Below are 72,089 nucleotides of genomic sequence, written 5' to 3' on the forward strand. Positions count from 1 at the left end.
GAGGCGGTGTCCTATTGGAACGCGAAACTGTTTGTGTTCTAGATTTCGACCGGTCGAAACAGCCTGCTGTATGCTTTCCAATCCGCCCAATGGGATATTGAATTGAAACGAGAAAATGAGAAAAAAATATACATCGTACACTTGTTTCCTTTTAAATGTTAACTGAATTTACTTCCTTTTCTACTATTCTATCAAATTTTCGGAAAAACGGCGCTATTTGGATGATATATTGCAATTTATTGGCCATGCGTTGGTTTTATAGATCCAATTATAGTGCCCTTACCCTAATATATCGCTTTCATCGCCAACGGGACCTGGTCGTGAATTGCGAGACTTGTGTTGTTTGAGTCTTGGCTTAAGTGAAAATTTGAAATGATCGTTTTTATTGGCGATGGAATGAGGCTTCAGCGTTACGTCTGTTAGTATGTGCTACTATTGTTCCTTCTTTCAATGAGCGTTTGTAGTAAAAATCTTCTATAAGGTAGAATACGCCAATACAGTTTTTAAAGTGAAAGATGATTTATTAAAATAGGAGAAGTTGGTGGTAAGAAAAGAAAAAAAATGATCAAGACTAAAAATTGATATTTGCTCAACGTTTCGACACTTTGTTGGTGTCTTTACCTCTTGAAGGCCCATCAACAATTTGCCGAAACGTCGGTAAAACATCAAATCTTCATAACAATTACTCTGAAGACTGCCTTGCCAAATATTAAATCCACGAGGGAACGTCTGTCATTTTTACGTCGATTTTTCAATTGTTTCGTGCTTCTGTTGAGGTGAGAAAACGATGGGATATGAGGTGACTACTTCAGAGTAAGCAACCATTTTTGCAACGAAAACATTTATATTTGCAAATCTCCAATTCTACATATTCCTGCTAGTTCTATTCTCTGTTTTTTTCCACTTCACCCATTCTGTCTGATACTGCACTGCTGACACCGCGAGGAAAGGAAAGACCGGTGGTACCTAGTAAAAGCTTGTTTTCTTCTCTATGAACTTTTTTTTGCTTTTTTTGTTTATTTTTTCATTTTTTTAATAACGTTATTCTTCTTACAGCTTAAAAATTCATGTCTTATCATAGAAAATAAAAGTAATAATTTAGAATCAGATGATGTAAGCAAATGGAATTGTGATTACATGAAGATGTTCTCCGTATTGTTGTTGTTGTTGATGTTGTTGTCACTGCTTGTTCTTTGTAGATGTTGTTTACAAGTAAAAGTTTAAAATAAATAGAAGCTTCGGGTTTTCAGTTTCCCCACCGCAATGAAGGGTGAGAAATTTATTCTTCCGCTTCCTCTTCGGTACCGGTGAGCATAGAGATCAGGGCAGCAGTATCGATGAAGCCCTTATCGTCGATGATCATCTGATCGAAGGCATCGTCAACTTCGTCCTCGGTGAACTTGTCACTGCCCCAGTGGGTCAGAGCATAACGGAATCGGTCGCCATCGATCTTGCCATTGTTGTCGAAGGCTTTGAAGGCATTGATGACAACATCGTCATCATCCTGGCCACCACCCGACATGCGGTTGGCAAACAGTGTCAGCAGCTGGGTGAAGTTGAGTGGTCCCGGAGCTTCGCCAAGCATTTCGTCCAATTCCTTATCTGAGCACAGTTTGCCCAGGGCATCGAAGGTCGAGCGAAGATCGTTCTTGCCAATCACACCGTCCTTGTCGTTGTCCATTAGCTGGAAAGCCTGCAGGGGATAATAACGATAGCATTTTATGTTTGCTTGCTTTGAAAGGTATCAAGTTGATTGATTTACCTCCTTAAATTCGGCGATCTGCTTCTGGGAGAAGAGGACGAAAACGGAAGATGGAGCCTTCTTGGCTTTTCGGGAGGATGAGCCGCGGGTAGATCCTCGCTGAGAGCCGGAGTCGGAAGGTGTTGGTGCTGCCGGGGTCTCTGCTGGAGTATCGGCGGGAGTCTCTTCCTTGGAGGAGGCCTTCTTCTTGGTCTTCTTTTCCTTCTTCTCAGACTATAAATTAATTGAAAACACCGTACAGACATATTAATCACCGATCAACCGGTTGTAATCGCAATAGTGGCCTGGGATTCCATCTCGCATCTAATTGCAGATCTTCGCATTTCGTCATGCCTCACTAAATGTTACATGGGGGGTGTAAGGTATTAATTTTCCACCAACACGATCACGATACTGTGTGTTCTATTAATAGCGTTAAATTTTCACGACCTGTGCGCGCCTACTATGGTTGTTCGTGTTGAGCGAGTTTATGTAATTTTCACCGAGTGCCTTGCATGCCAGTTTGTGAATCGAGGAAAACAAAAACTATTTTTGGAAATGTGCAAGCAAGAAACTGCTACCCTAGATTGGTTCGTTGAAGATTTGAATCTAAATTATAAGCGGATTTTCCGAAAACCGGAGCTAGTTAGTTTAGTCGGAGATTACAGGATTGTTTAAATACGAGAATTATCTTTACTTGCTAATAAGTTTGCATTTAGTCGTTTGATATCGCAAAAATGACAAACTATTAATGCGTTGCCATTGAAAGTAATTCAACTCTTTAATTTCCAAACAGCAAGCAGTCTTTTATCTATCAAGTGATTATTTCAGATCAGCTGCGGAAACGGTTAATATGGAAGTTTGCCGTAGGCAGCGAAGTTTAAACTCTAGCAGCTCACACTGTTGAACATGTTAGATTACTTTTATAGTTTACGGTGATGATAGTGTAGAAAACAAATATTTTTTTAACGCTTGTACAGCATCCTATTATTATCCTATTGTTTCATTCATTGGTTATATCTTCAACGTTTTTTCTGCGTTTGAATTTTTATGTAATTTTATGTTTTTAACACTTGCTTCACCATATCTAAATCATCATTTTAGTTAAAAAGTTTTAACCACTCTCTTCAAATTTCTTTTATATGAATATAACCGTCACTTTATCAGTCACATTGCTTTTTTTTAACCGGTACACCAACTTCATTAAAAATAAATGCTCTGTTTTGCACTTTATGATTTTGGGAATTATTTTTATCAGAAAGGTTGCACTTGGAATCCGAAGCACTTTTACCAAAGTGGCACTCTCCCAACAGTTCCATCACCCAAGAAACTTACCATGATGCTTGGGTGTTCTTAACTAGAGCGACTTGACTTGACTGAAGCCCCTGAGCGACTGATTGCCCTGGTGCGGTCCTGCTGATAAGTACGATTCGTTTTTCTCGGGCCACACACACACTTTCGCGATGCAAAACACGGACTCGGACACTGTTCGTCTATAGAGTTGCCTTTTTTAGATCAAGACGGTTGCCCCAAGAATTCTTTTTATATTTTTTGCGCCGGTATCTGCCGACACCGACTGACTGACTACGGAGGCCAAATGGGTAGCGAAGAACAGAGGGCTAAAATTAGTCACCCACAACCATAGAGAAACACAACATCACGCACACACGCATTCGCCGTGCTGCAGTAAGAGACGACAGCTTGGGAGGCTGCGTGGATGGGTGGTGTGAACCGACGCACATGTTCAGGTGGGTGGAAAACTGGGTGATGAACTAGACTCATTGAGTTGCGCAGAATTCGCTGAAATGCCATCTTATTCTTCTGGTCGATAGCGTATTACACAAATGTACAAAAAAAAGTGTATTGGCAAAATGAAAGCATAAATTGTCACTTCATTAAATTAAATATCGTGCAAGAATGAAAATGGGATTGGGAACCTGTCAAATATTTAAAGTGCAGTTTTTCTATTAAAAGTCGAAAACAATTTTTACACTAACTAAACATGAAGAGTTTTAAGGAAACTAGTTCATGCACCCGAGATAAAGTATTAAAAGGATGACTAAATAAAAAGATGAAATTACGAAACAAAAATGATGACAAAAAGTTTAGATAGCAGTATACAGTGCCGCAGAAAACAAAATGATTAAACGTGTAGGCGATAATAGTTTCAGATTTCTGAAATCACCCAGTGCTTTATGCCAACCGAAAGATCAAAGAACAATAATAAATTGAATTTTCATTTTAAAGCATTTTCGTTGAAACTTTAATGTCAGTCTCTGCAGTACGTTAAGTCATGAGAGTAAAATAAAGTTATAAATTGAACAAGTTTTCAGGATTTGGACATCTTTTTACTGCAATTGATTTCCATTACAAATTGCTTTATTGCTTTTCATGAGAGCTACAGATTGTGTTCTATAGGAAAATGTATTCTAACTACTAACTACAGAAAATACAGGAAAGTTTATGAAGTTATGATTTATATGGACGCAATACCTTTCAACTAAGATAATTAATTCCAAAAAATTTCAAAAAGGTGGTTTTAGTTGTAAGTACTCAGCTCTAATGTAGTGTATTTTTTATGAGAATATTTTTATGCATTTTGAATTTTTTCAAAAGAAAACTTGCATGAGTTTGTCATTTAACACTATCGTAAAAGTAGCACAAACTATTGGTCGTGCAAGAATCCCAGAATCCTCAAGTTTTATGCAATTGTAGAGTGGCCGCACAAATTCTTGAAAAAAAATCTCGACATTTACGCGATCAAATTCGACTTTTTGCCGACGAAGATGTTCTGTTTACAGTTGCGAGTAAAACTATCATTCATCTGAACTACAAGAAATTGATGAAATGCTCCTGAAGCAGTTACATCGTACACACTTTCTCTCGTCGTCTCTTTATTTGTTGTCAGTCTTTTTTGCCTAAAACAATGCCCAAGTAACCAATAAGCATTTCCAATGCAATTTAAATGCAAGTCAACAAGCATTTAAGTTGCCTTAAATGCTACTTAAATGCTATTTTGACAAAATATGCGGCTAGTTTACTGCTAGCACTTTTATAGTGCTGACAATGCTTATTTGCAGCTAGTTACCGACAAGAAGAATTTAAATACAATTGTGGATGCCAATTTACAACTGCTATGCAGTCAAAAGGCTGATAAACAGCAACCTGCAGTATAAAACGCCAGGGATGCTAATAAACGATTGGATTACTGCTTATACTAAGGCTTATTGGTTACCTGGGTAGTAATGCTCATAAAATGGTTTTCACTTCATTATTTCCCACCGCAGTCTCCCAACTTTCACCAGATGTACGGTGGGAATCTCCCCAAGTAGCGCCTGCAACTTGTGGTTCATACACCTACGCCACTCTCCGTACTCCGCCAAAAACAGTCCACAACACCTTTCGTTCAAATACGGCGGTTTGTTTGCTTTTCCTTTGCAAACCTTACGGACGAAGTAAACCATATTGTTTTATTCATACGGCCTATTTTGTCAAGTCCGTAGAAGACTACCGATCTGATTAGCGTTTTGAACATCGTCAGCTTTGTGCGGCGTCGTATGCTCCTTGGTAGAAGCGTCTACGAACTCATCAACCACTTCCAGGTCATCTCTGTCAATAATCACTATCCGTGGGAGGCAAACGTTGCTTTCTCTGGAGCCTCTTCCTACCATATATTTGGTTTTCAACGCATTGATTTGTAGCCCTATTATCCTAGCCTTCGTTTTTAGTCTGGCGTAGATTGCCTCCGCTGTCCCAAGGTTTCTAGTAATGATGCTGAGAAGGCTAGGAGTTGGCTACTTCTGCTGAAGATCGTTCCTCTCGTTTCGTGACCGTTCGGTGGATCACAACTTCAATAGCGATAACGAATAACATACAGGACTGTCCATCTCCTTGCCGCAACCCTCTGCGCGATTCGAAAGAACTCAAGAGTGTCTCCGAAACGCGCATGTAGCACATCACTCGCACCACTCGACATTTCTGGAGGATTTGTCGGAGAGAAAATTTGCCTGTAGGGGTTTTTGGGGCCGGGGAAGGTTCTTATGATAGTTAGCGACCCCTCTCCCCACTAAGAGGGGCCCCAAGCAACCAAAAGTTCGAATTTCACTTAAGGAACAAACTTGAAAGTTCATATTTGGTTCAAATTTAGTTCCGCAGAACTTTCTTGCTGAACAACCAGACACTACATTTGTAAACCGAACTTCATTCTCATTAAAGTACCGTTAATAACTGTAGCAACTTGAAAGTCCAACATGCAGCTTAAAAGTTCAACATACAACTAGAAAGTAACTTAGAGTTCGGATAATGGTGTCTAAGGAAGGTTAACAAGCTTTATGTCTATGGAGGTATAGCTTGCTAAGCAGCTTTACCTGTAATTAACCGAACTTCAAAGTTGCCCAGAGTTCGCTGCATAGAGCGCTACGCAGCTTCTGAAGAAACTTTGGCAAAGGTTCATAAAAACAGCACTTGTAGTTCTATTTTTATACTTTTCCATTTTCTACCTCCGCCTCCTCCTAACTTTTGTAAAGTCGGTTCATGCGATTAAGATAGACCATTTAAAAAAAGCCTAACTAACACCCGACCGCTACTGGATTTGAACCCGAGCGTTCCTTCGTTGCATGCCTATCCTGATGCATTGCGCCATCTCTGACGCCGCTAGTGACATGAATTTTGCCGATGAGTTGTTCTTAAGTGTAAGTTTGTTTCGGGGCTGTGATAAATGAGAAATTAGCACATCGAGTAAAAACGATGCAAATGGCATATTCCAGCAACGGAGCAGTGGTATGCGTCTAAGTTACCGAAAAGAAGTGCTCGAGTGCAAATCCCCGAGGTTTTTATGTTGGTGGTGTGTGGTAAGTTACAATAAATTAATATTTATAAAAAAACAGTTGATTATTAACCGAAATTAAACACCTTAGTTAATGAGAAATGTCATGAATCTGCAAAACAGGAAGAAGTGGGAGAATACTCCCCCAATCTTTTTTATTTTGAAAATTATTGGAGTTTCTTTTTGGGCTGAACAGTGTTCTATATAGCGACTTAGGCGAACTTTTTGCGAACTTTCTAGTTCTGTTAGAAGTTACTTTGTATTCCCTTCGAAGTTTAAACATCAAATACGAACTTGAAAGTACGGTCAATTACTTAAAAATGAAGTTGGATAGAGTTCTATTCATGATCATTTCGTTGGCTGATTAAGCCAAAAATCCCCTTTTATCGGAACTTTTGGTTACTTGGGGGGGCTCCCATGCAAATGAAACAAAAATTTCTGCATAACTCGAGAGGTAATCAAGCAAATGGAAGCAAATTTGGCATGAGGGGTTTTTGGATGCAAGGTTTTTTTCTATGGTGAATTAGGATCCCTCCCCACTTTAAGAGGGGGGGCTCCCTTATAAAGGCTGGCAAAGGGTGAACATGTGCATTCCATTACCTCTGTTCGCTAACTCCTATTCCTACCTCCACGTGGTGCCGGCTGGGTACGTAACCTCGGTTGTCGTACACTAACAGGAAAGGGGGCACAGTGGCTTCGGTCCATATTAAGATGGAGCCCCATCAGCGGGATAAGGACCTTAGGGTAACAGCCTACTGTACCGGAACAGAAAAAAGTTAAAGAAAATGAAAGAAGAAATCTCTCTGGATTATTGGCAACGACCTTTAGCATGAAAACACGGACACGAATCGGAACATGAAATATACCAACTTTTGCCCAGCAGGACAAGCTAGCTCAACTTGCTAGGGAAGCTAACCGCCTGAAGCTTGAAATCCTGGGGCTGAGCGAGGTCCGCTGGCCGGGTACTGGCGAACACAAGACATCAACCGGGCAAGTCTTGCTCTGCGGAGGGCTCCGTAGCCGCAAGGTTACCGAGTCTGCTTTGACAAGCGGGTGGTCATGGGTTCGAATCATAGTAGAATCAGATCATTCGTTGTTAAGTTACTTTAGCATGGGTTTATTCTCAGTCCCTCCTCATTTATCCTTCCTTCATGCTGAATTCTATATTACCCGCTGGAGCCTCTTAACAGTGCAAAAGTCCCTCCTATAGTTAAGTGTACTGGTTAGAGGAACGAACGAGTCCTCGCCAGGGACGGCTATAATATGGGACAGTACTGGCAGCGAGGAACGAGCGGGTAAGGTAGAGCAAGACTTGAAGGAAGGGTAAAACCTTAGTACACACAAGCACGCATAAAAATTAATAAGCATATCGCTCACTCAATAGCGATTATAGCGAAAAGAAATGCAGTGCGGGTCATACAGCAAACACCCGGGCGATATCACAATAGACCAACGATACTGGTCGCAGTGATGAGTCCACACATGAAAAAAAAGTCTTGCTCTACTCTGGCATGCGAGACGAAAATGCTACTCGAGAAAGAGGAGTTGGATTCCTACTGAGCCCGGGGACACATGCGGCCCTGATGAAGTGAGAACCGATAAACTTGCGAATAATCGTTGCCAGATTCAGAGCACGGGTTAGAAATCTTACAGCTATCCAGTGCTATGCACCAACAGATGCTGCCGATCTACAGTAGATGAAGAGCTTTTACAGTCAGGTGAACAGCGTGACTGACAAAATCCCGAAGGGGGATCTCCAAATCTACTTGGGCGACTTCATTGCGAAGATTGGCTCGAACAACGCGGACCTTGAACGCGTCATAAGACACCACGGCCTAGGAGAGATGAGCGAAAACGAAAACAACATGGTCATTGGTGGATCGCTCTTTCCCCATAGACTAGTACATAAAGTCAGGTGGGTTTCCCGCGACGGTCGAACAGAAAACCAAATCGATCACATCTGCATCAGCAAAACCCTTTGTCGAACAACTTGAATCCCGAGCTTTGGTGTTGCCACCTGGTGGAACCGTCGAAGAGCAATGGACCGGCATCTAGAGCATCTTCATCACAACCAGTGATGAAACCCTCGGTAAAGCGCGCAGTGGGCGGAGGGAGTGGATTTCGGATGAAACTTGGAGGAAGATCGACGAGCGGAGAGAGGCGAAAGTCGGCATTGAGCGAGCGCGAACCAGATCGGCTAAGACAGCTGCCCGTCAACGATACGCCGAACTGGAGAGGGTTGTTAAACGTGCTTGTAGGCGGGACAAGAGAACCTGGACTAACTCCCTAGCCGAACAGGAGGAAACCGCCGCCGCCAATGGTGATATCCGTTTGTTGCTATTTCTCGCCGCCTTGGTGGTACCAGGATGAATGCAAAGATGCCGCTTAAGGACAGAGCTGGTCAGTTACTGACAGACCGTACAGAACAGCTTAAGTGGTGGACTGAACATGTTTAACACCTCTTCCGAGTTTCAAATGTCAGAGACCAACAAAGCCAGCAGCGTATGACGCCTACAGTTCGTCGAATTAATCGTGTTAACTCGGAGGCACCATCGCTGGATGAAATTGTAGCAGGCATCAAGAGTATGAAATCCAGTTGAAATGCTCAAAGCTGACCCATATTTGTCAACCCAGATGAAGTATCAGCTTTTCAGCAATATATGGGAAACCACAACTTTTCCGGTAGACTGGATGTAGAGAATATTGGTTAGCAAAGCAAAGCCTAGGTGCTACATTCCGTTATCGAAACTTGACCTTCTGTTTTTATACGACGACAGACTTCGCAGCCAGCTGTGAGAGTACAGGACAATTGCAGGGCCAGTTGCTACGATCCTATTGACTCTAACAGTCTCTCCCAGCCGAGGTTCGAACATACGACGACTGGCTTATTGGGCCAGCGTCATACCTCGAAGCCAACTGGGAGGACTGGGACTGGGAGGAATATTGGTTAAAGTCCCTAAAAATGGAGACCTAACTGAATGCGGTAACTGGCGTGGCATCACGTTGCTCTGTATTACTCTCAACCTTACTCTGTAAGGTGATCTTCAACCGGATCCAGGAGAAGATCGACATCGTTGGTTGAGATATTAGTTGGAGCAATTGACAGTAGACCACATCGAGAATTGCCTTGGAATCCTCTGACGATGGAGCAGCCAAATGACTTCGACCTAGCCGACGACATTGTCTTGCTCGCACAACGCCGAAACGATATGCAGAGCAAGTTAGATGACCTCTCCGAGAGCTCCCAGGCAGCAGGTCTCACAGTCAATGTAGCAAAAACTAAGTCTATGGTAGTGAACATTGACAATTCCATTCACAGTAGCGGGACAACAAGTTGAGCAGGTAGACGCCTTTCAATATCTTGATAGCCAGACAACGCCCGATGGTGGTACCACGACTGATATAGCCACACGGATTAGGAAGGCCAGGGGTGCCTTTGCAGGTATGCGAAACAGTTGGCGCTCAAATCAGATCACTCTACGTACGAAACCCCGAATCTTTAATCAGCGCTGCTGTACGCCTGCGAAACGAAGGGGTCAAAAAACTGTAATTTTTGCGTTACGTAATTTGTGTACTTGAGGTTTTTCGCGAAATGGTATTCGGCGAAATATTGTACAATCACGGCGAATAGCTATTCGCTTTCTGGTTAAGCAATGAGGGGAGTTGTTTTCTACTTCATTGTGAGGAAAAATTGCAAATTTGTATATTAAACTACCCATCCCAGGTAACCAATAAGCATTAACATAAGCAGCAAATCAGCATATCTGGCATTTTATACGGCACGTTGTTGTATATTAGCTTTTTGACTGCATAGGTGTTGTAAATTGGCATCCAAAATTCTGTACACATACTTCGTGTCGGTAATTAGCAGCAAATTAGCATTGTCAGTACTATAAGAAGGTTAGCAGTAAAGTAGCTGTATATTTTGCCAAAATAGCATTTAAGTAGCATTTAGGGCGACTTAAATGCTCATTGGCTTGCATTTGAATTGCATTGGTGATGCTCATTGGTTATCTGGGATGCTTTCATAGTTACGTAACTGCCAAAATGAATCATCTAAGGTTGAACTCCTCAGAAACTTGCAAAACTCGAAATTGTGACAAAAATCATCCGAGATCCATGACTTATGTACAACACAGTTTAATTTGTCGCATAAAGCATAAAAATTAAAGCGAAATATTTGAAAAAAATATTGTAAACGTAAAATTTGTGATGCATGTTGAAGCGCCACCCTACTAGCACAGTTGTTAGAAACAATCGATATATGACTAATTTCAGTTATACATAAGTTGCTGTTACAAGAAGTGCAACACTCTCTTGGGCATTTTTCGGCCCGCAAGAACCAGTTTTCACCACCCTTAGACTTCAGTTTTCGCCACCCCAGAAGCATCATTTTTATCTTGTTCATGCCTAAAAATTTATTCATATTTATATTTTATCTAAAAAGTAGAAATCCGTTGAGAAACAACTGATTCCATCTGATATTCTCAAATCGATGCATTGAAATTCGCCAATGACGATATTTAAGTGAATTTATTTTGGAAAAGAATTTATTACAGCAGTCCCCCGACTAAGGCAATGGGTGGTTCTGTACGCCCATGGCGATTTCTTAGATATACAGTAACTAATAGAGTTGATTTTTGGTACATTGTTAGTATGTGCTAATACCTAGTCAACTACCAAGAATCAACTTTATTGGTTAATGAACAACTGAGATATCGCGATGGGCGTAGAGCACCACCCATCGCTTTATTCGGGGGATTTCTGTATTATCAAAATCATTTCGTAACAGCTTGGTCGAGCAAGCTTAATATTTATGCCAAAAAAGTGTCTATAAATATCAATCTATAAATTATAGCTCCAAGTCAATAACGCTGCCACGTCTCATATAGATTTACTCAAACTTCTCTTCTGCTTTCTTTTTTAATATATTCCTATCGAGCACCTTAGAAAAACACAACTGTGGCAATAAATTGACATCGAAAACATCATGAAATACAAAACCATACATAACACGGCCGTCTAGTTACCCTTTCAGGCTAATCCAATTCAGTGATTCATTCGAAATATGTCACAAAACTAAAAAAATGATTGAATAAGTTATACGTACAGAAATAACACTTCTGCACACAGGCAAGCTTCGACAAGAATCGTTCCACATGCCGAAATACACATAGGAAGCATACAGCATGTTCGTCAGTTTCGGTTTGAGGATTCGAAAAATTCAGCAAATTTGCTACTGAGAATCCAACCGCACGCCGCTCGGCAGTGATTCAACTTTTGCTTGCTGGCTGCTCGCTCACTCATTAATACACCTTGCAATGGAATTTCGGAAAATTTCCACCAACTAACCAGCAACATATTAGAAACAAACATAGCTGCACCCACTAGAGTCGCATACTTAGGAAAGCAAACTGACGTAATATTTTTTCCGATTGGAGCGAAATCTGCTATTCTGGCTGGGTTCACATTCCTCTACGAATCCCCCATTATTCGGGTATGAACTTCCCAGGACCTATTTTTGTGTACTCAATAATTTGCTCACCATTTACCGCTAAGTAGAGGAATACAATTCAATACATCTAAATTTATCTTCGACCGGTGGCGTTTCGCTGCGGTGACGTCTTCTGCGGCCGAGAAGCCAGAGCGAGTGGCCGACCTCGAATTTGAACAACAGGCTAATTTTTGTTTATTCAACGTACGAATAAATCTAGAGGAATGAATTTAACACCATTCTGTTAAGGTACAATGTCGATTCTAAGTGACATCGGCTGGTTGTGGAAGCCATTCACAAAACGAAATATGAAGACAGTGTGATTCCGGAAGAAATCGGGAGTTTGGTTTTCGCAGTGAATTAAACTTGCTTGTTCGAAAGTATTCCCTTCATCATCTTCTTGTTTGAGTAAATCATTTAATTTCCTCTTTGTATTCGATTATCTATATAAACATTTACAGCGGAACGTTAAAAGTTGTTCATCTGATCGGTTAGCTATGTGTTATACAACAAGCAACTCTAGATTGAAATCTGAAACCCTTTTTATGAGATAAGACTATCGGATAAGTCCTTGTTATCAGGGTGTATTGGGATGGGGCATTCAATGTCGGAAGCTAAGGGTTAAGACGTTACGTGTAATTTTATGGGGACATAAACAAGTAAACATTTTGAACAAGCACTATTTTTTCAGCATTTTCCAGTTTAACTTTTTATTCAATCAATTTGATCATCGTATGATTACAGAACGTCTGTTTCTTACAACAAAAAAGGAAAGCCTTGGGCTTAAACGTTCTTTCTAAGACTTGACATTTCTTTATCGAACGGACTTCACGGTCTATTAGAGTACAGGACAGTTACGGGGATAGTGCAACAATCCTACTGACTCTATTTAGCAGCACCGCCTAGCCGAGATTTGAACATACGACTCGCTTGTTAGACCAGCATCGTACCTGGAAAGCAACCAAGCGGTTTTCTTACAACTATACTAAACCTATATTTGAAATTAGTCAGTCGAAATACACGAATTTATTGCAAAATATCGTTGGAAACATGTCGGTGGAAAAGTTCCCAGTATCAAACAGTCATGCTTGCTTGTTGCCATTTCTTTTTGTAAAATTAAATTTGATGACTTCAGATAACGAGTAATTTCGTCTGCTGCAATTAATCGGCATTCACTACATGTTTAAAACATATTGAGACCAGAATTATTGCACCACCAATTATATTTCGATTATTGAATTGCTACTGTAATCTAACTAAAATCTATCATTGTTCTATTTAACGCCTTCAAACACTCCATTTGATTCGTGTGTTCGTTGCAATGTTGCATGTTTGTTTTTATCAGACCAACAGTGTTTTGGTGTCTTTGATCACATTTTATGCCGACTTCAGGAGCCGTCTCCACGTTTCTCGGCCTTGGGCTGCCGCTCTCTAGTCGCCTCTAACACCGACTGCTCTAGCATCCACGTTAACAGCGCTCATCCAACGGGCACAGGGTCTGCCTCGAAGTCGTCGGCCTCTGTCGGGTTTCCTGCTGTTTTAGTCCTCGTGTTTTAATTGCTTCATAATATCCGCATCTTTGTATACTTGGTATGCTTCATGATTCATGCGCCTGCGCCAAACTCCTTCGTCTAATATGCCGCCAAGAATTGATCGCAGTATCTTACGCTTTAAAATGCAAAGAGCTCGTCGGTCACTCTCTTTCAACATACACATTTTGTGGCCGTAGAGTACCACCGTGAGAATTAGCATCCTATAGAGCGCGAGTTTTGTGCGGAGTTTCAGGCTAGGGACCTCAGCTGACTACGTAATCCGTAGGAGGTCCTGTTGGTAGCCGCTATCTGCCTTTTTACTTCATGACTCACATCGTTGTCACATGTCACTAACGTACCAAGGTAAACAGATTCGTCGGCCATTTCAAAAGTACTCTCCATCTAATGCCACTGCAGTTCCAACACCCGAAGGGCTACCACCTTCTCTACCAGCCATCATATACTTTGTTTTGGCAGAATTTATGATAAGCCTTATCCTCGCTTAAGATGCGTGTACGCTTCTTCTACAGCATTACGTGGCGTTACTGTTAATACCGGATCGATGTCGTGCGCAAACCCTAGAAGCATATGAGCATGATGATGGTACCGCTTCTCTGCATGCCTATCTTTCGAATTGCTTCAAACCATCAAACGTCACAAACGAGTCCGATCTCTCACCCGCTATCCTGACACTTGATTTTGAACCATCAAGGGTAGCACATATCAGCCTAATCAGTTTTGCTGATGGAAAACCATGTTTAAGCATAATCTGCCACAGCTCACTTCGTATAACTGAATCGTACGCCGCCTTGAAAACTATAAGCAATTGGTAAGTCTGCAAGTTGAATGCCAGCAGTTTATCGAGGATTTGTCTCAAGGTAGAAATTTCTAGAGCAACATGTGAAACTTATGTGCAAATGAGAGGTTCTCTCCTCTCTTCCGGGTCACCTCTCTTCCGCGTATCACAACGATTTAAATGCAGTTGAACGAATTATTTTGCATAAAACGGGTGCTGACGTTATTACCCAACAAACATTTTTGTTGAACAACAGTTTATTAAGCGCTGATTACCCGGTAATAAGCTGTACAATGGTTGAACAAGCTACTGTTCAATAAAAATGTTTGTTGGGTAGCTAGCTATTGGCTAAGAAAAATTGCATTGGAATGCATTTATGTCGCTATGATAAATGCAAGAGAGGAGACTCGAAGAGAATTTCCCATTTGCACATTGGCCCTTTTCACATGTGGCGCGAGATTTGGTCCATCGTGGAGCGTCCCTCTCGCAACACACGCATGGGTATCCGCCAACAAAGGTTTTCTGCTATGGCCTTAGTATGAGAAACAGGATGCGGGAGAAAATTTTATATGCAGAATTGAGGAGAGTAATGCCTCAATAATTGCTGCATTCGAGTCGATCGCCCTTTTTGTAAATAGGGCTTATGAGACTTTTTTATGAGACAGATCATAGGTTGTTGCTTCTCAATCCATTCGTCCTCGTCCAAAGTATGTGGATCCACAGCTTGTCCATCATGCTCAATCGTTATCCTGTTTCCGTTGACAGCTCTATCGTCTGGCCACCACCGATCTTATCAGGTTCCCTTCCTTGTCGTTGGACATAACAGGAGTTAGCACGGTCTAGTTCCGGATTCTGTTGATCGTTTTAAAGAAACTTCTCGTATCGTGCCTATCGAAGTAATTCTCCGCCTCGGCAAGAGCGCGATCCCACTATTGGTGCTTCTTACGACGGTGAAATCTCTTTTCGGCAGCTCTATAGTCTCGTTATCTCCCTCTCTCTGTCACAGTTGTCACAGATAATATGTGAGTTCTGGGTCGATTCTTGTCGTCTCTCCACTCGTTGACACTATGCGTCAAACCACTCACTGGAAATGGCTGCAGAAGTAGTACCCAACACTCCTCACGCTGCAGTACTGATCGCATCGTGGATGTGCCTCTCCTTCACTCTTGGTTTCAATTTGAATACGTTATACAATCGGTCGCGAATCTTGCTTACTACATGATAGTGGTCTGAGTCGACGCCAACCGCCTCTTAAAGTATTCGAACTTGTGTTGATCGCCATTTTCGGTTGCGCGACACCTTTAGTGCCGAAGAGCAAGAGGTACTTGGCAATTAATGACTCCTGCTTCGAACACTCTATCGGAATGTAGATAAGCAATCTGAAGTTGATGATAGTTTCAGTTTCCAGGATTATCGTTTGCAAGACTTCATCACTCGGGTAATGCGGAAGATCGTCAATCACTGACATGGCCGTCTTAAATTGTACACGACCTGATTTTAGCGCTAGTAAATGTGACAGCACAATCCTCGTGAATTTGGTTTGCCAGCAAGTTGCTTGCCCCACGAAGTTTGTCTTGTTTGTACTTGGTGAACCAAGCATCGCAGACCTGGTATAAAGAAAAAGTGGCGCATCTCACACTGTCTTTTCATTTGCGTGAAAGAACCGTACTCCTACCGCGTGAAATATAGTACTCCCGTACCGTGTGAAATATAGTAGGTATTCCTCCACTAGAAGAATGACTGCAGCGTGCTTCTTGGGCAGTAGAATCGGATATTTACATCTACCGGTATAAACAGTACTACTGTAATTCTGCCGCTCATCCGTACTGCCGATACTAGCAAAACAGTCCCTATATAAATGGGACTGTTATGCGGACTTACATTTGAAATCGATAATGGATCTCCCGAAACCCCTCTATCAGAATAACTTCTTCATCAGTATAGATCTCATTCTGTAGCTGCCGTCAAACTAGGATTTCAGCATGCTCAAGTTTCTTCTAGCTCAACAAAGCCACATTATGACACTTCTCTCCCTTGAAACAGCGAACAACTTTTACTGTACACAAGTCGGTTCCATGTTGAGATCCTAGAAACGTCTATTAATAGTGTATGCTCCATACCTACTTACTTACTTTAGAGGCAACGGTCCGTTACCGATCCTGCGCCGAACGAATTATGGTCCTCCAGTACCGTCGGTCCTGGGCTGCCGTTCTCCAATCCCCACGAACACCAGCTGAACGTGCATCGTCTTCGACAGCACACACCCACCGGGTGCGAGGTCTACCTCGGAGTCTACGGCCTCTTCCTGGTTCTCTCCTGAACATAGTTTTGTCTACTCTTTCGTCGGGCATTCTGGCCACGTGCCCAGCCCACCGCAGCCTGCCACATTGCACTACCTTCACTATATCAGCATATTTGTATACTTGGTACAGCTCGTGATGCATGCGTCTGCGACACACCCCATTTTCCATTTTGCCACCAAGTATAGATCGCAAAATTTTACGCTCAAAAACCCCAAGCACACGTCGATCAGCTTCCTTTAGCGTCCATGATTCGTGTCCGTAAAGAGCCACCGGGAGGATTAGTGTTCTGTAGAGCGCTAGTTTTGTGCGAATTTGCAAACAACGGGACTTCAGCTGGCTACGTAAATCGTAGAATGCCCTATTCACGGCTGCAACTCGTCGTTTCACTTCGCGGCTTACATCGTTGTCACATGTCACGAGTGTACCGTGGTATATAAATTCCTCCACTACTTCATATTGTTCCCCATCTAACTCCACCTCGGCACCATCACCACATGGTCTCTCACGTTCCCTGCCAGCAACCATGTACTTCGTTTTGGCGGTGTTAATGGTAAGTTCCAATCTCGCCTCTTCCTTTTTAAAGGGCCTGAAGGCCTCTTCCACTGCTCTACGGTTGATTCCGATGATATCGACGTCATCCGCAAAACCAAGAAGCATGTGAGATTTCATGATGGTAGTTCCATTCCTTTCCACGTTTGCCCTTCGTAATGCACCTGTTCTTCCAAGGCAATGTTGAATAGCAGGTTCGAGAGTGCATCCTTTTGCTTCAGTCCATCCAACGTCACGAAAGCAGCTGAGGTCTCACCCGCTATTCTAACGCATGATTTGGATCCGTCCAGCGACGCACGAATCAGCGTAACTAGTTTCGTCGGATAGCGAAGTCTGTCGTGTCGTCTGTCGTGTTCTAGCATTATCTGCCACAGCTCATTTCGTTTGACTGAATCGTACGGCGTTTTAAAGTCCACAAACAGATGGTGTGTCTGCAAGTTGAACTCCCGGAACTTGTCTAGCAACTGACGCAGGGTAAACAACTGATCCGTTGTGGAGTGACCCTCACGAAAACCAGCTTGGTACTCGCCGACGAAGGACTCCGCTAACGGTCTCAGTCTGCGGAACAGGATACGGGAAAGCACCTGTGGGCAGAATTGAGCAATGTAATTCCTCGAGTTTTTACACTCCAGTCGATGTCCCTTTTTGAAAATTGGGCAAATGAGGCCATCCAACCACAATACCACCATGCTCCGTACCATGGCACAAGAAAACACCGCGTAGCTCAAAGACTGTCTCCAACTTCTTTTTCGGTAGTTTTGATGACCAATGCTCTGACAATTCGCAGAAGAAATCCGGCGCGTTTTGCTAAATATTTTTGTCGAAAATAGGCTTAGCGGCATTGAGTTTGGACGGCACGTAATGCCATTCGTGAACGCTATTGGTTGACAGAATCTCTCTCACTCGAACAACCAAAGCAAATCAAAGGCAAGGTGCTACATTCCGTTATCGAAACTTGACCTTCTGTTTTTCTACGACAGACTTCGCAGCCAGCTGTTAGAGTACAGGACAATTGCAGGGCCAGTTGCTACGATCCAACACTCAAAATAATCCGCACATAACTAATGGAAAATTTCCATATGAAAATCGTCATGATTATTATGTGTTACATATAAATACAATCCGCCCAGAAGTACACAGGAAAATTATATGCATATGAATAGTATGTGCAAATTTTAAAGGTAAATTTTAAAAACACATAAGTGGTAACTGTTTGGCACATAAAGTTCATTTACTCGGCACGTGAAAAAAATGTATTTGTGAAACACATAGAAACTATACGAAAAGTTTTCTCAGTGTATTGACTATTACAGCCTCTCCCAGCCGAGATTCAAACATACGACGATTAGCTTATTAGGCCAGCGTCATACCTTGAGGCCAACTGGGAAGCGAACAACCACGAATTAATAATAATAATAACGGCGACTCCTCCCAGTTCGCCTCAAGGTATGATGCTGGCCTAATAAGCCAGTCATCGTATGTTCGAATCTCGACTGAGAGAGGCTGTTAGAGTCAATAGAATCGTAGCAACTGGCCCTGCAATTGTCCTGTACTCTAACAGCTGGCTGCTGTCGTATAAAACAAAAGGTCAAGTTTCGATAACGGAATGTAGCCCCTAGGCTTAGCTTGGCTTAACGGCGACTTAACCAAAAGAGCGACCTAGTAGGATCGGACTACAGAAATCGTCTAATTGAAAGAATACCTAGGCTCAGCAGTACATTATTCAGCATTCGTAAGATCCGATCATCGCATCGTTTAACTGGAGACGAAACTTCGGTATAACTCGGTGAAACTTCGTGTCATCTTCGTGTACGTTTGAAAAACCGTGGTTCTTTTTCAAGACCCGTTCCTTTGAATGCTCTTGTGAACCACCCAGGTAACCCAAAAGCATTAACATAAGCAGTAAATCAGTTGCTTACTAGCATATCTGGCATTTTATACTGCACATTGTTGTTTATTAGCTTTTTGACAGCCTATTCGCATTAATTTGGCATTCGGCATTCTATTCAAATTTTTCTGGTTGGTAATCAGCTGCAAATAAGCATTGTCAGCATTATAAGATTAGCAGTAAAGTAGCTGTATACTTTGCCAAAGTAGTTTTTAACCGTTATGTGTTCGACAGGGTACCCGGGTACCTTTTCAGCTTTCAAAGTACGAAATTCTAAAGTTTTTTTTGATCAAGGATACTGAAACTCTGTGACATCTAAGAACTAGTTGAATTGCAACTTTTCATAAAATAAGTTTTCATGTAGCACTTAAGGGGTTGGAATGGGGGGGCTTCGAATTTTTTTACCCCTTAAGTGCTCGACAAGGGTACCCGGGTACTCACAAATTGAAACGCTTGTAACTTTGGCAATTTTTGACCGATTCGAACACTTTTACCACCAAAAGATTCAGGAACTTATCCACTTCCAGTGTGGTTATAACAGAGTCGGAAGTGGTTCATCTGGTTCCCGGAAATCCGGCAGTCCGAGGATGTGTTCCGGAATTAAAGCACTTTTTATATTTTTGGATGTAATTATAGTAATATGGGTGTCCAAAGTTCTTCCAATTACTCCGAAAGGCCATTCTTCTTTGTTTTAAAACAATGCAATGAAATATCCTCGGAATGGCCATTCTGCGACAAGTTCCCGTGGGACCTCCTGTGGCCATAACAGTCCAAACAGTTGGTTTGCAACACTGGCAATATGGGTGTCTAAATTCATGAAAATATTCCAGAAGATCATTTTTCATTGTGTTGATTCTATCTGATGATTTTGCCACGGCATGGCCATTCCGGAACATATTCCCGTGGGGCTTCACAGTTGTCCAAAACTAAAAATATGTGCGCATTAGAGTTTTGAGTGGGAAAACTTGATTTTAGGTTTATGGAACTTTTGGGAGAGTTTCTTGAAATTAAAATTTCTATCGTATGGTGAAATTCAAATTTTGAATAATCCCCCTAAAAGTGAAATAAAAAATTTATTTTTCTGCAGCTTCAATATAACACATTGATGAGTTCTGCAAAGTTTTAGAGCATATTATTACAAGAAATTTTGCTGAAGACCATAACCTTCTATCTCTTCAGCGAAGATAGAAAAATCCTATTTCTTAGATGTGAATCGTCAAAATCAGTTTTTCTATTTTAGCTTTTTTTGTAGTTGTTGTATGACTTTTTCAGGTTTTATAAAGTTGTACAAATAGTAAAAATACACAACTTTGTCGAATGTAGTATACCTCTATCTTTGCTTGTTTAGGAGCTGTAAAACTTTTGTTATAATAAATACCCTAAACCCCCCCCCCCCCCCGAATTACTCAGCTATGCGCAAACAGATATAAATTACATTACATGAATCTGAAACTAAATAAAAAACTACAAAAAGTCAGGAAGTTTCATTTGTATCCGTCTGCGCATAGTCGCGTAATTGGGGATCAAAATTAGGGTATTTTTTATATCAAAAGTTTTATAGTTCCTAAAAAAGCAAAGATAGAGGTATACTACATTTGGCAAAGTTGTGTATCATTGCTATTTGTACAACTTTATAAAACCTGAAAAAGTCATACAACAACTACAAAAAAAGCTAAAATAGAAAAACTGATTTTGACGATTCACACCTAAGAAATAGGATTTTTCTATCTTCGCTGAAGAGATAGAAGGTTACGGTCTTCAGCAAAATTTCTTATAATAATATGCTCTAAAACTTTGCAGAACTCATCAATGTGTTATATTGAAGCTGCAGAAAAATAAATTTTTTATTTCACTTTTAGGGGGATTATTCAAAATTTGAATTTCACCATACGATAGAACTTTTAATTTCAAGAAACTCTCCCAAAGGTTCCATAAACCTAAAATCAAGTTTTCCCACTCAAAACTCTAATGCGCACATATTTTTGGTTTTGGACAACTGTGAAGCCCCACGGGAATATGTTCCGGAATGGCCATGCCGTGGCAAAATCATCAGATAGAATCAACACAATGAAAAATGATCTTCTGGAATATTTTCATGAATTTAGACACCCATATTGCCAGTGTTGCAAACCAACTGTTTGGACTGTTATGGCCACAGGAGGTCCCACGGGAACTTGTCGCAGAATGGCCATTCCGAGGATATTTCATTGCATTGTTTTAAAACAAAGAAGAATGGCCTTTCGGAGTAATTGGAAGAACTTTGGACACCCATATTACTATAATTACATCCAAAAATATAAAAAGTGCTTTAATTCCGGAACACATCCTCGGACTGCCGGATTTCCGGGAACCAGATGAACCACTTCCGACTCTGTTATAACCACACTGGAAGTGGATAAGTTCCTGAATCTTTTGGTGGTAAAAGTGTTCGAATCGGTCAAAAATTGCCAAAGTTACAAGCGTTTCAATTTGTGGGTACCCGGGTACCCTTGTCGAGCACTTAAAGGTGTTTTTTTTTGTCGAACACATAACGGTTAAATAGCATTTAAGGCGACTTAAATGCTTATTGGCTTGCATTTGTATAGCAATAGTAATGCAATGCTTATTGGTTACCTAGGCACTTCATTTGAATGGCTCGTGAGCCGTTCGCTCACCTCTACTCTGGAATGAGTGATATGTGCGCGTTTCGGGGATACTCTCGAGTCCTTTTGAATAGCGCAGTGGTTTGCGACAAGGATATGAACTATTCTGTATGCTATTTAGGATACCATTGGAGGTGTGGTCGGTACTTGTCGGACTACTGGACTATCCCGCCACATTCGTACCCAGCTGCTCCACCACAGACAAACAGACGAGACACTCGCGTTAATTTCATCGTCCAATCAAAAACCACTTACACCACAGCGCAAGAAGTATTGGGTACTGCTGGTATCCCGAAGCAGAGCTCATACCTTGACTGCAATGCAACTGCCACCTCAGAACAGAGAAACATTCCGAGATGCTAGAGTTGTCAAAAGAGTCTCCACCGTCGGGATCGTGTCGTTGCGCAGGTGGAAAATTGCTCCGACAGGTACGATATAAGAAACATTTTTAAAACGATCGAGAAATTCAGAAACCGGATAGTCTCAACTCCTGTTACATGCCATGGGTGGGTGGGAAATTTTATTACAGAAAGATCGGAGGTGTTCAGGCATTGGAACCAACACTTCAATATTCTGTTGAGTATTGGAAAAAGCCTTCGACAGAAACAGGAAAATGATTGAGAATGATGAATAAACTGTGGATCCATTTTCTGTGGACGAAGTGAAAAAACAAGCTAGCAAGCTGAAAAACGGTAAAGCAGCTGGAAAGGACGGCATCCTTGCTGAACTTTTCAACATCGAAAGCGAGTTGCTATATTATACAATCCATTGTAAAACTGTGGACTGAGGGGAAACTACCTACAAACTGGTTCGAAGATTTCAGATGTCCTTTTTACAAAAATAACAATGAATGGGAGCAATTGAAGTTTGCCAAATAAAAAGAAACCGGAACTACAACTACAATAACAAAATACAGCACCTAGGCTTTGATTTGTCATATTTCAATACTCTGAGAAACGTGTTTTGGGCTTTGGCGTAGACACATTAATAATCCGACAAATAGCCAAATAATTTCATAACAAAAAAACAATACGTTGTAAAATTAATCTAATTCTATACCAACAGTAGCCTGTTTTAAGTTTTCGTTCATTTGTGTCATTGTACCTATATTATTCAAGGTCAAGAATAACTAACGATTATTTTGTGAAGGAAATCCTGTACGATATATGAAAAATAAACTTGTCATCGCTGGTCGGTTATAAGGTTAATTTCTAATAAACCAAACCTCGAAATGAATCAATAGGAGTTTAATGTGATGAACCTAGATTTATAGTTTCTAATTTTCAACATATAATTGTGATTAGCTAAATTGAATTTTCTATGACGAATTAACGAAATGTCTTAACAGTTGTGCTTCTGTCGGAACCGGTGTACGCCAACAGTGGTGATGCGGCAGAAAAATTCCTATGCTTCGTGTTTCTTCGCTCTGGCTCCAAAAATAGAACTGCCTACGCGTACGATTGTACTACCCATCTCGATCTGTGAAATAATACAGAGAATGCAAACAGCCACAAAGTTGTGTTATTTTGAAAGACAACAGGCAGAGTTGCGTGACTGTTTCGTTCGACATTGAGACAGTCGCTATATCTTACCGCTTGGATATAATCATCCGACATTCCCATCGACACCTGCACCTCGGCGGGATCCTTTTCGAAGGTGCTGCATATTTCCGCGTGACATTTCATAAGTTCGATGAAGTCTGGATTCGGCCCCGCGGAATAATCGTGTCCAAAGCGTCCAATTGTCATTATGCCATGACAGTTCAAATTAGGACACTTTTCTGTGACGAAACGGTACAAATTCACTGCTTCCGCCGGTTCTGTACCGTTTTTCTCTGAGAATCCAAAAGTCAGTAACTGTGAGATATTGGGGCAATAGGAGTATTTTAGACTTTCTTACCATCTTCTCCGCTAGTATTGATTTGCACGAGCACGTTCAGCTTTTGTTTGTTCGGTCGTTCAGTCATAACTTTTTCCCAAGCTTTATTTAAACTCTCCGCCAACTTGGAATTGTGAACGGTTTCAATCATATGTAAATTTGGCAGGTTGACAATCTACAAAACCCGAAGCCGTAAATGCATGAAAATAGAGATACAGGTCTGATCTAAGAGACCTTATTGATTTTATTACTCTGCAGGTGACCGATGAAGTGCCATCGTATTTCTTTGCATTGCTCAAGGATTTTAGAATCGTTTGCTTTCTCGATCAATTCCTGTACATAGTTTTCACCAAAATCCCGCTGTCCTGCAGAGTATCCATCAAGAATTAGGTCCACCGGCTTTGTTTTACTGACCGCCACTAGCAGAGGTTTTGGCGCCTTAATGGTCTGCAATAGAAATGTTTAGTTTCCAGTTAATCGACTACGTGTGACTGTGATGATTATTATATTATGTATGTATGTCACATAAGATAATTATGCAAATTTCTTACGTAATCGGCCATATCGATTGTAATAGACTATCTCCGATTTCACCTAACTTTGGTATAATTGCTCATTGCAACCACAACCATTCAATTGTTTTAAGTTTTTTCAAAGATTAATCAATTGATCTAGCAGTGACACTTCTCCATTTTTTTCAGATTCCCAAAGAGCTGATTTTTTACGTTGAAATGTTTCCAAACCAAATTGGTGTAGTTATGCCTATATCCTTTTTTCATTTTTTGGTGTAGGACTACGTCTTTGTTTACTATACTGGGACTGGGTAGCACTTTGTGAAAACGAAATGTGTAACATTTGAATGAAAGATTTCAAATGCTAATGACTACTAAACTACTGAACGAAACAGAATAATTTATATTACGTTGGATAGATAAAATGACCAGCAATTTTAAGGAGGGCATATGAGGGGGGGGGCTTCTTTACAAATGAAATACAAATTTCCCTAAAACTCGAGAACTAATCAAGCAAATAGAACCAAATTTGGCATGCGGGGGTTTTAGAAGGCAGGATTTTTTTCTATGGTGTACTGAGATCCCTTGTCCATCTATGAGGAAGGGCTTACAATCACAATAGATTAACGATACTGGTCGCAGTGATGAGTCTATACAGGAAAAAAAGAGGGGGACTTCCATGCAAATGAAATACTAATTTCCTCATTACTTTAGAACCAATCAAGCAAATAGAACCAAATTTGGCATATGGGGGCTTTAGAAGGCAAGAATTTTTTCTATGGTGAATTGCGACTCCTCCCCTCTTTAGGAGGGGGCTCCCATACAAATGAAACACAAGTTTCCTCAAAACTTTAGAACTAATCAAGCAAATGGAACCAAATTTGGCATGTGGGGGTTTCAGAAGGCAATTTTTTTTCTATGGTGCACTGAGACTCATCCTCTCTTTCGGAGGGGGAGCTCCCATACAAATGAAATACAAATTTCCTCATAACTCGAGAACTAATCAAGCAAAAGGAACCAAATTTGGCATGTGAGGGTTTTTAGAGGTAAGAATTTTTTCTATGGTGTACTGAGACCCTTTCCGCTTCAAACGGGGGGGGGGGGGGGCTCCTATATAAATGAAATACAAAATTCCTCATTACTCAAAAACTAATAAAGCAAATGGAACCAAATTTGGCATGTGAGGGTTTTGATGCATGAATTTATTTTATGATAGTTTGAGACCCCTCACCCCTGTGATAGAAGGATAAGGACTCTTATACAAATAAAACGTATGAGAAATTTTTGCTTATGTACCATATTTTCTGCTATGTAACAAGCGGTAAGCTGTGAAAGTAAACTAGTAAAACCTTCTCGGAGCATAAGACAGTGAATCGACGCCGCTAACTTACGTGCCTGTTGCCATTCATATCAAAAGAGAAGGACATTCGAATGGCACGTCATACTTGCGATGAACGTGCTTTGGCTTTAATGTTATTTGTAACCAATGGCCCTTTTAAAGGCCAGGGAGTTAAAGTAACATTATTGAAACATGTCAAGCTACGCATAATCATATGTAATACAATAATCTGTGGGCTGGTCATTCATTACTATTTAAACCTTTATGATGCACACAAATGATTTTTAAAAGAAATCTCTATGTCTCAATGGTTGCAGGCGTTGTACTTACCCAAGTAACCAGTAGGCATTAAATGCAAGGCCATTAACTACACTGTATTCACATACAGAACTTTGATTAAATGCATATTATTCACTATATATTTATATAGAGCTCATATAATGTGAAAAAGGCGAAATAGCGAATAGCGAGTTGCCATTTAGCTTCTAAATGACACTGTTTTACTTCCATCAGTCTTATTTTATTAAGCCAATGTGATTTGATATGTCGCATTATGAGTTAACCTAAAAGACAAAAATGTCCTCGAAAACCGGGTACCGGATGTTCCAGGACCGATGCTAATGTGGCCATTTGCCTTCAAAATGTCTTTATTATACTTTTAATAGTCCTATGACATCAATCTGATGAAATTTAACGTGCCGCAACATAAATCATCCTAAAATTCAAAATTGTTCTCAAAAACCGGGTACCGGATGCTTCGGAACCGATGGTAAAGTGGGGTCCAAAATGTCCCCATTGTACTTCCGTTAACCTTATTTTATCAAGCCAATGTGATTTGATGTGTCGCAAAATGAATTACCTCAAAGTATAAAACCTTGGACCGAAGTCCAAGGCTGGTTTTAAGGTTCTTCCGTATAATCTATACTATCCCTCATTCAAAAGTTCCCTGAAAGAGAGAGTTTGTGCCACTTGCGGACCATATGCCGCATCCCAGGTAATGTTCAATGATCGCAGAAAATAGTAGAATCAATATATATAGAATGCCAGTGTCGCTGTTTTTCTACAGGACTTATTGTGGTAAACATGATGCTAACAATCTGTATCAAGTCTGTGAATCGGGAACTTCATTGTCAAAGTTGCTCATTGTTATTTATCTGTTCTTTATCTGTGCGCTGGTTGGTGCTGTCGTTAGTGCGCTCATCGCTGTGTTTTCATGCCAGTGAAATGTTTTTGAACCATCATTTTCTTTTCGTCCGGATGAATTGAATCCCACAAGTGCGCTCTTTTGCACCAATTTTTTCAAAAATTTGAAGCAAACGAAGTATCCAATCACATTACTTGGCAGCCATACTTGAAATTTTAAACTGGTTGTCAAAGTTTGACAATGAGATTCCCCTTTTGATGAATCTCAGGCACACACACATATGCATATATAATGTAAATACATTATCTGAACATGTGTGATGTTTACCATATAAATTATCCTAAAATTCAAAATTGTTCTCAAAAACCGGGTACCGGATGCTTCGGAACCGATGGTAAAGTGGCCATTCGGGTCCAAAATGTCCCCATTGTACTTCCGTTAACCTTATTTTATCAAGCCAATGTGATTTGATGTGTCGCAAAATGAATTACCTCAAAGTATAAAAATGTCCCCCGGGACCTGGTAGTGAGTGTACCGGAACCGACGCAGAAGTGGTCATTAGTCAACAAATATTCCCTAATATACCTTGAGTGCCAGGTTTTGGCCATACCTTTCAAACAAGGTTAAGAAAACGAAATTCGGATTGAAAATGGATGAATGAGAGCAATTTCAAAACTTTAGTCGGTTTCGACCCCAATGCATAATATGTAATTTTTTTTTGCTGTGGCTCTTCTAGATGTCGCTGAAAGCTGAAACTCAGAAAAGTCAGAAAATGTCTAGTCTCTAGCTCGTTCCGTTACTGAGTATCAAGCTTTGTAAGTATGCCGATGGGTCGAAAACGACCCCATTGCACTAGGAAGGTTAAGTAAGCCCTCCCAATGCAGAATGACCCCACACCCCAATAGGTGAGTAGAAGGGCCCGCTCATTATCCGCAATGTGTTGTCAGCCGGGCCAAGGTTAACCTTAGGAAGTTGACCACTTCACTCTCCCTAAGCACACTGCTTCAAACAAGTACTCTGATGAACTCTTCCATTCATTGATGTTATTGTTTTTGTGTAGTTTTAAGATTTGATCTTAAGTAATCTTCTTTAATTACTTCTGTCGTTGCACTTATTCATAGTCTTTGGGTTATAGGTCATAGTTGTATCACAGACTAACAGACGTAACACTTCGAACAAATTTGCTAACAAAACATCGTTTCAATGACACCTCTAAAACTTGGAAAAACACTAGCATGACCTGGTGCAGTCTTCGCGCTACGCAAAGCAGCTTGCTATAAATTTAGCAATGCTATAAATTTACTTGTATATTATCTGATAACAGCGCCAGCGCAAGTGAGCGCCGTTTTCGCGTAGCGACTGTTGTTTGAGTCTTGGCTTAAGTGAACATTTGGAATGATCGTTTTTTTGGCGATGGAATGACTAAAGTTTTTGGAGCGTTTAAAATTAAAATTAAAAAAGACGAAAACTTATTTTTTTTTTAATTTTAGATTTTAAGATGGAATGGGCCTTCAGGGTTACGTCTGTTAGTCTGTGGTAGTATTATGCTCTTCTTTATGATGTTGTTGTGTTATAATTGTGTAAGATTGTATAATGATGTATTAACTTTAAGATACTTTCTATTTTCATTTTTTTGGTATTTGTAGTGGCTTCATCACAGACTAACAGACGTAACACTTCGAACAATTTTTCTAACAAAACATCGTTTCATTGACACCCCTAAAACTTGGAAAAAACAGTAGCATCACCTGGTGCAGTTTTCGCGCTACGCAGAGTAGGTTGCTATAAATTTTGCAATGCTATAAATTTACTTGTACAATATCTCACATCAGCGCCAGCGCAGGCGAACGGCGTTCTAGCGCTGCGACTGTTGTTTGAGTCTTGGCTTAAGCGAAAATTTGAAATGATCGTTTTTATTGACGATGGAATGAGGCTGCAGTGTTACGTCTGTTAGTCTGCGGTTTCATTATGCTTTTCAATTTTAGGAAATCCGATATATGAATATAAGAAAAAAACTACGAGAAATCAGTTTACTAACACCGAAGGTTATGTGCTATCAACCTATTTGACCTGGCCGAAATCGCGTGCGCGCATTTATTAGATACCGATAGATATTTGTTACGAAAGCCGTCCTGAGACAAACGGGTTTATTTTGGCAATTACATCAAAAAACATAGCTGCACGAGATACCTTTTGGCATCCTTCGATCATAAAATATACTAAAAACCCTAAACACTTTATTAAGAGCTGTTTAAAAGCTATCAAGTTTCTGATATTCAATAATCATTTACGATTTCAATGCGAGATACCTCGTTTATAACGCTTCAATATAACTCACGGTTAATAAACACGTCAATGTTAGGTGAGCCCAAGCAAATTCAAAATGACTTTTAGAAACAACCGTTGCCGGAAAATGCAGCGAGCGAGGCACAAAAGCAAATGCGATGCGAAATTGCTATACGAAACGACACTCAGTATGTAAGCACCAGTTATATGAGACTGACCTTGATATTCGAAAATTTTCTTGTAAAGCCAGTAATTACGAAAATAAGATATATAATATATTGCCGTGCCGTGCTGATGGCGCTTCTTCATTATACATTACATGGTATTTATGTGAGGCATTTCATTACATATGTAATTAAAGAAATTATAATAAAAAACACAATTTTAATTGATTTGATTGACTGTCCAGTTTAAAACCACAGCACATGAACAAAAATGTATAAAAACATTGCAATTGAAGTGATTTTCTGTTGATTTCATCATGTTTTGTATTGTTTCATTTCAAGGGATCTGCATTTCGTATTGAACTGTTTGGCAAGTAGTGCGAATTCAATGATAAATCACTTCTCTTCAACGTGATCTTTTTTACCGTGTACTTAAGGGGCCATCCATAAAGTACGTCACGCTTATAAAGGGAGAGGGGGTTGACCTAATCGTGACGATTTGTGACGTAGGGGGAGGGGGATATGAAGTTATGTGACGTCACATGCAAAAAAATTTGAAATGGAAAATTTATTTAGGGAATTATAATTTAGCTGGCATTTTGAAATACAACTACTGAAGGCTTCTATAAAATTAACGTACTGATGGATTTAAAACAAATAGTTAAATTTTTTGAATGACGTTTTATTTTCAACATATATGTGTGAACAGGACTCATTTATTCTTCTAGTATGAACTCTTCATTAAGGCTTTACAGAATATGTTGTACACCACTAAGCATCGTCCTACCTAGAAGATTTTTACCACCGCCAATGGCAGTCGTTCTGAGAAGCTACGAGAGACCAAGAGCAATGTTTCCCCTCGATATTCGATATTGAATTTAATCGATGAACCTAAAATTATACCGAAGTCCAAGGCTGGTTTTAAGGTTCTTCCGTATAATCTATACTGTCCCTCAATCAAAAGTTCCCTGAAAGACAGAGTTTGTGCCACTTGCGGACCATATGCCGCATCCCAGGTAATGTTCAATGATCGCAGAAAATAGTAGAATCAATATATATAGAATGCCAGTGTCGCTGTTTTTCTACAGGGCTTATTGTGGTAAACATGATGCTAACAATCTGTATCAAGTCTGTGAATCGGGAACTTCATTGTCAAAGTAGCTCATTGTTATTTATCTGTTCTTTATCTGTGCGCTGGTTGGTGCTGTCGTTACCTACCCCGTAACAAAGTGACAGTTATTAACAGTTTCCCATAACACCCGGCAGTGTCAAAAATGTCGCGACGATCGTTTTTACGTGCCGTTCAAAATTGACGCACCTTCGATTTCCAAAGGAAATGTTAATTTTTGTTACGTTAAATGTGAATGCAAAAAGCTGTCTGGACAACGATTTGAAAAGTGCGTATTGGTTATTTCAGCATTGTTTCATGTTTTCGGTAAAACTGTTTGAATTCTTGGAGGGTTGTTTGATTGATTTGTTTATAAGATAAAAAGCGGTATTTATTACAAGATTGTCACTCTTGTGTACGAGTTGTCTGCTGTAAAGTATTTAAATATTGCGTGTTTCATTGAAAGTTATCCGCTGCGCAATTCAAAATGAAATGCTCTTTCATGATTGCTGGATCGATTTTGTCGTTAACAGAACAAGTTAAGCAAAATTCAAGAGTAAATCCAAGCAATAGAGATCGTTGCAGTTGTACAAAAAACACTCTGTTACATGACAGAACCAAATAGAGCATGTTATTATGACAGAAGAACCAGTTATGCTGCTATTGTCATTACCACGGAAACGTTTTGATACTTGACATAATGTTGTCAGTTCGTAAAATACTCTATTGAAATAATAAACCATTTCAGATCTTATATTCACAAGGGATTTTTTGCCAAAACAAATGATAATAAACTCTTTCTTCGATATTTACGCCGCTTTCAAACATCTGTCGTGAACCATGAACCAGCAGTTTTAGGTACGTTTGATTAGTATGGGAGCTGTCACATTGTTACCGGGTTGGTCGTTACGCACTGCGCTCATCGCTGTGTTTTCATGCCAGTGAAATGTTTTTGAAGATTCCCCTTTTGATGAATCTCAGGCACACACATATGCATATATAATGTAAATACATTATCTGAACATGTGTGATGTTTACCACGCGCACTGCAGCGACACTGGCATTCTATATATATTGATTATACTCAGAAAATACACAAAATGACAAAATCCATCAGAAAACTTGTCAACAGGAAGTCTTGATTCTTCCAAGGGGATTCCAGTAAGGCGTAACAGTGTGTAGTAATCACAAAATTAGCTTTGTAATCATTTACGAATTAATTAGGTAATCAATGGTAAATAGTATAGTAATCAATCATAATCTTAAGTAATCATTGGTAATCATGATTAACGGGAAATTAGCAGTCATCAACTTTTCGTCAGGAAGGCCAATTTCGGAAGCAGTTTTTGGGCCCAATAGCGGGGTTCTGTTTGTAGAAATGTAAATACTGCATTCTTCTTGTCAATCTGAACACAGCGAATATATTTGCATGAACAAAATTTTTCTTTGGTGAAATGAAACCTCTCCCCACTTTAGGAGGGGGGGGGCTCCCATACAAATGAAATACAAATTTCCTCATAACTCCAGAACTAATCAAGCAAATGGAACCCAATTTGGCATGTGGGGGGTTTTGGAGGCAGGAATTGTAACCTTCCTAGTGCATTAGAAAAAAGTTACATATTATGCATTGGGGTCGAAAACGACCCAAGTTTTGAAATTGCTTTAATTCACCTATCTTCAATCCGAATTTCGTTTTCTTTACCTCGTTTGAAAGCTATGGCCAAAAACTGGCACCCAAGGTATGTTAGGGAACATTTGTTGACTAATGGCCACTTCTGCGTCGGTTCCGGAACACCCATTACCAGGTCTCGGGGGACATTTATATATTTTGAGATAATTTATTTTGCGGTACATCAAATCACATTGGCTTGATAAAACAAGATTAATGGAAGCACAATTTGGACATTTTGGACCCAAATGGCCATTTCCCCATTGGTTCCGGAACATCCGGTAGCCGGGTTTTGAGGACAATTTTGAATTTTAGGTTGATTTAGCTATGATTACATTAGCTTGATAACAAATGACTATTGAAAGTATAATAAAGACATTTTGAAGGCAAATGGCCACATCAGCTTTGGTCCTGGAACATCCGGTACCCGGTTATTGGGGCCATTCCCAAGTAACCAAAAGTTCGAATATTACTTGACAAGCGAATCCAAAAGTTCACAATTAGTTCATTTTCAGTTCCGTAAACCCTCCTTGCTGATTAGTAGTGTATATCAAGTGTACGTAGAACTAAATGCTTTAAGAAGTGCTGTAAGTACTTCATAGATACTTCAAAGCTTTTAGGATGCTACATGAAGTTTTGAAGTAACCTTAGTTGCTAACAAGTTCTGCTTGTATGCTTCTGACCACGAAATGATTGTTATTATTTTTATGTTTACATTTTTAGTGATCAAACCAGCAAACATTTTCATTTCACTCCATCACTCAAATAAATTTAATCAGAGCACATGTCTTATCAGTAAATATAATAAATTAGAATGCAATGCTTTTCATTATTTTTCAACTATGCGCATATCAAAAACATAGATGTAGGCTCGGGTGTAGGTAAATATTTTACTATTACTTGATTGCCTGACTCCGAACTTTAATGTTCTATAATTAACTCACGCTGCACAAAGCTGCTGAAAGTTCTAAAACGTACTTATACTCAAGAATAACTTATTGGCAAAGTTCACACCACTTGTATACGGCAAATATGACGCAGTGGATCGGGATAGGATTACAACGCGGAACGCCCGGGTTCAAACCCAACAGCAGGCGAATGCAACGAATATAGAAGTTAGGTAGCAGTATAAAAATAGAACATAGCAGTGCTGCTAAATATTAGCTTTTTCCTTATTTTTGACAGTTTATTTCGAAGCTGCTTAGTGTTCTATGCAGCGAACTCAAAACAACTTGAAAGTTCGGTTAATTACTTAAAAGTGAAGCTGCTTAACAAGTTATAGATCAATATACATAAAGCTGCTTAGCCCTCGTTAGATACCGTTATTCGAACTTTTGGTTACTTGGGTTTTGTATTTTAGGATAACTCATCTTGCGACACATCACATCACATCGGCTTGATTAAATAAGACTAATGGAAATAAAATAACGTCATTTAGAAGCCAAATGGCCACTTTACCATCGGTTCCGGAATATCCGGTACCTGGTTTCGCGGGACATTTTTGGATTTTGAAATAATTCATCTTGCGGCACATCAAATCACAACGCCTTAATGAAATAAGACTGTTACAAGAGGTTTGAGGACAATTTGAGGATAAATGGCCATTTCATCATCGGCTCCGGAACATCAGATGCACGGATTATGAGAACATTTTTGGATAGGATAATTCATCATGTGGCACATCAAATCATATTGGCTTAATAAAATAACACTAATGGATGTACAATGGAAAAAAATTGGAACCAAAATTACCATTTCACCATCGGTTCCGGACTATCCGGTACCCGGTTTTTGGGGACATTTTTAGATTGCAGGGTAATTCATCTGCCCCGAGTCACTCCGTTTTACGCTTCATTATAAATACCGGGTACCGGATTATACGCGACTGACGCCCCGTTGTTTGTCCCCGAAACTGGCACCGGATGTTCCAGAACCAGTAGTAAAGTTGCCATTTAGCTTCTAAATAACACTGTTTTACTTCTATCAGTCTTATTTTATTAGGTCGATGTGATTTGACATGTTGCATTATAAGTTATCCTGAAATACAAAAATGTCCCCAAAAACCGGGTATCGGATGTTCCAGGACCGATGCTGATGTGGCCATTTGCCTTCAAAATGTCTTTATTATACTTTCAATAGTCTTATGTTATCCATGTGATGAAATTTGACGTGCCGCAATATAAATCATCCTAAAATTATAAATTATCTTCAAAACCCGGATACCGGATGTTATTTCATGAATTGATTACTTGAAATAAGAGAGAGTAGGTATATTTAAATTTTTTGTTGTGAGGGAGTTCATGAAGGTGTGACAGAATGTGGCAGAGGTGAGAGCCCCCCCTCATTTTGGTCAAAATTTACGTGACGTACTAAGTGGATGTCTAAATTTCCTAAATGACATAATATTAATAAATTAAAACATAATATGTATTAATATATATTATCTCCACCTTTGGTACACCTACCCTACACAAAATTCCTACAGAATGTTCGTTCTGTCAAATGCTAACAATCCAGCGTGAAAAAAAGCAACTTAGAAGCTTAAGTTTTTCAAATTTTTATCTTTCACTAGGCAATTCAATAGTTTATGAAAAAATATCGTTTTTGATAAAGAAAAGGTAAATGGGCCACTCTGTTGCGGAATGGTTCAAGGAGGGGCGAGAGCTTACCTATTGCAGTCATTTTTTGGGATTTACCGTGATGTGAAAGTAAAAAATATAGGGTCGAAGGTTAGGTACGATTCTGTCGCTACACAAATGCCTTTTTGTGATAGTAAATCGTTTATATTTAATGTTTCACAATACTCTATATTCTGAAACATTGTTGCATGCGGCGTGGATTACTGGATGACTATCCGTTTTGCAATAAGCAAATATAAATACACTATACAATAAAAAACAATAATCCACTGACCTGAATTCGTTTTGAATGAGCTTCTTCGATTTTAGCCAGCGTTTGCCGAATTGCCAGTTTTACGTCCACTTCTCCCATCACTCTACGGATCATTGACGACTCAGCAGTTACGAACGAACGTAGCAACTAAAAGATACTTTATAATACAGTATTATTTACTTAAATCGTAGTTAATCGTCATTATTACAGATTTGTTTACTTGCAAAATGATTCCGCCTCCTTATCAACCCGAACGGCAAACACTATAAACAGCTGATGCTAAAAGCAAACTGAACGAACTGAACGAAAGTGCAGTGCGCGAGATCACAAACATCACGACAGATTGCCGTGGCCGGTGTTGGAGGTCGAACGTCACCGGAACGTCAAAGAATGTTGCCTATATCAGGGGGTAATGCTTGGGGTATTAATGCACGAAGCTATAGTCGCATTGTTAGTTACTTGGCTACTAAATATTTTATATAGTAACTATAAGTCACATTAGAGCAATTTCATGCAAAATCTTCGAAAAAGGCTGGATTCTGCAATCAAGAAATAATGGGCATCCAGTCGCACGCCAGATGTAGCATGCGACGTGTTGCCAAAAAATTGTTCAATCTAAACGCGCCTTAAGTTTGGCGAGGTTTTGTTCGAAAGGCAATTAGGTACTTGCAGCGAAAAACCGCCATTTGCCTCTTCCTCCAAAATTTAAATTTATCGGCATCAAAATTGAAAAACCTAATTATGTGTCTTTTAAGATAGAAAAAGTATTTATTTGAAAAAGTGTAATGAATTAAATTAAAATCAGCAGTAAAAACCTACTTGAAAAATTGTCCCATCAAGCGGATGCGGTTAATTTTGATATGGTGCCTTTTTTGTTTGTACTTTTAATAAAGTAACATACCCATTTCAATATGTTTAAAGACACTAAAATATTATTCAGTTCACTTAAAAATGATGAATTTATTGTGACGCCAACGACTAAAATATACATAAAGGTATAGGTATTTGAGTCGCGGGGATACCCTACAGAGACTATAGATTACAGAGGCCCCGAGACACTCAAAAACCGCTAAATTTTGAACGAAAGTGGAGAGTTTATTTATGATGGTCTCTCCGTTTTGTTTAAAAATATAGCGGATTTTGAGTGTCTCGGCGCCTCTGTAATCTATAGTCTCTGTAGGATACCCTTATCTCGTATAACTTCTTTATGAGCACTGCAGTGCAATAAAATAGTAGGCTTGGACAGATTTGCATAAATTATGACATTACCATTTTGGACCCGTAAAAACGGCAGCAAAATTTTAAGTTTCCGTAGTCTAAAAATCTTATAAATATCACAATGTACCAAATGTCGAGAATAGGTAATAGCAAGATGCATTTTCAAAGCTAGATCCATCTAGTTTTAACTTTAATTTTTCCGTAGGGCCTGGACCAGCCGGCTATAAACTTCCACCTCTGGTTGGATACGAAAAACACGGCTGCAATAAGGAGCGTAAACCAATGTATACCATGAGAACTCGGCCGACAACCTTATACAACACACTTGGGCCCGGTCCTGCTAGATACACTGTAGGAAAACTAACGAAGGATGGAGCTCCACACAGTCCGAAGTATTCTTTGGGTAAAAGATTTAATATGTTTGGTAAGTAATTTTGCTGGCGTTATCTTATTCACAACATTAGGTATATTATTTCACGTTCAGCTGCGGATAAAACTCCTGGACCTGGGGCGCATAACAACGAGAAAGTTCCATCTATGAAGGGGAACAAGGCGCCAGCTTATACATTTGGGCAACGTTTTCAGCTCGCAAATAACGATAGAGTTCCTGGTCCGGATAGATACTCGTATAACTTGAACGTTTACAAAACTCGTAACCCTGCGTATAGTATGAGAGAACGGACTAAGCTACCTCATTCTCTGGATAGTCCAGGTCCGAACAAGTACAAAGCGATGGACCGCAATCTTACCCATAAACGGAATCCGATTTACTCCATGCGAGGAACATATCCAATACAAGACAAGAGAGTTTCACCAGCTCCAAACCGCTATGGGTTGATGAATGTCAAACCTGGCGTATCCGCTCCGCAGTATTCGTTTGGTACAAAACATTCCATGTGGAGACCGCCAATGGTCATACCCGGAGACAATTGCTAACAGGTATTTTTTCGGATACAAAATAAAAGGTAAGGTACACATGGTTTGTACTAATTAACAGTAGCGAACCTGTCGATTTCATACTTGCATTTGAAATAAAGCTTACCACTCTACGCTTTTGTAATTGCTTATGTATGTAGGGTACTTCCATGTGATTTTCCTGTTAGTTTCCAAATTATGTACAGCTGCTGATGGGGTCCAAACCAGACAGGTTACCCTCGTCGACAAATAATACAACACTTTACCACGTGACGGAAACTTGTAAAGATTTGTTTTTCGTGTAATGTCATGAAATCCCATAATTTCGTGCACAATAATGTATCTGGACTTCATCTGCAGAGAGATGTATATTTAGCAAAATTGCGAAACTCTACGTAGATCATTGAAGCATTGAAATACAATGAGAACAAGAGAGGTCCAGCACGATTCACTTTTAGTTCGAAGCTTCTAACAAATTCTCTTAATCCTGCTGTTTTTAAATGTTGTTTTTCGGATATAAGTCGTAATCTATATGGGTCATTCCACGGGAAATTTACAATCAAAATTTTTTTTTGTCCTCGAAATATTTTTTTTACGTTCTTTGTTAAAAAAAAATCGACACGTGTTTTTCTATTTCGATGTTACTGTTGAAATTCGCAAGATATGATTTTTTAAAATATTGTAATCCGAAAAAATTACTATTTTTCAAATGCTGATTGTAAACATAGTTTGTAATATCAAAAAATGACTTTCTACCAGATGTGTTCACTATTCCTCAAGCTTTCAAAATTGGTATACCATACTTCCTCTCGATTGTTTTTCAATAGTTAAATAGTGCATTTTTATAAACGATTGCAATTTGTTCAAAGTTGGAACTTTTTTTTTCGATTTTTTTATTTTAAAATATTTGTTGATCTTTCTCGAAGAAGCATGCAAAATTTGGAAATGGAGAAATAAAAACTCTAGAAGTTATGAATTTTTATATCGAAACGCGTGTGTTAATGTGAAGCGAGCGGTTATGCTCAATCGATGTTCTAACCCACGGGCAGCTTCACAACGAGGCCGCCTTTGATGCTATTAAGTGTAAGGTGTCGTTGAAGCGCGAGCGCTCGTCCGCTCGTTTGCATTAACGCGCGCGCTTCGATATAAAAATTCATAACTTCTAGAGTTTCTATTTCTCCATTTCTTTTGAACAAAGAACGTAAAAAAAATATTCCGAAGAGAAAAAAAAAATTGATTGTAAATTTCCCGTGGAATGACCCATATATATCTATATCTATAAAAAAGGATTTCTGTCTGTCTGTCTGTACCTATGTTCCTTTTAGAATCGAAAACTACTGAACCGATCGGCGTGAAAATTTGCATGTAGCGGTTTTTGGGGCCAGGGAAGGTTCTCTCGATGGCAAAAGACCCCTCCCCACACTAAGAGGGGGGGTTCCCATACAAATCTATGCCTATAAAAATGGATTTCTGTCCACCCTATGTTCCTTATAGAATCGAAAACTACTGAACCGAGCGGAGTGAAAATTTGCATGTGGGGGTTTTTGGTGCCAGGGAAGGTTCTTACGATGGTTAGAGATCCCTCCCCCCACTAAGAGGGGGAGTTCCCATACAAATCTATACCTATAGAAATGGATTTCTGTCTGTCTGCCCGAACATTCCTTATAGAATCGAAAACTACTGAACTGATCGGCGTGAAAATTTGCATATAGGGGTTTTTGGGGCCAGGGAAGGTTTTTATGATAGTTAGAAACCCCTCCCCCACTAAGAGCGGGGGCTCCCATACAAATGAAACACATGTTTCTGCATAACTCGAGAACTAATCAAGCAAATGGAACAAAATTTTACATGTGGGTGTTTTTGGAGACAATTTTTTCTATGGTTAATTGAGACCCCTCCCCACTTTAGGAGGGGGGCTCCTATACAAATGAAATACAAATTTCTTTACAACTCGAAAACTAATTAATCAAATGGAATCATATTTGGCATGTGGGTGTTTTTGGAGGCATGAATTTTTTCTATGATGAATTAAGACCCCTTACCTTTTAAGAAGGGGGGGATACAAATTTCCTCATAACTCGAGAACTAATCAAGCAAATGCAACCAAATTTAGCATGTGGTTGTTTTTGTAGGCAATTTTTTTCTATGGTGAATTGAGACCCCTGCCCTCTTTAGGAGGGGAATAATGACCCCTCTCCCTTTTAAGAGGGGGGGCTCCCATACAAATGAAATACATATTTCCTCATAGCTCTAGAAGTAATCAAGCAAATGGAACCAAATTTGGCATGTGGGGGGTTTTGGAGGCAGGAATTTTTTTAATGATGGTTTGAGACCCCTCACCTCTGTGGTGGGGGATAAGGACTCTCTTATAAATAAAACCAGAAATTTTTGCATAACTCAAAAATTGATCGAACTCGAGAAATTTTAGACTCTTCATAAACCAATAATCAATAACAAGACCACCAAAAACTATCAATAGTAACATTTGATAATTCAGCGCGAGACGGCCACAGGCCGCGAGTGTTGCCGGCAACCTACCGTCAGAAGCGCCGGCCACTGCGTGCGGCAGCCCTCCGTAGAGATCAACTCTACGGAGAACTTATTCCACGGAGAACTCCACGTAGAGAACTTATTTATTTTCCTAGATCTACTGACCTCTATTACTTTCCTTCAGTTGGGTCACCCCTGCGAAATGGTATTTTCTACGAAAAGATTTTCCATGAAATGGTGAAATAAAAGTGGGAGGGGGTTCGTAACAGATGGTAGGCCATAACTCCGAAATGTCTGGACGGTTATTCATTAAACCTGGCACAATTGTTCCTTGCCATAAGAGAATCAGCACGGGAGGGTTAACAAAAACGAGGGAGGGAGGGTCCCTAATAGGGGGAGGGGGGATGGCGTAACTCCGAAACACCTTGACCGTTCTTTATCAACCTTTCATACATGTTCCTTGATATAAGGGAATCAGAACTGAAGGGGTTGATAAAAGAGGGGCACTGACGAACTGACATGACACATAGAAGAAAATCCTTTAAAAACCATCGTCCTACACATTTTGCTTGCACACTAGCACCCTCTGTTATGCATGTTGCGGAATAGCTTGCATTTGCAGAGTTTTATGCTGTAGGGTTTTCACATTTGTATGGTTTTATACTGAAAACGCGAAGTGACACCCGCGCGCCGCGGTGTGGCGATGTTGCGAAACATGCTTTTTTGAAAAAATTAGTGGTTTTTGATAGGGCGATGGAATTAACGCGAGTGTCTCGTCTGTTTGTCTGTGACAAGAGGTTGCTGACAAGAAGGGGGGAGTAACGGAAAAAATCAAAATACGAAACACTAAACGGCAATGCTCGCAGCTGTAGATTTGAAGATCAAGTGTAATTATGCGCCGAATCAAAGTGACCCGTTTAAAAAGTATTCGACCATTAGTGCTAAGTGTTGCTGGCCGACTCTATTTGAGCCACAGGGGCAATCATTCAAACAGTGTGGAGTTGATCTGAGAATACTATGTTTTTCCCATGGTTAACCCCTCTAAGGTCTACATCATTTTTAGCACCGCAAAATTCACTAAAATGGCCATAACTTTTTAATTTTTCAATATTTTTTCACCAAATTTGGGAATTTTGCCGAAAATATTTTCTATTTTCATAATATCTATAGATAATGGCCATATGCCATATGGTCCCGGAGTTATTCCGGAGTTCCTTGGGGGACCGAGATATGGCTTTTTTAGATAAAGTTGCCAAATATCTAAAATTGGTTTGAAATCTGTTGATTTTTGTAGACATATCATCGACTGTGGACATATCAGTTACTTTGCCGCAGTTATGAGCCATGCTGCGCGCCATCCGGATCCGGGGGGACACTATGAATCCGGAACCGGTTCCCGTAACGGGACATTTCAGTTTCAGTAAAGCATGTCGTGTCGCATATCAAAAAACATCAGAATTCGATAAAATAGCGATTGGCGATCATGTCTTTCGTCTTTCAGAGGCCACGATTTCGTTCAAGGAAAATGAAATGAAAAAGAAGGGGAAGAAGGAAAAAGAAGTCAAACTAATAATTTGAATAAACAAAAAGCCTCTCTAGTGTCATATCAACAGTGCAAAATGCGGTATGTTGTATTAAATGATTGTCACAGTCAAGGTCACAGTAGTCTAAATAGTCATAAAAGGGGCAATATTTCTTATAACACAACTGAAGATAGAATTAACAAAAGGGCGAATGTCGCAAGCGTAAACAAACCGAGTGAGGGTTGCTTTTCCTATGCTGATCCAGCAAAAAGTAACTCTCACCCGGTTTGTTTACATATGCGACATTCGCCCTTCTGTTAATTCTATCTAGAACTATTCATCATTCATTTAATTTTTTACCATTTGTAAAATTATTTAGCTCCTGCTGTCTATGTATGAATACATTGTACTCACTTAAAACTGGATGAAGTTCGTTGAAGAAATAATCGATCAACTACAAGCTGTGAATGTAGGTACAGTTTTACAAGCGGTTGCCGTGTCACACTATCGAAAAGCTCATCACCATAACGTCTGATTGGTCACTGGTAGGCTGCTTAATTAAGTTTTTAAGCAGTTAGGTTCCAAACATCGGTTTTACAACCTGTTTACGTGAGGCTAACCGCGGTCACCAGTAGTTGATGAGGCGCTTGTCGTCTCTCGACCACGACCGCATCAACCGCATGCACCGGCACTCCGCAAACACTTTCCTTCTTCGCCATCAACAGCAACGGACGGTGCGCGATATTCGCGCGCACCGGAATCGTCGGGTTCTACCACAGACTATCGACTACAATGTGTTCCTACGTATGTACTGCACTTGTACTTTTCACGGATAATTAAGCACAAATTAGAGCGCAAAGAACAATATGGTAGGTCGTTGCAAAAACAACAACTTATGAACCAGTATAGGGGAGAGCGGTAGGTGGAACCATCGCCCAGGTCGGAGCTGGCCAAAACAACCGGTCTTCTTGTGCACGAACCTAAATTCGACGCATGCGATTCCCCAGTCAATGGGGGTATTATTTTAACTTAATTATACGCATTTTTCTACGAGTGAGCTCGTAATGACTGCATAATTAATTCATATTATTGTTGGTGCTCATCCACAAGAGGCTCGGTATGTTCTGGACCCTAAATGAAGTCTGATTCCGGTGTCTGTTGAGTTTTGCATAGCATTAGTAAAGGACGTCAACTGCCGTATGACGCCTTGGGATGGAAACCTGTTGCAAGTAGCCTGTCATTGCGAGATTGCTGAGCGAATGGCAGGTGTGTGGCTCGAACAAGAGGTGAGCTACATGCATGACGAACGACGGAATGATTTGTCCAGAGGGTGCTATGTAAGATAGGTAATTACGCATTGGGATACTGCTACCTGGTCATTGCGCAATTTTCGAAATATGTTCGTTAAATGGTGCGATCGATTGTTACATTTTAATTTTATGGAATTTTATGATGGAAGTTCATCCACATAAAAACGAGTTGGGAAAAATTCTTTTTTACTCAAATTAATTAAGTGTTTAGTTTCGTGACAACAACTGTTAAACTACTCTATTTCATAAAATAGTATATACATATAAATATGCTCTTGATATAGTGCCTCTTTCATAGCATTGATATAAGTACATATTTAGTGCTCCATTCGTTAAAGCATTTTCAAGCAATGAATAATATTTATGTAAATTGTTTCAGTTATTTATTACAGGTTCGTTATTAATTAAAAATGCGCTAATAATAATGATAATGATCAATACAAAGAAATTTCTAATTATGGTAAATTGGTCACGGCACGGTATAATCGACACACGATGCAGCAGAATGGACCGAATTAGGCGCTAAGATTATTATTTACAGAGCTGCCACAAATACAGATATTTGTGCATGCATAAATTTGGGACCCATCAATTATTTCAGTTGCTGTGACTTTTGGATCTGCTAATGCTCCTGAATTTTAAAGTACTACCCGAGCAGGAGCAAAGAGCAAAACAATATCAAAATGTGTTCTTGGAAATCGAATAACTCCTATCAAAATTTGGTCTTGTTTTGGCTGACATAGTTGGTAAAATAACAAAAAATAATATCAAAATTTTACTCCTTTAAGGCCAAAAGAATAACTACTTGTGTTATTTGAATAACAAAGCAATAACATGGCTGTATTCAGAGTTTAGAATAACATATTTTAGTATTATTAAGGCATTGAATAACAAATGCAGTAGTATATGAGATATTAAAAAATTATCTTATAAAATATTTATAATCTACAATCTCTTTAATAAATAAAAAATTGTATGAAATATATCGAATGTCATTTTAAGGCCAAAATAAGATATGATAACAAAATCAGTTATTAAACTCATCTTACAACCACTGTTTTAAACATCTACTCAATAACAAAATGTGTTATCAATGTTTCTCCTTATCTATTCAATAACAAAATATACCATTATAACACAGTTTGATATTGTTTTTATATTATTTTGCTCTTCGCTCTTGCTCGGGTAAATAAACTTTAAGGGGGGCTCCGAAGCCGCAAGGTTACCGAGTCTGCTTTGACAAGCGAGTGGTCGTGGGTTTGAATCTTAGTAGAATCAAGCCATTCGATGGCAAGTGACTTTAGCATGGGTTTATTCTCAGGCCCTCCATCATTTACCCTTGCTTCATGCTGAATTCTACATGACAGTGCAAATGTCCCTCCTTTAGTTAAGTGTACTGATCAGAGGAACGAATGGGTCCTCGCCAGGGACGGCTATAATATGGGATAGTATTGGCAGTGAGGAAAAAGTGGGTAAAGTAGATCAAGCTTTGAAGGAAGGGTAAACCCCAATACACACAAGCACGCATAATTTTTTTTTGATATTATTCCTACTGCAAACAGCCTCAGCGAGGGCCCCAGCTAATGTCAAAAAAACTTTATATGTGTGCGTGGTGGAATACTTCATTTACCTCCCTCACCAAAAAGGTGCTGATACTTTCTGGAAACGGCGCACAGTAGGACAGTTTCAAAAATAGTGAGACATAAGTAATAGCATCGAAAACTTAAGACATAGCATAATAGTTGCTTCAGAAAAGTTTCTTCATTCAAAAAGCACTTTCTAGTGGTTGAAAAATATTTGGACATTAGGGTGTCCCTAATTAGATACAAAAAATATTTTCTCTATTTTTAGTCAGAAACGATTGCTACCTACAGAGAAGTTGTAGCTAAACTATTTTAGAGAAACTTTATGGAATACTGAAGATTTCTATCTCTTTCATGAAAGAAGTTATAGAGCCAAACTCTTAGGGACACCCTTCAAAACAGTTTTTCGATCTAGCTCTTTAATAAAGTTTCGTACGCTTTTCAGATGTTCTAAGAAATTATTGATTACATATTACATTGCACATTTTCATCGAAGAGAGTAGAGCTCTATCCTTTTCCCTTTAGCAGCTATCACTGTATTTTTTAATTTTTACATGTAACTGGGTGTATCTCGGGGGAGAGCAGCTAATCTCACTTATTTTTTGTGAATCAATTTATGCTGTATCCCACCATGTACAACTTGGGGCGGAACACTGTGGAACATCTGAGAAAAGTTACCATGAAGGCAACCGTTTTTAAAGCTGTAAACTATGGAAACCATAGTTTTCTACCGCTTTCTCATGTTCTCCGGCCTCAGTAATAACAGAAGGCAGAATGCTCGGTTAGTATACTGACGCCGGAAGAATGTGATTTTACAGCAAAAGTTCTCGTCCGTATCGCACAACGCTCCTCTTTTCCTGGAGAGGTCTGCGGAGATTCTCTTTTTAAACAATAGTTTACCAAGTTTGACAAACAGTGGCCAGTATAAAAAATGGAAAGGCGACTGCGACATTCAAATACGTTGTTTGACACTCGCTTTCCTATCCTCTCATCGTTTAAGCACAGCCTTCAGCATCTTTGGCACGAGCAGCACAGCCTTTGGTTGTTGATTGTGCGAGCAACACATCTCTGAACATTATATGGTCTTCCATAGCTCCTGCTTGCTACCATGCGTCAACGCTACTAGCCGCTTCGTGGGCGCCTGCTTTCATTGTCGTCCAAAATCAACCGCACAAAGCATGGCAACACTGCCATCGGTACGCATCACACCAGCGCGAACTTTCTCATATATGGGAATGGTTTACTGTGGACTGTTCTTCGTTCGTCCGTTACAAGGAAAGGGAGTGTCGTTTAAAATATACTTGGCGTAGTCGTATGCTCAGCGGTGAAGGTCACGCATTTAGAAATCGTCGCTGATCTCTTCGCCGCGTCGTGCATTAATGACGTGAAACGTGTCGTGCGCCGCGGCTGTACCGGCGAGATACATTGCGACAACGCGACCGTATTCGTTGAGGCGCATCGCTAGCTCCAGGGGTCGCAAAATGAGTCAATGCAGTAGTTAATAACAGAGAAATGGCATCATTATTGTGTGGACAGTAGTATTAAATTAAGTTTTATTCCTACCTGCTCACCACACTTGGGCGGATTATGGGAGGTGGGGATCAAGTCCTTTAAACACCACTTTCGTCGTATTATGGGACTGAAAACTTTCTCGGTGGACCTGTTCCATACCGTCATCACTCAAGCGGACACTGTGCTGAATTCTCGTCCTCTCCGACACGTCAGATGCATTGGACTTCATTACTGCTAATCATTTCTTGATTCGAGAAACAACTAGTCTCCAACGCTGAGCCTGATTTAAGCCACAATTGCTTGACCGCTTGCAGTGTATGAAGAAAGTAATGCAGGATTTTTGAACATATTGGCAGCGCGACTACATAGGTCAGTTGCAGCAGCATATAAATACACAACCTAATCGGCAAGTGGGACTGATGGTTCTGTTGAAAGAAGGTTCTCCGCCGCTACAGTGTCCTCTGGGGCGCATCGTAGAAACATGTCCGGATAGTCATAGTGAAAACTGCTACAGGGCAATATAAGCGAACCGTGCTTGAAGTTTCGGCTCTTCCAATAAATTCTGATACCGCCGATGCTGGCACAATTGATCCTGTGAAACACAAAGAAGTCAATTTGAAACAGAACGTTTCAACGAGGGCGGCCTTGTTGCGGAAAATTGTTCTTTAAATCTATCTTTCATGTGTCTTCTATCTATCTATCTTTAGTAAAAGGCATTTGTCTATCTATCTATATATAAGAGGCGTGACCAACAACAGGTCTCTGACAGGACGCCATAAGTGGCTTATCGGTAACTAGAAACAGGACCCTGACAGGACGAGATGCTTTCGTAGCAATGGGTTCTATTCTGTCATCTCACTGGTCCACTGCTGGACTATTCGATTGCTCAATCGGTCGACTAGACTGCTCGACTGGACTGTTCGATTCGACTGCTCAATTTATCAACTGAACTGAAATGCTTAACTGGACAGCTTGACTCAACTGCTCGATTTGACTGTTCGACTCGACTACTCTACCCTACTGCTCGACTGATCTATTGAACTGCTTCATTGGACTGTTCGATTCGACTGCTTGACTCAACTGCTCGGCTGAACTGCTCGACTTAACAGTTCGACTTAACTGTTCGACTGGACGCTTGACTGGACAACTTGATTCAACTGCTGGACTAGACTGCTCGATTTGACTTGTAACCCCTTAATCGTAGGTCACAATGCACGAGAGCTAAATTTTTCATTTAAATTCCTATATTTTGTATTATAAACTAAATCTAATTCATCTAATTGATTAATCCAATATGTTTTCTAATTTAAATAATTAATATCTAATTAAAATAAATATTTTGCTTAAAAACTAAAATTCTACTCTAATTACCTTTCTTGAGTTAAATATACCTAATTTAAATTTAAATTCAAATAAAATCCCAATCCCGCTCCTAATACCCCTCCATATCAACTCCGACAAAAACCGTATACATTGACGCAACTGCCCGCCTGTCAGTGGACCAACGTTGACAGCTACGCGAGATGTCAGCATGACTTGCAAAATTGGGCGGAGTTGGATAAATACGCCGTCTGCCCTGCGGACGGCCTTCTTTCTGGTAACAACCATAGACCGAACCAAGTCGCGTCATTTTATTTTAAAGTATATAAATTCTCGCCAGGTGACGACAAAAATTGAATAGTGAGCCAAGCGTGTGAGTGACCGCATCTAGTGCCTTCCCGTTCCTGTTGGCCCGTGCAAATCTCCCGGCTACGATCGCGGACGCGGATACTTCTGTGTTCTGTATTTCACTGGCAGACTGCGGGACCCCTCGAGATTCGAACCAACCAGCGACCTGTGAACGAGGCCTTCAACGGTAACACCGGCGGCTAAAGACGGCCAGCGAAGTTGGATTCCCGCCGCCCACCAGATTGATTTAGACGGCTGTTCTAGGCACCACCCGGCCACGAGGTGGCACCACAGCTGAAATTCACCACTCTGAGCAGACTTCGGATGAGCTACGACACAGCTACGTTAAGGTATACGACCATCCAAAAACCCTTTCCCATCCTGACGCCAAACGTTCTGTGAATAAATTCGTTGTATCTAGTGAATTACATTATCTTTTCATCATATTTAATCATTGAGCCCTGCTATATTCTTTTCCACGTGCTCGCTTGTTCTCCGCATTGACTTATGTCCGCCCTGAGAAGTTCAGACTGAACAAAAGAACAGTTACAATTGCTCGACTTTAACCTATTGCTCGATTGAACTGCTTGGCAGGACTGTTCGGTTCGACTTAACTTGTTGCTTAACTGGACAGCTCGATTCGACTGCTTGACTCTACTGCTTGATTCCACTGCTCGACTAGATTTCTCGTTGCGATATCAACGTGCCGCTCATTTGAATCGGTTCGAGGCAGAAAATGGACAGTTCAAAGCCACTTACACAAAAGAGCCCTTTTTCCGACCTATAGAATCAGCACAGTGAGCTAGTATTTTTATTCAGTTAAATGAAACCCTATGCGAGCGTAAAAACTATTTGTTTCAGTTTCAGGCTATGACTCTTTTATGTACAACATCGTAGGGCTGTAACGGGTGGCAACTAAAATTTTTGAATTTTTTCGCGACCCTGATGCTCAACAACAAACGAGCTCAGAGAGAAATGAGAGTATGTATGTGTTAGCTCTCTTTCTCCTCTTTTTGTTAATATTTTTTGTTTTGTTTATGCTTGCCCAGTTTAGCTAAAAATGGCGTCGAAACAAGAAGAATTTCGAGAGCGCGTTGTACACTTTTACGAACTGCAACAGAAATCTCGGCAAAAAGTATAATTGGCGATGGAATGAGGCTTCAGTGTTACGTCTGTTAGTCTGTGGTATAACATTTAAAACGCAAATATGTTGCGGCTTCGACTGTTTACCATGTCCTAAGATGCCCAACAACTTTTCGGAAGCAAGGTAGTGGAAGACCAGCCAAAATTATGGACGCAAAAGGACATCGTTCTCTTTCTCGTTTCTTCAACAACAAGCGCTCTGGTTTGGCTATCAATTAAGATGCACCAGACGAATATTTGAAGAAATTTTTGATCCCGTTTCTACAAAACATCATGCAGATGGACAATACGTGTTTTGGTCGAATAGAGCATCATCGCATTAGGCCAAAAATACACAATCGTTCCTGAATACCCATTCGATCCCATTTTTACCTAAAAACCACGACCCGAAAAATCTCTCTCAGTACGCTCATTCGAAGATTTCTTTAGGATTTTGAGTTCCCTGGTGTACAAAAATAACTGGAGTGCCGCGAATTGCAAACAGTTGATTGGTAGAATCAAGAGATGCATTCGCAAAGTTGACATGACGGCCGTACAACGCTCCTGTTTCGACGTCAAACGAAAGCTTCGGAAAACAGCCGATTACGGACCGTTTTCAAATGTACACTAATTTTTTTTCAAGAACGGATAATGTATGTTTAATTTCGGTAAATTAGATCTTCTTCATGTATCTTTGTCTTTTTTTGACAGCTTGAGAAAAAATTCCAAAATTTTAGTTGCTGCCCGTTATTATTGTAATCGTAAGACCTTCGCATGCCGTGATGAAAATAAATCTATACCTATAAAGAAGGATTTCTGTCTGTCTGTCTGTCCGTATGTTCCTTATAGAATCGAAAACTACTGAACCGATCGGAGTGAAAATTTGCTTGTAGAGGTTTTTGGGGCCAGGAAAGGTTTTAGTGATGGGTAGAGACCCCTCCCCCAACTAAGAGGGGGGCTCCCATACAAATGAAACACATATTTCTGCATAACTCGAGAACTAATCAAGCAAATAGAACAAAATTTGGCATGTGGGTGACAAGAATTTATTCTATGGTAAATTGGGACCCCTCCCCTCTTTATAAGGGGAATTATGACTCCTCTCCCCTTTAAGAGGGGGGGGGGCTTCCATACAAATGAAATACAAATTTCCTCATAACTCGAGAACTAATCAAGCAAATGGAACAAAATTTGGTATGTGAAAGTTTTCGAGGGCAAGAATATTTTCTATGGTGAATTAGGACCCCTCCCCACTTTAAAAGGGGAGGCTCCTATACAAATGAAATACAAATTTCCTCATAACTCGAGGACTAATCAAGCAAATGGAACCAAATTTGGCATGTGGGAGATTTTTGAGTCTTGAATTTATTTAATGATAGTTAGAGACCTCTCACCCCTGTGGTAGGGGGATATGGACTCTCATATAAATAAAACAGAATTTTTTGCGAAACTCAAAAACTAATCGATCTCGAAAAATTCGAGACTCTTCCATAAAACATTAGTCAATAACAAGACCATAAAAGCTATCTATAGTAACACTAGATCATTCAGGACGAGACGGCCGCGAGTGTTGCCGGTGACCCGCCGTCGGAAGCGCCGCTTACTGGGGGGAGGCAACTCCCCTCAGAAATCCCTACTGTCTAGGTTTATTTGTTTTCCTAAGTCTACCTGGGTTTCCTGGAACGAACTACAGCGAGTAAGGAGAGGATCGCGAAATGGTACTTTCCACAAAAAAGTTTTCCGTGAAATGGTACATTCCGCTTAAGGTTTTTCGCAAAATGATATTCGGCGAAATGTTGTACAATCATGGAGAATATTAGTATCCGCTTTCTGGCTATGCAATGAGGGGACAGGGGAGTTGTTTTCTACTTTACTGTGAGGAAAAATTGCAAATTTTTATATTAAACTACCCATTCCTGGTAACTAATAAGCATTAACATAAGCAGTAAACCAGCGTATCTGGCATTTTATACTGCACGTTGTTGTATATTAGCTTTTTGACTGCATAGGTGTTGTAAATTGGCATCCAAAATTGTATTCAAATTCTTCGTGTCGGTAATTAGCTGTAAATTAGCATTGTCAGCACTATAAAAATGTTATCAGTAAAGTAGCTGTATATTTTGCCAAAATAGCATTTAAGTAGCATTTAAGGCGACTTAAATGCTTATTAGCTTGCATTTGAATTGCATTGGTGATGTTCATTGGTTATCTGCGATGCTTTCATAGTTACGTAACTGCCAAAATGAATCATCTAAGGTTGAACTTCTCAGAAACTTGCAAAACTCGAAATTGTGACAAAGATCACCCGAGATTCATGATTTATGTACAACATAGGTTATTTTGCGGCAATACGAAGTTTGTCGGGCCAGCTAGTTTAATATAAAGCTCAAAGAACTAATACAAAGTTTAAATATCGTAGCAAACGCTGCCAATGGAATGTATCTGCAGTTTTCTTTACAGACATTTATATTTTCCGGATCGTAAGATTCGGACTTAACGGGTATTAAATATTTACCATCCTGGTGAACCTCACCCAGCAGCACCCACTCTCGCATTGTAAACTCATTACACACCCGAGCAGATCTTCTTCTCGCACTCAATACACACTCAAACCCCTCTTGAATCATGATAAAAAATATCATATAACATAGTTAAGTAAGGTCCATTAAACGAAGTGCTAGTTTTCTTCGATAGCAGTACGAGCTGCCAACTATTTTGACGTCAATTGCTACAAATTGTAATCGGTGTAACTTGCCTTACTCGGATCATCTCCTCAATTTGTAGGACCTGAGCCCTTCTGTAGGACCTTCTGCTTTAAAAATGGAGCTAAAATCATGGAAATGTACGAAAGTGGAATCAAATTGGAATAACACTTTCAATGCTAGGCAGTCGAAACGGTTTATACCTCCAAACGTTTCTATGACTCGCAAAATCCTGGAGCTTTTGAAGAAAGATCTTAGCATTTATACTGGTCTTATAACAGGACATTGTCCGAGCCGATATCATCTGAAGCTAATGGGAAAACTTCAAGATGATATATGTCGCTTCTGTGGCATAGAAAAAGAAGATTCGGAACACCTGTTATGCCGATGTCCAGCAATTCTCAATAAAAGAGTAAGGTTCTTCGAAAGAGGGCTGTTAGAACCCTCTGATATTTGGAGAACAACTCCCAGCGCAGTAGTGCACTTCATCCGAAGTGCATCACCGGGCTGGACAAATGCTATTAGTCAAACAATGACGATCACTTTTGATAGTGGTACGTCATCTTGACAACATAGCTATAATAAAACGGGGGATATATCACAATAGATCAAACAAATGGTCGCAGTGATAAAAATACCCAACACAAAAAAAACTTGCCTTACTAACACATACTAGATTCCTGTTTCAGAATCCCGAGGATTGCTATTTTATAGTACAGGGGATTCCTTTATCGAGTTATAGCTATCCTGGGGATTCACCTTTTGGATTCTCATTCAAGAATCCTGGTTCTATAAGCAAAGCATTCTGTACGAATCTTATGCAGGATTCCTATATACGATTCCAATGCGAGAAATCCCAGAGAATTTGTGCGAATCTTTTTGGTTCGTCCGGGTTGCTAGTCAAGTGAAGTATCTTCCTGAAACAGATACACAACGTCAAAATTTATCAATTATGTATAGCCTTGATCAAAACATGCAGCCAACAAAACGCAACATAATTTCTTAAGAACAAACTCAAACCTGGTTTGATTCAGTGTACAGTATTTCAGGTCAACAGCACAATCGATGCATCCACAAACGGTGAGTCATTTATTTAGCCCTCTTTACTGAACTGCGCGCAGCTTCGGACGGTGCACTCATCAACAGCATTAAAACAAAGATATATCATTTCTTCCAATAAACAGTTTAACTAACCTTGACAGCTTCAGCCCCACTAAATATTCCAAATACGGGGAAACGATTACGCCCACCCCTCGGGCCAAGTGCCGGGCAAGAAGCGAAACAACGCAAACACATAGCTTTCACATAAAATCAAGATGAGCATAAATTTAATTTTATTGCATTTGCTGGTTTACTTAACACGGTTTACATGTATCGATTCATGCCGCTCCTCGCCGCGAACCTGCAGTCTTGACCGAAGGCAGAGAAGAACAAAACCTAAAGCAGTTCCATCTCAACACCAATGAAAGCCACACCGACCTAACAAGCATCATAATTTTTATGCTGATTCCGAGCCTCTTCGTCAAACCATTGCACAGTTTTGTTGTTTATTTGGCACATAATAATTATCCACTTTCCCAGTGAACATATTTTTATGGCAGGCAGCAGCCCGCGAAGATGTTCCTTAAGCTGTCTGATGCTGATTATCAATTCTGGGTCTGGCGCTGATCGTTTTGGCAAGATACCGAAACTCTCTGTTGCATGTTTCAGCTTGAAGACTGACGAGGACGGTGCAAGAGGGTAGAGCGGAGAGTGACACATGTTGTAGCAATTATGCGCAGCATTAGAGAAAGGACCTCCCAGGAATGTGTTAACCATCGAGCGACAAGCTGCTGCTACGGTGGCAATGTGCAGCCTACCACTTCGAACCATAAAGCAGAGGAAAGTATCTAAAAATTTGTTCTGCCACTGAACAGACGTCTTTTGCGTCAACGGTAAGTATAACGTGACAAGGGGACATACTTTCTACATTTTCCTATTGTTCGATGTGGTTTGAAAAAGGTCAGCTCATCGGTTCCTGTCAACAGCATAATTTATTTTTAGAATCAATGATAAGTGATGAGCTCCGAAATCGGTCAGTGTGAGCAATCATTTTTTCCATTCCGGCTGCAAGTAAACCCTTTAGGCCCTTACAAATATTTAAAAAAGTTTTTGTCCCTCCGGTGTTGGGTCACTGTGAAGGGGGTGGGCGAAAAAAAAACAAAGAGAATTTTTTAATCGAGCAAAAAAAAAATGGATTTTAGGCATTTTTGCTTAAAGTTTAAACATGAAAACCAAATCTATTCTTGCTTTTAATAAATACGTTGTTATTTTTCATGCAAAAATCTACGAACTAAAAGACGAAAACGAGAGAAAATTTTTTTGGCCGAGTTTCGAAAATTCCACTATTTGAACTTCCATTTCTATTTCGTGCTAATAGTGTTAACTCAACTCGTAGGGGAAGGGCGGTAAAGACGGACACCTTAAGGTAAAGACTCAATATCTACTCAAATATAACTGTATTGATCGCAATTTTCGCACAAACTGAACCTTTAAGTCTCTGTCTAATAAAGTTACAACGTGCGCTGGAAAATTTCTTCCAAAATTTATGCTTTTTTCAATATTATAAACATCATGTATAAATCAGAGTTTATGCGCAAGGGCGGGAAAGACGGACACTTGATATGGGAAAGACGGACACTCGCAAAAAGGTGTCACGCGTCGTCGAATTATCAGTATTAAGAAAGATTAACATATTTCATCATGTATTTAGGAAAGAATTGGTTTGGGAAAACCCCCTTCCCGATCCCCCCTTTGAGCGAGAAAATAAAATGGTTCCCTTCAATATTTTAATTGGTGACGAATTAATCGTTTCTAAAAGTTGGCCTATTCCAACTGCTATATGACTTCTGGTTACTTTTACTTATAAAATATTTAAGTATTTGCAATGTTAAATAGTTGTTGGGCAAAATGGGTTCAAAATCTGTGTGTCCGCCTTTCCCTACCTTTGGGTGTCCGTCTTTCCCGACTTGGATATCATTTGTTCAAACTTCAATAACTTTTTACTGAATATTCAAAAATTTACCAGGTTTCCAATGGATATTCAGTGAAGGATCAAACTAACGGAATGTCGTCTGTTTAGCATGATTATGTTATTTTCTAACGATTTACTAGCTATTTTCATCACACACAAAATTACATCGGTAAGCGTATATACGTATTTTTTCTTTGTTTTGCTTATAAATTTGACAGCTGCGCTGCTAAAAATCAGCAGTTTAATTCAAAAGTGTTAATTCAGTCTATAGAAACATTTCCCATCATTGATTTGCTTCAAAAAATTATTGTTTATGAAATATGACAAGTGTCCGTCTTTCCCGCAGTGTCCGTCTTTACCACCCTTCCCCTACACTCATTTTTTGAGTTTTTCAGGCTGTAGAGCCCACAGACAATTGATTTTATAAAAAATTAACTCATATCCTACAATTTATTTTTATGCCCCCCGATTTTTCAAGCCAATTTCCAAGGGGGGGGGGGGGGGGGGTGATAAAAACTTTAAAAATGATTTGCAATGGCCTTATTTAAAAAAAAAAATAAAAAAAAACTCTCCTTTATTGAAACGAGGAACACAGCGAATAAAAACAAATATTTGAGAAGGACTGTATGCTACTCTAAATATTGTGTTATGTTAAATCGGTTTAAGATAGGTGAAGCTATACCATACAGCGAAATCTGTATTTTCAAAAAATTTTGTGTGTCTTATGAACCAAGAATTAGTTAATACAGCTTATTAATTTATCTCAGAATTATTTCTGAGAATATATTTATTACTTATACCTACAATGTCAAAATAACACCACATTTAGATGCCCGTGCAGGTATACCTATATGATTAAAAGAAATTGTTGCACTATTTTATATTTATTTCGAGCTTGACTTGAATATCTAAAACTTTAAAATTGAATAAAACCAGATTTGTTGTAAAAATTAAGTACACAGCCTCACCTCAAGATCTGGACAGCTCAATAATTTTTATCACATAATAATTGTGTGGACTAGTGCAAATTGGTCTTAAATTTATCTTGAATCTGTTAAAAATTAAAAAATGTTTGATTTTCATATGCTATTCGAGACTTTCGAGTTTTCGACGATCAATTTTTTTACGATGCAAAGTGTAACACATTATACAGGGGTATAAACACTAGCCGGCTAAAACTCTCGGATTCGCGGATTTCTGTGCATTTTCGTTTGTGATAATTGTTCGTTGAGCAGTTTAATCTAACAACTGGTGTCCAGTTTAGTTTTATCAGCACAGAAAGCATTCCTTTATCCAAATATTGCACCAGTCAGTCCAGTTTCACCTGAATGCGTTGGAAGGAGTATCTAATCAAATTAACTTTTTATAGCATCTAACCCAGCCAACAACATCGGCACGGAAATCATCGTCTTCCAGTGGTGAGCCCGGTGTCGAGGAAATGACCACGGAATTACTGCGGCAATGATGTTTCAAATGGCTCGTTTGGAGTCAAATTTCGAGCTTAGTCATTCCACCGATTCACGACCATTCAGACTCCGGGCGTAATCGTATAGCAGCAGCATGTAGCATCTTCCACCCGAACAGTATTCAGGGCTCATATTGACGAGGACGGTGATAGTCGTTCTGCCCCGTCAGGCTATCGTGGATGATTGCCAGGTTTTATTGCTTTATTGATATGTTCATGACATTTTTCATCCGGTAACACCAAGATTAAGACTTTAAAAATGTACCTTCTTGTTTGCACCGTGAATCGGAATCGTCCGCATAATAAATGAATGGCGTGGCGGTAATTTGATCCTCGTTATATCGTTAATTGGTGTTGTCCCACGCAAGCATTGACGGTGGATGGTACGGAGGATGGTGGAGCATCGATGGCTCTCACCAGTTTCCGTCCTATTGCCGCATTTAAATGGGCATATCTGATATGGTCATTTTACCATAAGTTGGGTTATTTGGCTCGATATTAAACTGAGTCAATAGTGGCCATAAACAAATAACATTTACGATCACAGAAACGATGTCCGAACGTGTCATGTGCGCGTCTCGTTGGCTAATGACCGTTCGCTGCTCCGTGGAATCGATCTTGGATGTTAATCATTCTGTTGGCTAGTTGTGGTATGTGAAGTGAGTTGATACATTAATTGATACTTACAGGTTAAGATGGCGTTGGGCACCTTTAAAATTTTATGTTGTAATCAAAATAAATTAAGTAGATATGAGCCGCGATCCTTTCATGAGTTGTACTGTGTCAAAGAATAGGCTCCACTCAGTTTCTTGCAACCCGTTTACTTGTACTGAACTGGACTGAAATATGGTAAAAAACCCGAATTAATCCACCTAGCGGCGTGACCCAGCCTTTCTACTGCCACAATAATCATTATTTAATTTCTCAGGAACTTAATTGTAGATGTATAGATGTTATATTAGACTATATTTTTAAATATCCGTTCCGTATTCCTCAAAATCCTTATTTGCCAGTAAAATTCACAACGTATTGTGTAGAATAATTATATTTTCTTTCCTTGGGTGCGTAAATACATGTAAGCGTCATTTATGTTACTTGATGAACACCTTATTAAGTTTTATAATATTTATAGAAAAATAATGTAAACACAAAAGATAATTTTTACAGACTTGAATGAATATGTATAGAAAATTAGAAATTAACCCTCTAACGGGTCTACAGACGGCCTTAACTTTCGGGCTTCAGACCCACATACGAAACTTGTTTTGAATTGACAATATGAAGTATTTGTTCATAGCAGATTTTTTGATATTTTGATATTAATACCATGCATTCAAAAGTTAGCACCTTTAAAAAACAAGAGTTCAGAAAAATTATTATTATATTTCGCTTTTGAAGAAAAAGGATATCTACAACAAAATGATTGATCTCAAAATTTTACTATTGGTTTGCTTGGCTTCAATTTTGCAATATATTTGAATTAGAAAAAAATTGCTGAATAGAGTATTAGATATGAAAACGAGAAATGGAACTATTTCTTAGCTAGCACTCCTTCAGATAATTATTTTTGCATGAAAATCAAAACTTAAGCTTCTTTTGAATGTACTTTCATGAAAAGATAGTCATTAGCTTGATCGCATCATTTTTACAATGTTAGAGGGTTAGGAAAACAAGATGAGGTCGAAAAATAGTGCCAAAGCTGCACCATAAACATGCTTGAGAATGGGAAATACGATCGATATGATTCCCAGTGCTTGTCTTTTTTTGATTTATTTATTAAAACATGATACATGACATAAGACATCTGTCCTTTAAAATATCACTAACGAAACAAATCTTACAAAATTTCTACCGTGCAACGTTTACTTCCTATTTTTCATATAACATTTCTAAGCTCTAGTATCTATTGATGGAAAAGAGCATCTATTGATGCGCAGAATTTGTTTGGAATTTGTACAAATTTATTTGGAAAAATCAACTCACTAGTATTTTTGATTCTATACACCACTATACCTACATGCTTAAATAAACTGCTTTTCTTCGCTTTTTGCTTTTCTTGTACAATTGTGAGTAACAGCAAGTGCAGAAAATGACAATTGAAATCTGAAATCAAAGAAAAGAAAAAACTTTTCGATTGAATCCCACTATTTAATATTTATTTGCAACAGATACGTAGTTCACCTACGACGTGCAGGCTTCATCAGTGTCTTATTTCAAAGCGTATACGTATCTGTCGCGAATAAATATTAAATAGTGGAATTTAGTCGATAAAAGTTTTTTCTTTTCTTTAATTTCAGAGTTCGTATTCCACTAAGAGGCTTCAAAAACTTCAGACAATTGACATGTTTCTCACTTTTCTTGAATTTCATTGCAAATTTTAAAATTGCAAATTGTCATCACATACATACATACATACATACATACATACATACATACATACATACATACATACATACATACATACATACATACATACATATATACATACATACATACATACATACATAAATACATACATACATACATACATACATACATACATACATACATACATACATACATACATACATACATACATACATACATACATACATACATACATACATACATACATACATACATACATACATACATACATACATACATACATACATACATACATACATACATACATACATACATACATACATACATACATACATACATACATACATACATACATACATACATACATACATACATACATACATACATACATACATGCATACATACATACATACATACATACATACATACACACATACATCACACACATCTCATACATTGAATACAATCAACATTTGATTGATATGTTTTGATTTCACACGTTTTAACAGTTTAATATACGGTGCTTAAGTGTTAAAGTTTGAATAACTTTTGAATGAAACGTCCGATTTTAAATAACTCGGTTTCGTTTGATAGATCTCAGCAGTAATTTTCAAATAATCATAAAATGTGTGATGTTTTTAATTAAATTTATGCTTATATGTTACATAAATATGTTTTAAATACTATTTTTTCACATTTCTTTATGTAACTTTCAAACTACAAGTCCAATCGTCATGAAATTTGGAAGTTAAGGGTTTACAAGGCTCCTCTTTCATATGCAATCAATTTTGTTCAAATCGGTTAAGAGACCTATGAGATAATGAAGTCCCATATTTTTCGTATTTTTATACATAACTTTTGAACTAAAAGTCTGATCAGTATGAAATTCAATAGCGACCAATGGGACACCTAGACCTTTCATTTGACACTAAGAACATTAAAATCGGTCCAGCCATCTCCGAGAAAAGTGAGTGAGATTAAAAGCGTCACATACACACACACACACACACACACATACACACACACACACACACACACACACACACACACACACACACACACACACACACACACACACACACACACACACACACACACACACACACACACACACACACACACACACACACACACACACACACACACACACACACACACACACACACACACACACACACACACACACACACACACACACACACACACACACACACACACACACACACACACACACACACACACACACACACACACACACACACACACACACACACACACACACACACACACACACACACACACACACACACACACACACACACACACACACACACACACACACACACATACACACACACAGAAAATGCTCAGTTTTCGAAACTGAGTCGAATGGTATATAACATTCGGCCCGCAGGACCTTCTTTCCATTTCCGGTGTTCCAAGTGATTTCTATACCTTTATACTATATGACACATTCCGCCGTGACGTTACAACGTTTTGACTTTTCTTTGCACAGTATTTATGTTTTAGCTGGGAAAATCGTTGAGAAACCCCCAAATATTATTATATATTTGGAAAGAGCATAAAATTTCCTATTAAAAGTGGACAAATTAATAGCATTTGCTTTGCCCAGATTGTTTTGGAAAGCAAATATGTAGCGTGACGTTACAACGCGCCAGAAATACGTCTTTTGGTTCTTCTGTTAAAAAACATGAAAATTCTGCTCTCTTTCAAATTTTATCTAAAGATTTTCTTCTATGATTTGATAAGAGATGAATACTGAACAACTTGCCGTTTTCAGAATTCCGATAGTTAGTGAAGTTAATTTTTAAACAGCTTTTACTTTTCGTGACGTTACAACGCTCTGCTTTGCACAGAGAGGGTCGTAGCTCCGTTGTAACGTCACGAAAAATCTGTTCATTTAATATTCGTTAATTATCGCTGTTGCTGCCCTCTGTACATGAGGGATAATCCAAAAATGTGTTGTTAATTTGTCTTTCACTATTTCGCCTACGTAATTGTGGGGTTGTTCACAAATTACGTCGCGCTGTGGGAGGGATGCTAAGAAAGTGGGACATAAGTAATAGCATCGAAACCTTAAGACATAGCATAATAGTTGCTTCAGAAAAGTTTCTTCATTTAAAAAGCACATTCTAGTGGTGAAGAAATATTCGGACATTAGGGTGTCCTCAAGCAGATACAAAAAATATTTTCTCTATTTTAAGTCAGAAATGGTTGCTGTCTACAGAAAATTTGTAGAAAAACTAATTTTAAGAAACTTTGTTGAATGGTTAAGATTTATATTTCTTACATAAAAAAAGTTATAAGCCAAACTCTTAGGGACACCCTTAAAAAATTTTTTTTCGATCTAGCTCTTAAATAACCCTTCGTATGGCTTACAAATGTTTTAGGAAATTGGTAATCTAATTAAATTACACATTTTTGTCGAAAATAGTAGAGCACTATCTTTTTCCCTTTAGAAACTATCACTGGCTTTTTTATTTTTATATGTACTCTTTAAGAGGGTGTGTCTCGGGGGAGAGCAGCTATGAGCAGCTAATCTCACTTGTTTTTTTTGAGTTAATTTATGCTGTATTCCACCATGTACAACTTAGGGTAGAAGACTGTGGAAAATCTAAAAAAATATATGAAGGCAACCGTAGGTGAACATGTATAAATAAAAGAAACAAGGGATAGCTCCTTAAGGAAAAAAGATAGATTTCTGCTATCTTCGACGAAAATGTGCAATTTAACTCGATTGCCAATTTCTTAGAACATCTAAAAGGCGTACGAAGCGTTATTGAAGAACTAGATCGAAAAAAATTTTTTTTAAGGGTGTCCCTAAGAGTTTTGCTCTATAACTTTTTTCACGTTAGAAATATAAATCTTCAGTATTCAACGAAGTTTCTTGAAATTAGTTTTTTTACAAATTTTCTGTAGACAGCAATCATTTCTGAATTAAAATAGAGAAAATATTTTTTGTATCTGCTTGAGGACACCCTAATGTCCGAATATTTTTTCACCACTAGAAAGTGCTTTTTAAATGAAGAAACTTTCTTGAAGCAACTATAATGCTATGTCTTAAGGTTTCGATGCTACTACTTATGTCTCACTTGTTTTGAATCCGTCCGGCTGCCCGCCGTGACGTTACAACGCGAGCTTCAATCAGTTGTAACTTAGGTTCTACTTAACTTATCATCATTCTTTAGGTACCGTTTTAAAGGTATTTTTGAGTACAAAAAGAATATGGATTATTAGATTGTTCGAATTTGTACTTTTCTGCGAAAGCTAAAAAGTACACCTTTTTCGTGACGTTACAACGCAAAAAAATGGCCCTATTTCATCCACTTGAAATACAAAATAACTGCAAAATTACATCCAAACTATTTTTGGAATGGATTCAGCATATATTCCTTTGTAAGTTGGTCGAAAACAAATGATATTATGAAATGTTTTAGCGCACTGTAGCAGTATTTTTAAAAATATCACGAAAAATCATTTATTTCTTGTAAATTTCATTTATTTTCGATACACGTTTCATATAACTTCCGAAAATGCTAGAATATCAGTCATGGCAGTTTTGAAAGGTTCAAACATTGCCCAATCATGAAAAAATATTCAACAATGCTAAAAGCAACTTTTATAAAATGTCTGGTTGGTATACCGGCCCGCGGAATGTGTCATATATTTATATAGTAGAAAGGCAATATAGCGCCTGAAGTGCCGGACTATTGACCCGGTACGATAGAAAATGCGAGAAAAATAAAGAATGTCAAAGGTGCCCCAGTTGCGTTCAATGTGCTTTACTAGAAGATTTAGCAGACGGAATTCATCGTCTATTTTAGACTCTCGCCGTTGTTATAAACCGCGAATGTGACGCACGCGGTAACAGTTCAGAAAGAGATTTCCTGTATGTGCGAGTAGCTCAAAAAATCTTACTGCCGCCAATGTTTAAATCCGAGAAAGCAAAATAGTTCAGTAAGCTGGTAAATAGTTGAAAGAACTAGCTCAGATCAATGAGCGGAATGATTCAGATTCGTTCACTTAACTGAGTTACTTTGCCCATATCTTTACATATCTGTAAACATATCTGATTACGGCAATTACACCTAGTCCAATTTGATGTCTCTACTTGGCAAGTACACCAGAAAGAGTAACGAAACCCCCTCATCCCAACAGGATGAAGATTTTTGACGTAGGACTACGTCTTTGTTTACTATACTGGGACTGGGTAGCACTTTGTAAAAACGAAAAATAGAAGTGTAACGTTTGAATGAAATATTTCAAACGCTAATAGCTACTGTACTACTGAACGAAACAAAACAGTTAATATGTCGTTAGATAGATAAAATATCCAGCAATTTTATAGTAACATGTTAATAATAATTTTTTATACGCTAAATAGTGAAAATGTGTGTAAAGTTTTAAGGTCGAATTTTCCCATACGTTTCCCTTGTGATCGCCTAGCTCCACAGGCACGGACGACAATTAGATACACCAAAGGATTTGGATCCAAATGATAACCTTTGAGACCACTTTGTAAGCCACACCCCTTTTCCAATCCAATTGGCAACATCGTTGGCTATTGACGGCAACACCGACCCCGAAGACAAGCGGAATCAGCGGGCAATGGCCAACGTGAATTCCACACGATGCACTTTACGTTACATTGTGCATTATCCCCATCGCAGACATGCGAAATTGTTCGATAGCTTGCTCAATCAGTGTCGGACAATCATTTAAGCAGCAGCAGCCGATGTGGTTTCCTCCACCACCTACACTAGTTTACAAGTAGCAGCTGCAGTGCCAGTGACTATAAAATGGTACACTTGGTTCGCCGCCTGCTCATTTATTGCACGATCGCACTGACGGATGGTCAGTATTTATCATCGACGGCTATTGGTGGCGAAACCAACGGCATTTGGCGGCAACACCGACAGTAATTGGAGGTAAAAACGATGGCATTTTGGCGGCAACACCGGCAATTGGATGCAAATCCAAGGACTTTTGCGGCAATTAATGGCAATTGGAGGCATATCCGATGGCATTTTGGCGGCAGTTTCAATGGCAATTATCACAAACCAACACTGAAGGCAAATGGAAACGGATCAACTGACGGGCAGCAAATTCAGCAGCAGGCCATTGTGGTCTTAAACAGTTCTTATAAGAACTATAGTAATTGAAAAATGGAAAGATTTTTCTACACTTTCTAAATGGTTAACGTTCCATTTTGCGTTATACCATGGTAAACATGGAAAATGCTTGCTCATTCAGCGTTGGATAATCATTTGAGCAGCAGCAGCAGTCGATCTGGTTTCCCCCAACACCTACACTAGCTTACAAGTAGCAGCGGCAGTGCCAGTGACTATAAAATAGCACACTTGGTTCGCCGTCTGCTCATTTATCGCACGATTGCACTGACGGACTGTCAGTATTTACCGTCGACGGCTATTGGTGGGGCAACACCAGTAATTGGCGGCAACGTCGATGGAAAATGGAAGCAAAAACGATGGGATTTCGGCGGAAACACCGGCAATTGGAGACAAACCAAGGGCTTGGGATGGCAATTGGTGGCAAGACCAAGGACATTTCGCGGCAACACCGGTTGTTAGTGGTAACATTAATGGCAATTGGAGGCAAAGCCGATGGCATTTTGGCGGCAACTTCGATCGCAATTATCGTAAACCAACACTGATGGCAAACGGAAACGAAACGACTGACTGGCAGTAAATTCAGCAGCAGTTGTGGTCTTAAACAGTTCTTATAAGAGCTATAGTAATTGAAGAATGGAAAGATTTTTCTACACTTTCTAAATGGTTAACGTTCCATTCGGATAACTATTTGAGCAGCAGCAGCAGCCGATCTGGTTTCTCCCACACCTACACTAGCTTACAAGTAGCAACGGCAGTGCCAGTGACTATAAAATAGCACACTAGGTTCGCCGTCTGCTCATTTATCGCACGATCGCACTGACGGACGGTCAGTATTTTGATAAAACTAATCCATTTCTACTTTACAGTGATTTGGTATTTCTTATCACCCCTGTATTAGCGGGCAACCATCATCCTAGAATCTAAAGGACCGAATAGCGACATCCATCTATATATTGGTAACAGTAATTATAGTACTGATTTTTAAGAAGTGTTATCAGCTCAAACATAGTTCTTTTCAGGGCCACCAAACAATTTCAAACGGGTTTTTTCAAAACCACCATTGATTCAATGAAGAATTAAATCAGAATATTTCGCTCTTCTTTTACAAATAAACACTCAAACAATGATACTCACAGATACTCAAATATGCATATGCTATAAATGCAGTTTGCATTAGTCTTTGATCTAATGATTAGACATAAAGTTATACTTCATCGATTAAAACATGTTATCAATGTAATGAGTATCATCATATGACACAGTCCTACGCCATCTTTCGTACAACCTTTAGGGCTGTATACCTTGTAGTTTTTTTCTTACGATTAAACCTACGATTAACCAATTCGATATCTGTGTTGGGAAAGTGCGCTACAGCTGCAGCTTTCGGTTGCAATATGATTCTATGATATTGTGTTGGGGCAAGGATGTGCTATTGATAAACAGGGGTCGAATTGGCAAAATGACTTCAACGTGGGGGAGGGGTTGGTAATAAAAACAATTATTGATTTCTGTAAGGTAACAGAACAATAGTAGTTTTGTTCTTGATTTTGTCAAATTGTTACCTAAAGCGCATTTTCGTCAAAATAACTATAATGTTTTTACGTTGTTTGGTTTGAATATCTTTATGCATTAAGACTCAAAAGTGCGTGATATAAATCTACAAATGATTCGAAAAACATACACTGAAGGTTGTTTCTTTTGTTTCTCTGATACTACAGGGCAGTAAACTGCAAGTTTATGTTCCTAACTACTCACAAATTCCTTTTAGTTTATCGAATCACAACATCCAGTATTACTCTTATTTGTGTGTCTATGTCCGCCGGTCCGGCAAAGGAATGAAATTAGAGATCTCCACTGTTGACGGTTACCCGCCATAGCTTTTATCTGCCAGGCCAGGTTCTTGTCTACAGCCTGGATGTCGTTGGCTAAGCTGCGTCGCCATGAGCCCCTAGGTCTGCCTCTTCTACGCTGTCCTTGCGGATTCCAGTCAAGTGCTTCTTTGCAGATCTCGTTCGCTCCTTTCCTCAAGGTGTGACCGATTCACTTCCACCTACGTTCAGGAATTTCTGTTGCTATCGGCCGTTGATGACATCGACGATGGAACTTCTCATTGGATTTTAAACCGATTGCAGTTGTGCAAATTACTTTGAGAAAAGAGGGGGTTCACCCGATGAGGAATATATGGTAAAAAAGACCTTTGTTTAGTTTTCATTATAGTGATTTTCATAGAGCAAACCAATGCCTAATTAGCTACGTGACAGAAGAGGGAGCTGACTGGGAAAGAATTGACAAGTAGGGGGACGAAGAACGTGAGTATGAATGTATGTTTCGTCATAGCTCTGGGACTTCTGGACTGTTCTTCATTAAACGTCGTTTATCAAACACATGTATTTTGGTATAAAAGAATCAGCGCAGGGGGGTTGAAAAAAGAGGGAGATGGTCACTTACAAGGGGAAAAAAGGTTTAAATGGGTAAAAGGATGCGTTTCTCTTGCAATTGGAACGATAGCAGTTATAGAAGTTGCTGGATTTCTCAAAGTGGGGATAAGGTGGCCATTAAGAAATAGAAGGTTCAAAAACGGGTTTTTGTCGATTTAAAGGGTTTACCGGGAAGAAGTCAGATTTACAAGCGGCTCGGGGACAACTGGAGGGAAACTGACAAAGAGAGTAGACACATTAAAATGAAAAAAGGGTTTGGTTTTTTGCACTACGAGAATTTTCGTTACAATAACAGATGTAAAAGTGACTGAGAGGCAAAAGGGCCCCGAGTAAGATCGGGTAATCAGCTAGTTTTTAATAATACAGAAAAATAAACGCTGGTTTCTTCACTTTTGTTTAGTTATTGAAGGTTTGATTCTATTATTTTTTTTGCAACCCCCCCCCTCCTCTCCCCCTTTCAACAATGTTTTGAGGATATAAACTTATTTTCAAATTTGTGTAAGCCTAATTGGAAAACCACGGGTAAGACCGTCTTGAGACACGAACGCAGTTTTGGGACAGGGCAAATTGTCAAAAATGTTATTCGAATATTACGAACACGGATTATGTCATTATGGTTCGTAAAAAGCTGGATAGTTGACCCGACTGACGGGTCGAATACTGCTTTGAAGTCAATGAATCTCAGGCAACATTTTAAGTTTTGTTGCGTTCCTCTAGTGTTTTCCATGACCAATTTTATTAAACCACTAATAAAACTAGGAGCTCTACCAGAACTTTATGATGACTCTTTATGAATCAGGTTATAAGCCCAAGTAGCCGTATTACGCACTGCTGAAAGTAGCAGTAAAATCGATTATGCTTATCGCTGCTTAACAGCCACCGCCATAATTTAATGAAGTTTTTCGCTTTGTTCGACAAAGTTATAAAGCATGAAACTCGTTGCTTGGCAAAGAAGCAAAATCAGTCAGCTAGCTTCGCTAACAGGAAAATATACTTCCGTGAAAAGAAAAGTTAAAGTATTACTGTTAGATCAACTTGATCGTTAGTGTAAATGATAAATTTTCAAGAGTTTTCGTAGTTGTGCAGCATGGGCGCATTAAATATTATCGTGCATATTGGTATACTAGGCAGCTAAAATCAACCAGCCATCGAAATTTTGCAATTCTGGAAAACTAATTGTTTTAACAAAATAAATATATTAAATTAGTCAATCTCAATTTCTAGTACAATCAATCGGTGCTTCCTGTGACATAAAAACCGATGGATAATAACTTTTTTGTCTTCAACTCACACTTTGCTTTGATGATTCTTTTTGTTTGCGGGTTAAAAAAGTACTAGAACATGACAATATGGCCTTGCGTAAAAAATGTTTTCTATGTTGAACACCAATATTCTTCCAAATAGCAGCAATAATTCGGTTTGGTCAGGGTGTAACCAGGCTTGCTGATAATCGCATCATAACGCCTATTTTTAGTCTTCAAGCAGGAACGCATTCGAAGATTCAATAACGCCTCACTGCTCCAGAATGAAGATAATAATAACACTAGAAAGCTTGCAGCGATGCGACTTGCGTGAGAGTAATACATAGGTCGAACATTTGTGTTTTATCTTTGCGCTCTCTATTCTTCGCCTTCGATCCGTTTGCGGTGCGAAGCGTACATGATATTCTTCACTCTTCTTCGAATGCTTCGATCTTCATGAAGAAGCGAACAAAAATTTATCACCGAGGCGATGATTAATAGCTTAGTTTAGTTGGCTGCAGATAACGGATAAAATGTAAAAGCAAACTGTTTCCGTATTTTATTTTTGGAAACTTTATAAGATAGTGTGTATGTATGTATCTGTGAGTGTACGTATGCGCGAGTGTACGTATGTGTGTACTTATGAACGTTTTGCACTCACTTTTCTCAGAGTCGGTAGACAGATTTGGATGATCTTGGTGACAAATGAAAGATCACTATTGAATTTTATATAAGTATATAAGTAAACGTTATTTGAAAACTGTTCTGTTTAAACCTATCAAATCGAAAATAAACTATATTTAAACTTGAATACTTAGGAACGTATATAAAACCGTCAAAACGTGGATAACCAAAACATCTATCAAGTGTCGATTGTATGTATTGATGTATGTATGTGTGCTTGCATGTATGTGTATGAGTATGTGTGTATTTGTGAAGTATGTACGTGTGCTTGTAACTTCGCGCAGAATTCGCCAAACCGAACCGGGAATTGTCCGCTAAGCCTTCAGAATTGCCAGGTCGGCCGCGAAGAAATATTCTGAGATGTCAGTTCTGTTTTTCAAAAAGAATAAAACTGATTTTCGAATACGGTCGTGTCAAAAATAATCCGTGAAACGTGCCACAATCGGTTTGATCTGTAGCTGGTTTATACAAATAGTTACTCGTAGAATTAAAATAGCAAGAACTAGTTTTCCTATACAAATTTCAAACAAATTTTGCGTTCTTGCAATCAACAAAGACTTGCACTGGACAAACAATTATTTATCTCATTCAATTTCATATTGTTTCCGTAGTTACTGATATTTTACATATATTCATAGAGGACTGAAAAAATGATCATCTATGTGATATATTTTCCTAACCATACGAATATATTTGAAATTAAGGTTGATGATTGAAGGTTGAAATTAAGGTTGAGGTTGAAAGGTGTTGATAAAATAAATTAACTGGGTGACGCTAAGAAATGTTTACGCACCCCAGGAAGAGAAATATCACTATTGCACCTAGCACATTCTTGAATTATTTTTATTTAAATAAAACCATTGATAACTAAAATTTTAAAATATAGGAGAGAGACGTCTACAATGAGACACATTTTTACCAATTTTTGACGTAGGACTACGTCTTTGTTTACTATACTGGGACTGGGTAGCACTTTGTGAAAACGAAAATAGAAGTGTAACGTTTGAATGAAAGATTTCAAATGTTAATAACTACTAAACTACTGAACGAAACTGAACAATATATATGTTGTTAGATAGATAAAATGACCAGCGATTTTATAGGTGGGCGAGAGAGCATTTTTAAGGAGGACGTAGGAGATGGGGCTCCTATCCAAATGAAACACAAATTTCCTCAAAACTCGAGAACTAATCAAGCAAATGGAACCAAATTTGGAATGTAGGGGTTTCAGAAGGCAAGATTTTTTTCTATGCTAAATTGAAACCCCTCCCCTCTTTAGGAAGGGGACGTTTATATCACGAAATCCTTACCACCTAGAGCGATGGTTCCCTTAACAAAAATGTACGCGAACACGAGATCTTCAAAGTTATTTGAAGCATTTTACAGGATTTGCTCGCTAGGTGGCGCTTATCTGGAAAATCGATCTTGCTTGGTCGCATTTTTTTGGGTTCTACTAGTGTAAATCGTTCTTGTTCTCGCTAAAGTTGATTATACAGACAGATACGAAGTGAACATAGATATAACCTTGGTGAACGGTTCCGAATTCATCCAGCAGGTGGTGTGCGTGTACTATTTTATAAATATTCGCAGTGAAACAAGTAGATACATGTATGCAAGTTTCTTGTCTTCGGCAAGATTGGTCAGATGGACTAGACTCATTCTATGATAGACAGTTTAGCACAATATTTAATCACCAGGCGTCGCTAGTGTGCTTTTTGTTTATTTATTACGTATGAGCACATTAGGCCGTATGAATAAAAGAGTTAGAGCAAATGCTCCCATGCGATTTAAACGGGAAAAGCAAAGTAAACTGTTTTATTCATACCGCCTATTGTCTCGACAAGAGGACGTCATTTTCGACATTAATTCGCAAAATAAAACTAGTAACAATTATTCGCAATACTAGGGCACGGGAGGGTATTTTCAGCCCATTAAGCGATGGCATCTATTTTTTCGGCCTATGGCCTAGTTCTAGTGGAAGAACAGGTGATATTGACGTTCTTTGAATAAACAATAGTCGATTATTTACAGTCTTGAGAAAATAGTTATAACATATTAAAATTGTATGTAGGCCAAGTATTTTTATGGCGAAAGAAGAGGCAAATAGGCTGAATTTAGAAACCTGCTGAAAATACCCTCCCGTACCCTATATAGCCAAGTAATGTACCGATTCAGCCAGGATGTATGTTAAAACGATCCGCAAAAATTGAACATAGTACCGGAAGAAAATGAATACATCACTGGCATCCCCTGACAACTGAATTTTGAACCAAAATTTTCAGAATAGAGTGATCTCGACTATTCGAACAATTATACCGTAGGCAAAAAATCTTACACCTAGTCAGTATTATAAGCTGTGATAAAAAATAAAAACAAATGGAGCACCAATGCCACCCAGCGATCAAATTCTGATCTACACTGTTAGCCATAGGTTTTATCTGTCACAAGACCAAGTTTACTGCAAATCTCGTCCAAGTTTTCCGCGAGTAAGAACGATTTACACGAATAGAATTCATAAATTTAAGACAAAAAAGTTGATTATTCTCGCATTAACGCCACCTAGCGAGCAAATCCTGTAAAATGCCTCATGTAACTTTAAAGATCTCGTGTTCGCGTATATTTTTGTAGAAGGAACCAACGCTCTAAGTAGTTAGAGTTTCGTGATATAAACGTCACAAATCTGAAAAAAATCCGATTTATCCGACTTTTCTTTACTAAAACCCCTCCTTGTAAAAGCACACCCCCCCCCCCCCCACACCGCCAAGTCGCCATTCATAATTTTATCATTTAGTCCATTAAATTACCTTTTTAAAACATTTGAAAATTCGGAAATCCGTCTATTTTTCACAGAGATATAGCAGTTTGAATTTTGGGGTCAAATTGACCGCAATGTACAGACAACGTAAGTTTTTCAATAAAATTGTCGCAAAACGTAAGTTTTTGGAATTTTTTGATCGAATAACTTCTATAATAAACGATCTCCGGTAGGCACACCTAGTCGCGAAAGAAGTAGAATAATTCATTGAAAAATGAAAAAGTTATAGCTTTTTCAAAGTGGCCTGGAGTCAAATTGATCCCAGTGCACTATGGTCAAGAAAGCGATTTTAGACGGACAAAAATGATTGCGCCTAAACGAAATATTCTAGCTCAATGAAGTCTTCGGCAACTTCTTGAATGAAAACATGATGCATCTTTTGAAAGAGTCATCCAATGTTCAGATGATACCGTAACAACAATTCAAGTAATAATTTTTTAAATAAGTTTGTTTTCCATTTCTTAGTTTCAAAACATTAAAGATAGATTAATTTCACATAACTTTTCTATATATTCCAAATTTCTAACTCTTACGTATCTGAAACTGGAAAACGAACTTATTTAAAAAATTATTACTTGAATTGTTGTTACGGTATCATCTGAACATTGGACGACCCTTTCAAAAGATGCATCATGTTTTCATTCAAAAAGTTGTCGAAGACTTCATTGAGCTAGAATATCCCGTTAAGGCGCAATCATTTTTGTCCGTCTAAAATCGCTTTCTGGACCATAGTGCAGTGTACTGACAAGGGTTAACGGACCCTGCCTCCCATAGCATGCATCTACTCAGTTACGCCAATGATTATAGTTCAAGCCCGTGTGAAGCCTACAAACCCCTACCTCTACACTATACTTCGCGTTCTGGGAGCCCAACAAACATTTTTGTTGAATAACAGCTTATCAAGTGCTTGTTACCCGGTAATTAGCTATTCAATAGTTAAATAAACTACTATTCAATAAAAATATTTGTTGAGCGTTTATTTATAATTTCCATCCATGAGCAAAGCACAGCCTAGGTGCTACGTTCGATTTTTGGAACTGAATCTTCTTTTTTTATTCATTATTTATTTATTTATTTATTTATTTATTTCATTCTTTTCAAGAAGGGAAAAGCCCGCGGAAGTGGAACTTTGTTCGACGCTCCTTCTTCCGCAGGCACAAAACCTTCATTTTTGCACCAACAGTTTACACCAAATGATACAATTATAAGCAGTTACATAATGAGGACTTAAATTATAACACAAAGTTCCTTATTATCTATAAGTTGATGACTAACACTATACATTTTGCACGTGATTTACTTCAAAGCATGCAGAAAATTATTTTTAAGGACAGAACGGGACAAATGGAAATCAAACACATTAAAACAACGGTTGAAGACGCGAGACATACTCGAGAGAGGCTCGTTTTGGCCATAATTGGTGCGTGAGGCAGGAAGATTGAGAAAGGGGTGAGATCGGAGGGATCGCCGACGGGTATTGATGTTTAGTTGTTGGAGTATATCTGGGCTGTCAATTTGAGAGTTTAGAATATCAGAGATGAACAGAGCCCTAGCAATATCTCGTCGTATAGCTAAAGAGTCAAGCCCGATCAGATTACAGCGGTGTTCATAACTAGGAAGATTTGAAGGGTCGTTCCAAGGGAGAAGGCGTAAGGCGTATCGAACAAATTTTCGTTGGATAGACTCAATCCGTTGGATGCTGTTATGGTAGTACGGTGCCCATACAACTGCAGCGTATTCTACTATTGACCGCACTAAAGAACAATATAGTGTTTTTAAACATTGGATATTGTTAAAGCTCTTAGTAAATCTAAATAAAAAGCCTAGATTCTTCGAGGCTCGACAGACAATTCGACAGACTTCGCAACCAGCTGTTGAGTACACGACAATGGATCATTGAAAAAGCTAAAAAATCTCACAGATGGCTCCAGCATAGACATGTTCCGTCAAACACACTCGACAAACGTATGTGAACGACTGTTATACTGCTTTGCAATCTGATTGGCCCAGCTAAAAAGACCGTTTCAGATTAAATGTCAGAAACCGTCAACAGCAACGGAACGGAAAGAAATTATAAGAGATAGTGGTACTTCTGACTCTTGCAACCT

The 72,089-nt window shown here is 39.1% G+C and overlaps 3 protein-coding genes across 5 annotated transcripts; 1 reads left to right on the forward strand and 2 right to left on the reverse strand.

Moving 5' to 3' along the window:
* Positions 1-839: 839 nt before the first annotated feature.
* On the reverse strand, positions 840-3,188 carry LOC128738872 (myosin regulatory light chain 2). The gene is made up of 3 exons (XM_053834330.1): positions 3,077-3,188; positions 1,763-1,975; positions 840-1,693 (listed from the first exon to the last, which is right to left on the reverse strand). Exons 1-3 carry the CDS (start codon positions 3,077-3,079, stop codon positions 1,280-1,282), a joined length of 630 nt encoding a protein of 209 aa, XP_053690305.1. The 5' UTR covers positions 3,080-3,188; the 3' UTR covers positions 840-1,279.
* Positions 3,189-22,910: 19,722 nt separating this feature from the next.
* Positions 22,911-35,039, reverse strand: LOC128745086 (pyridoxal phosphate homeostasis protein). Of its 3 annotated transcripts, none has more exons than XM_053842069.1 (6): positions 34,983-35,039; positions 34,784-34,919; positions 23,883-24,095; positions 23,670-23,823; positions 23,363-23,604; positions 22,911-23,249 (listed from the first exon to the last, which is right to left on the reverse strand). In XM_053842069.1, exons 2-6 carry the CDS (start codon positions 34,874-34,876, stop codon positions 23,175-23,177), a joined length of 777 nt encoding a protein of 258 aa, XP_053698044.1. In that variant the 5' UTR covers positions 34,877-34,919; positions 34,983-35,039; the 3' UTR covers positions 22,911-23,174. The 3 variants fall into 3 exon arrangements, with proteins under 3 accessions (XP_053698044.1, XP_053698043.1, XP_053698045.1); XM_053842068.1 differs by having other exon boundaries at positions 34,784-34,909; positions 34,971-35,032; XM_053842070.1 differs by having other exon boundaries at positions 34,971-34,989.
* A 1,062-nt stretch (positions 35,040-36,101) lies between these two features.
* Positions 36,102-36,916, forward strand: LOC128732727 (outer dense fiber protein 3-like protein 2). Its single transcript, XM_053826058.1, has 3 exons — positions 36,102-36,123; positions 36,186-36,404; positions 36,465-36,916. Exons 1-3 carry the CDS (start codon positions 36,102-36,104, stop codon positions 36,914-36,916), a joined length of 693 nt encoding a protein of 230 aa, XP_053682033.1.
* The last annotated feature ends 35,173 nt before the right edge of the window (positions 36,917-72,089 follow it).

Source organism: Sabethes cyaneus, chromosome 1 (genome assembly GCF_943734655.1).
Source record: "Sabethes cyaneus chromosome 1, idSabCyanKW18_F2, whole genome shotgun sequence".
In the NCBI taxonomy this organism is placed as follows: Eukaryota; Metazoa; Arthropoda; class Insecta; order Diptera; family Culicidae; genus Sabethes; species Sabethes cyaneus.

Coding starts and splice junctions, on each gene's coding strand:
- LOC128738872 (XM_053834330.1), bottom strand. Junction 1,694..1,762: donor AGATCGCCGAATTTAAGGAG/GTAAATCAATCA, acceptor TATCCCCTGCAG/GCTTTCCAGCTAATGGACAA.
- LOC128745086 (XM_053842069.1), bottom strand. CDS start 34,876: ATGATCCGTAGAGTGATGGGAGAAGTGGACGTAAAACTGGCAATTCGG. Junction 24,096..34,783: donor CTCATTCAAAACGAATTCAG/GTCAGTGGATTA, acceptor TTTCTATTGCAG/ACCATTAAGGCGCCAAAACC. Junction 23,605..23,669: donor CAATACTAGCGGAGAAGATG/GTAAGAAAGTCT, acceptor TTGGATTCTCAG/AGAAAAACGGTACAGAACCG.
- LOC128732727 (XM_053826058.1), top strand. CDS start 36,102: ATGTACCAAATGTCGAGAATAG. Junction 36,124..36,185: donor GTACCAAATGTCGAGAATAG/GTAATAGCAAGA, acceptor ATTTTTCCGTAG/GGCCTGGACCAGCCGGCTAT. Junction 36,405..36,464: donor TAAAAGATTTAATATGTTTG/GTAAGTAATTTT, acceptor TTTCACGTTCAG/CTGCGGATAAAACTCCTGGA.